The following is a 72089-nucleotide window of genomic DNA, read 5'->3' on the forward strand; positions in this document are numbered from 1 at the left end:
AAGGCATCAATAAACACAAAAACATATTCTTTAATATCACTTTTGCCACTAAGCTTTCCAGTAACATCAATATGAAGAGTACGCCAAGGAATACTCTTTGGGATTGGATGTAATTCAGCTTGAATTTTACCAGAAGTAGATTTGGAAATTCGGTAAGTAATGCAATTTTCGACAAATTTTCGGACATATTTGGACATATTAGAAAACCAATAATGTTGGTAAGCCTTCTCTAAAGTTTTATGCCATCCCAAATGAATAATCGATTCATGAACATGATTTATTATAGACCACTGAAAAGCTTTAGGGATTATTGGTAAAATACGAGTGTCATTATTTCGCTGTATTTTTCTGAACAAAATTCCAGATTTAAGTTCGTATGTATTAGAAACATTTGAGTCAAGCTCATCGTTTTCTAATTTAGAAATAAGATCACGAATTTCGGCATCCTTCTGCTGCTCCGCTTGTAACCAACCGTGAGAAATTTTTGAAAAATTCATACGTTTTTGCTCAACAGTTCCAACATTCAGTTTGTCATTCTCAGGTAAAGGATTTCGAGAAAAGAAATCTGCATGTGATAGATTTTTTCCTTCTCGATAAACAATATCAAAGTCGAATGACTGTAAAAATGCCCACCACCTATGAACTCTTGGGGATAAGTCAAGTTTTGCACGAGATGCCTTGAGAGAATAACAATCTGTAAGTTTTAGTTCAGTTTAATTTATTGAGCTTCTAGGACAATTACATAATCCATAGCCCAGGGGGCACTTATACAATTAATTGACACATTCAATTATAATTCTTAAAAAACAGAGTAAAATAGAATAAAACAAAATAAAATAATAAAGTAATAAACGAGACTATTACAATCAAGATAACGGCAATACAAATATACTTTTGTTATCGACAGAATGCGAAGTGATACTAAAGAGTACGGGACAATTTATTCGTTTAAAATAAATGCTCTCAGACGACAAGCCTGAGGTATGAACAGGCTGAGAGCTTTTATAGTTTGCATATCAGGATTTTTCAGAACATCGTGGATTGCAGGAGGTGCAAAACCAGAATTAATCAGGTACTGCTGACGGAGATGAGCCAGGACTGGGCAGTCAGTCATGAAGTGTTCGATGGTGTCATTTTCCTTGGTATTGCAGATTGGGCATTTTGAGTGGTAGTGCAGTTCATAGCAGCATCCAGAGGTTTTAAATGCAAAGTAAAATTTGCTGGCAAGTCTTAGTTGCATAAACAGTCTGGTGGCGTTGAGCTTCATCCTTTTGGAGAGATATTTGCAGCAGCCTCTTGGATTATCATTTGTGTAAGGTGTTTGTAGGTAATGGGCATTACTGGCCAGCCGCATATCTTCCCACCAGGTTTGATTCTGGTATCTGCGTAGGAACGTATCCCTGTATTCCAGTTTTTCGAGACGTGGTACTATATCTGGATAGTATTTTTTGATGATCTCGAGAAGCTGACAAAGCCAATTGAATTTAGCCTTGGATTGTGCAGCCTGGGAGAGACTGCTCATACGTTTAAGGCAGATCTTTGGTAGCCGCTTATCATCCATTGCCAGAATCTTGCAGATTCAGTCCCAGGTTGCCTTCAGTACGAAGTACGCTAGTCTAGGTCATCCTAGTTCCACTCTTAAGAGAGCACCGGCAGTAGTCTTTGGCAGGCCGAAAACTCGTTTGAAGAACTCACATTGAATCTTCTCTATGAGATCAAGGTTCGATAGTGCCCATATGGGTGAGGCATATAGGAGAGTAGCTTGAACGATGCTGTCAAAGAGTTTCATAATGCACGGCACAGAGTCGGTTTTGGTTGAGAAGATGATTCCGGTGACTGAGCTGAGAGCTGAACGAGCTTTGTTGATGGCATTGATTGCAGTGGGGCGGCTGAATCCACTGGCCAAGACAGTTAGACCCAGATACTCATAGTTGTCGGTAATTTCGATTTTTTGATCACCAAAGCGGAAGTTCAGGTCTCTTGGTAGACGACCAGCGCAGCGCCAGTAAATTATTTTGGTTTTGCCAACGTTGACTGCTAGTTTGTTTGATTGACAGTATTGCGTGAGCAGATTTAGCTTCTTCTGGAGATCGGAATTGGTATGAGCGAGTAGCGCGAGATCATCCGCGTATAGCAAAGACAGTATGTCGCATTTACCATCAATATTGATACCGATGCTTCCGTTGTCTCTGAAGAAATCCTCGAGGTCGGCTATAAATAGGATAAACAATAGCGGGCTCAATATTTCGCCCTGCAGGACACCCTCTGCGACGTTAAAGTTCTTTGTTGTTCTGCCGTTGCTTTGAATTTTGAAGGTTGCAGAGCTGTACATTTTGCGAAGCAGTCTGACCAGTTTTGCACTAACACCCAGTTTGTGTAGCTTTAACCAGAGGAGCTTATGATTGACGGAGTCAAAGGCTCTCCTGAAATCCACAAACAGAATGTAGAGTTTGGCCGTAGGTTGACGCAATCGGAAGTTTATTGCCGAGAGTAAGTTAAACAAATTATCTGTGCAGCCTTTTTTGGCTTGGAAGCCAGCTTGCGACTCAGGGATGGCTCCAGTGTCACGTGCCCATTTTTCCAGTCGTTTGTTTAGCATGTATGTGAAAACCTTGGTAATATGGTTGACGAGTGCGATACCTCTGTAGTTTGAGGGGTCGCCACGGTCGCCTTTTTTATGGAGCATCGTTATCGAAGTAGAGAACCAGTTGCTAGGTATAATTTCAGTGTCTAATATTTTATTAAATAGACAGAGCGTGTAATATTTCCAGTTAGATGGCAGCGATTTGTAGAACTCGCTTTTGACTTTGTCGGGACCAGCTGCTTTGTTTGATTTAGAGTATTTTAATGCCGAATTTAATTCCTCGATAGTAAATTCTAGGTCCAGTGATGGGTCTAGCACTCCGTAGAATAGTGTTTCGTCCGGTTCCTTCGGCGGAGTTACCAGTTCATAAAAAGAGTTCCAGGTTTCTTTGTCTATATGAGTAGCATTGGAATTATGCTTCTTTCTATGCTTCTTGATGGTAGCCCAGAAGTCGGCAGAGTTGTTGATGTTTGCCAAGGTTTCCAGTGCTCTCTTGTGCGACTGGCGCTTTTTGCTTTTGACCAACGCTTTGAAATTCTTTTTGGCACTAATGTAAGCTGACTTTTCTGGGTCCTTGAAGCTTGCTTGTTTGAATCGCGCGAATAGGTTTTTTAGCTCGTGTTTTTTGTATTTGCATTCCTCATCAAACCACTCCTGTGACTCTCTGTAGTAACTCTTGGAGGATGAATTCTTAGACATACCTGCATGTTGGGCACTTTCGATGATGGCATTATATAAATTTTCGTTAAGAGCGTCTATCGGGGTGTTATTGAAATCCACAGCAATTTTGGCTGATTGTAGCATTTGAAGTTTGAAGTCCGAGCGACTTGCCGGCAACCAGTGATAGGTAGTTTTGACAACTTTGTTTGTAGCTGTGCCGTGCTCGGCTGAGGCAGTGCAGTGGGGATTAAGTATCGTCAGAAGTAGGGGAAAGTGATCGGAGGGGTTTTCGGCATGTAAAACCTCCATGTCGTTGATCAGTGGCAGGCTTTGGATGTTGGCCCAAACAAAATCAATAGTACTGAGTCCATTGCCAAAGTAGGTGAATTTGCCAGGTGAGTCGCTGGGCGTCCTTTCATTCAGGAGTATAAAAGAGTTATCAAGCATAAAGTTAGTTAGTAAGCGGCCCTTTGTGTCTGTTCTCAGATCATTGGAGATTCTCTGCTCGGTCAGGTTGGTTCCGAGAATGATCTCCTCGGAGATTTGGCCCAAAGGACCAACGTGTGCGTTGAAGTCGCCCGTGAGGAAGCAGGCGTGATGCTAATGTGATTGTGTGATCTCATCAATCGCGAGTTGTAATAATTCCAAGGAAGATACTATGTCGCGTTGAGGGCGAAAATAGATACTCCCAATGATCATGCTGGTAGGACCGAAAGAGGCCTTTGCTATGAGCCAGCTGTCTGACGAATCCAGTATGGTGATGTTTAGAGATTTTCTGGCAATAATAGCAATGCCGCCGCTGGCATGTCCTAAGCTTTTTTCTTTAATGGCAGGAGCTACATTAAGTGTGTAATCTTGGAGGCTTGCTGGAAGAGTGAAAGCTGTTGTTGCCCAGGTCTCGCATAGACAGATTATATCAGGACGCGGAGAGAATGTGTGTCCGAACAAATTCTGCATGCCTCTTGCATTCCACGATAAGATTAGCAGTTTTTTGTATCTGTGGATGGTGAAGGAGTGGGAATGGAACTGTTTTGGCTGTTTAGGGAGCGGTTCATCGACGATTTGAGCTGGTCTTCCCAAAAGTCCCAAACGAACAATTCATTATTCATTTCCAACCTGGTACCTTTTATCTTCGGGTTTTTGCCATGTTTTCTCATGTCGGCTGCGGTTTCTTTAATCTTCTTTAGGCAGTAAAGTTCTCTATTAGTGTATTCATTGTTTAGTGACAGGGTCGAACCCTTTAGAACCGTACGCTTGGCATTCATTACTGTGTCTTTGGCTTTTTCATTGCTGAGTTTGATTTTTTGTGACGTCCCAGACGCACTAATCAACAAAAAAAACAATTCTTAATGCCGACGTACGCGGAGCGACACTGCAATAACGGAGCCCTGTTTTATTTGAGGGACCCGGGCCCCCGCTATGGATTAGATTCGTCAAAAGGTGTGAATAAAGGGGTAACGTAATGAGCGTCTTACCTTAATCAAGGAAGATGACTTCTGGCTCGGAATCCAAATCGATGACTTCCGGTTCTTCCACCCAGTCGTATACGCACGGTACCGGGAACAGCTTCCTCCTGGTGTCTACCTGCTCGTATAATAGTCCCTCGCTGACTCGCGTAATTGTCTGAATTACTTGCCGTTCTACCCCGTGAGATGAGAACGGCTGGTCAACCCTAGGTTGCTCGGAGGTGCTCGAAGAGAAGGTGCCCGATTCTTCGTTGCTGCTGGATCGCGTAAAGATCGGAAGGATCTCTGATGGATTTCGAATGCGGTTGATTTTAGCTAATGCCGCTTGCTTTTTGGCTCGAAGTCGACGGCCTGCGCGATGTCTACTCTTACGGCTTTGGCGCTTACTCGACTTTGACATCTACCGAATGGAGAAAAGGGGTATAGGAATTAATTAACTTGGAAAAGCTAGTTTTTCAAGCTTAATTAAGTCAGCGTCTCCGCTAACAACCAGAGTTAAATGTGGGTAAAGGGAATTACCTTGGAATATCACTGACTCTAGTTTTAGGTTCAAGAAATGAGAACTCGATGAAATAAATCTTTGTGTTTGGTATATTGTTACAATGAATTCGAAAAAGGTACAATGTTTAATATTCTAATCGCGTATGTTAAGAATTTACGTTTAAACAGAGCGCTTAAGCTATAGCGAATGTGTCTAAGTTCTAGACGTGCAAGCTAACTGTGTAACTCGTAGAGATTTATAAGAACTCGACTGGTCTGCTTGAAGCGCGGATGAGAAGACATGTCTGGGGTGCGAAGCGTCGACCGTCTCAGCTCTCCAGTGTCCTGGTGCGCATGCGCGGGGCGGTGGTGCGCGCGCCGCTGGCCTGCCTCAACGCGCTCGGCGTCACGTAGGCGCGCGTGACGTCAGGGCTTTGGAATGCGGCCCTTTGTTGGCGGAGTCCCGTTAGGTCCGACCTGTTGCTGCCTGCCTGCGTGCACGTGTTCGGGGTCCGGCGCCGACTTGTCGCTGCCTGCCTGCTTGCACGTGGTGAGCCTGACGTCATGCTGCGAGGGTTGTCTTGTTTTATTGCCCTGTTGTAAACCGGTCCCTGGCTAAGTGCTGGTCTGGCTTCGCTCTCTTTTATGACGGTCGAGTAAACAGGTTTTTCCCACTCGACCCTTGGCCTTTGTTCTGCGTTGGCGTCGGTCCGTCGGCCTGGGCTGGAATTGTTCGGCTCAGTTTCTCCTCGGGTATCGGATCGCCACGTCGATGTTTTCTGCCTTAAGTGTTCGGTGCTTGACGGATTTATTGCTTCCGTCTGTTTATTGTATCGGAGTTTCAAGAAGGTTTAGTCTAGTGCAATCTTAACTATGCAAGATCTTATCTTTATTACGGTGAACGCTCAGCGGGTGTTTATGCTTGGGTTCGCCTATGAACCTTTGTTTAAGTGATTCGAGACCCGCTGGCCGCTCTGGTTACAGTTGTTTATTTATTCTAGGAAAATAAGTATTTCTAAGAAGTGCACGTGGTCGAGTGCTGATCGTGCAAAATGTCACGTAGGCCTGCTGAAGGCATACCGTGAGTGTAGGGATAAGGTTTCCCTTTTGTGCATCGATGACGTGTACCTCTTTGTATAATATACATTATATAATATTCGCGGGTAAGTTCCTGCGATCATTTATTATATCTTATTTATTTTATTGTTTATACATTCTTAATAGCGCGATGCGCGTGTATTTCTAATAGTGTAGTATATGACGATCGGGCGAGTCAAGATGGCGGCCTCTTAGCACGACTGTGAATACGGCTTGTTGCCTGGTGCTTCCTGCCGGGTACGCCATGTTGCCTTGCTCCTCGCTTATGGTATATTATCATGTACTCCTAAAGTTTAGGTATATTACAAGTATATCTTATTCTATAGTAGCATACTCGAGGTAAGAGAGCAACAGTTTTAGTATGGTAATAGGAAAAATATATGTATAGGGTAGACGTTCTTCCGGGGACGTCACACCCCCCTCTTTATTCGAAGGAAATAAGTTTTTATTTCCGTAAAAGATCTTAGCGGCGTTATTAGACCAAGTTAAGATCTTTTGCTCTCTGTTGTGCTCTTTCCTCGAGCTTCTTTAACTCTATGTCAGAATTTAGGTCCAGATTTTCTGGAAAGTGGATTGACTGTGGCGGAATGTGGTAAATTATTTTATTTAGTGGTTCCGTCTGCTCCTGGGCGTCAGTCGTCGTTGGTTGATCGGTCTTTTGTCCTCGTAAGTGCATTAATAGATGCGTCACTGAGTCCCACAGTGAGGCTACTAGGTGGTAACTGCATCCATATGCTGTGTGGAGTGTATAACCGTGTATGCATGTGTCAATTAAGAATTTCAGCAGTGCCCATACGGCCCAGATCCCCCATATTCCTCCGACAACACTCCCGAAGGTGGTGAATCCAGTAAATAGTCTTTTTGCCGTTGATTCCGCTATCCGTGTTAGAGTCTTTTCGTCCAACAGGTTGTACATATTAATCGTTCCCGTCCCGATGGTCTCGCCTCGGGCGCCTCTGGATATGGTGTCGAGTAGTGCGGGTTTCTCTGCCGGAAACATGATGTGTTCTCGTAATTCTTGCAATTCCTCCTCAGTGTAAATTCCGCTTGATCCCAGGGGTCCAGGGTTACTATATTTCCAATTCATGTTTGTCAAGGGTTTAAGTTTCTGTGGTACCTTGGCCTCGGATGCCCTTGGCGTGAACTTGTACCACGTCTCCTCTACCTTAAACATCGGCGGTACAACCTCGTTGCAGCTCCTCCTGGTTCCGGTCTTCACGAGGATCCTCGACTTGGGTCGGAGGAACATGCTTTCGTTTTGATGGTTCACAGGAAGAACATTGTAACATTCTGCCGTCTTGCGGAATTCCACTTCTACGGGGATGCATTTCATGATATAGATCACTTCACCAGCTATTGTTGCGAAATAGCCGGGGCCCTTCATAAGGTTAAAGGCAAAACTGTCCGGTGATAATTCAGCGAGGTTCAATGCGTTTTTCAGCACCTGCTGCTCTAATTTACATTTCTGTTCGATCACGTCCCTGTATAGGTTGGTGGTCTGCGTCCTGATGTGCTTTTCTACATAAATGAATTTTGAATTGATGTACGAAAAGATGTCGATGTTTGATACTGCCAATCTTGATCGTTGTTTGAAAACTTCCGTCGGATTGGTCTCAAAGATGAATAGACGGGGGTGCTCTGTGTTAATGATTTTGTAGCCGCAAATGGTGGCTCTGGACCTTTCCATTAGCGCAAAAGTAGTATCACCCGTCTGTAGTGAATAAACAGTTGGGGAGTCCGTCGCGTTTGTTCGGTCTGCGTATCCCGTGTATAGTACGTCATACTTGTCGAATTTGCATTCGTCGAGGGGCGTTGTTGTCCAGTAGGTATGGCCACCCTCATCGTCGATGCACTGCCCGTCTCCAAAAGGGCAGGTTGTTCCACTCTTCAACAGAATCTGATTGTTGGAGATTTTGACATTCGCCGTGTATGAATATACCGAAATCTTGATAACCGCTTGAACGACAGCGCTTTCCCACTGTCCATAACCGTCGTTGTAGTACTGTCCTTGGCAGGTTCCGTCAGAGGTAAGGCTGCCGGCCAAGGTGGCGTCGCGTAGCGTCGTTACGTTTGTTGGGATCTCAACTAGATGCGTCTGTGACCCGAGGGTTAGCGTACCTGTGCGATGTAGGGTCTCGCATGCTTCCCGTGAGATTCTGGGAAGGTAAGCCTTTCTTCCTCCGTCGGTCACCGAATTATGTGAAAATTGTCCGCATCGGTAGACTGTTCTGTCGATTTCCACCTTGCACTGTAAGACCTGCGCCTGTTTATATTCCGTGAGTTGGAGCAACTGTATGTATGTTCGTTCGTTCTGCGTCTTGTCGTGTTCCAAGTCGCATTGGTCGATGTCTAGTAGGTTTATTGTGGTAACGTTTAGGGCAGCTCCGCCACAGTCGTACCCGATTAATGCGTGGGCCCCCTTCAACCAATAAATGGCCGTGAGGAGTATGAGGACGGACCTCATGGCTGGGGTTTGCATTGTCCCTGTAACGTATGTTATAGCACCTATAGATTCTGACATCTACCCTTAAGTTTACTGATGTATACAATTAAATGGCGTCTTTAAACATCTGACTGCCTACATAGTCGACAATTGGGCCTGAGACGGTGTACTTGGACACTTCGCCGTCCATGCCTTTACCTACGTACGTATACGCTTCATTTAGATCTGGGTGAAATAGGACTGATATGTGTGTTTCGTCCGGGCGGTCGAAAAACACATCTAATACCTGGTCTACTATGCCTCTTTGGCTTCGGATCCTTTTATAATACGTTCGGTAGTCACCTTCACCCAAATCTGTTATTTTAATCATCTCCCTAAGTAGTGCTCTGAAGGCTTCATTGGCTTTGAAATATAGCGTTATCGTAACTTTATACATTGCGATTTTAATATTTGTGACCGGATATGGTCGTGTTTGCGGATTTTCTATGACTACTACTTCTAGGTGATCGTCTTCCTCATTAGCCGGGAGCTTCATTATTTTATTGTGTTTTTAACTTTCTAGTGGTTCCTGTGGACAGAATAATAAAGGATAGGTGCGATTATGCCTTTGCCTTTTTTAGTTTGTCCAGGTGGACCACCCTAGCTCTATTTTCGACAAGGATTTTTACATTGTTTTTGGGAAGGATTTCTATGACTTGGTGCGGACCAGTGTAATGGTCAGCGAACTTGTTTTTTCTGGGCTCCTTTAGGAGGAACACCAGATCTCCGGGTTTTAGTTGTAACAGTTTGATTTTATTATCGTAATAATACTTATATTTGTGCTTCGCCTGAGTTAGATTCTCGGCCGCGAGAGTTTGTATTTCATGGAGATTTTTACACAAGTCTAACAAGTAACCTTCGTACGTCCTGTCTGTCACGGCCTCTATCGCTGCGTAGCTCGAGGGCACTCTTGCCTCTCGGCCGAACACTAGTTCGTAAGGCGAAAACCTAGTGCTTTCGTGGATACTAGTATTGTATGAAAACATCGCTAACTCCAGCCACTCGTCCCAATCGTTCTTATCTGTGACGAACTGCTTCAGATATTCGACGAGGACGTGATGTGACCTTTCGATCGACCCATTTGACTGCGGGTGGAAAGCCGTGGTCCTGTTTTGTGTTATTCTGAATCGCTTGGTGATTGCTTTCATTAATGAGCTAGTTAGATTGGCGCCCTGATCCGTGAGGATATGACGAGGTGCGCCGTAAATGCAAATGAAATTCTTTACCAGGCCGTCAGCGATTGCCACCGAGTCAGTTTCTTTCAAAGGGATCGCTAAGGAGTATTTAGTGAGGAGATCTTGGATAGTCAATATGTATCCGTTTCCTCGTTTTGTCATGGGCAGAGGGCCCACGATGTCCATAGAGATTTTTTCAAAGGCGGCGTCGGGAGTATCTGTGATTACCATCGGTTGTTTATGCTTTATTCGCGTGAGCTTCCTCGTGGCACACTGCCAACACCTGCCTATATAGTCTTGCACCTGGCGTTTCATGTTTGGCCACGCGTAATTTTGTCTGATTCTACGATAAGTTTTAGTGACACCCTTGTGACCCCCTATCGCAGATTCATGGTTTTCCTGAATGATTCCGGCCCTAAGCTCCTCCGCCGGAGTTTGGATTATATCTTCGTAAATGGTTAACGTACAGGGACAATCACTGAGTGTGGTTTTTACCCTGTTTAAGATTTCTTTCCACGAGATATTATCTAGGAATGCTGTTCTAGCTAGTGCTATTTCTGTTAGTTCTACTTCCATGATTACGTCTAGCAGAGATCCTAGTGCTTCCTTGAATATTTCCCTATCTAGCTGCCTCTTTGCCGATTCCTTGATTGGTAAATATATGATGCTCCTATTGTCTTTCTGAACTAGCCTAGCTCTTCCTAATGTTAAATCTTCTGGTTTGTGTAACTTAAGTTTGCTGAATAAATCCTGTGCTCCGCGATCTAACGGTTCGCCTTGCTGAGAGACGAAACATACCACGTTCCCTTTATGAATTGACAGATTTTCTTTACTTCTAGTGATTTTTAATTCAGGGTCCGCGGCGAACTCGTAGGGTTGAGAGCCTGGTTCTATTATTTCGTCTGAGTCGCTTACGTCACTATCGATGTATTCGCATTCGTTACCGTGCTCGGATTCCAAATCCGAGTCTTCATCAGCTTCACTTGCCTGATTCCCTACGGGGGTGTCCTGGCCTGTTGTGTCAAGGGCCGTGTCCCTGTGTTCTAAACTTGTCGATGCCTCCGGAAGGGAGATTTTGCTGGTGTCCCTCTCGTTTACCTGCTCTATTGTTTCGGTGATGGGGTCTAACCCCGTGCTCTGGTATTGGGGCGGTTCGTTCCCGAACTGTCCTAAGGGTGAACTGTCCCGATTGTCTGTAGAGGCAGGCTCGGTGGCCTCAACGTTAGGTGTAGGCAAAGTGTATATAAATATTTTAAAAGGTTGCTTGAACACCTTGTTAATTAATTTAATTACCGTCTTCCAGGATAGTTTGTCTAGTCCACATCCTATCCTGGGCATCGCGAGTCGATAGTCCGCGTTTCTCTTACAAGTGCGCCTGAGTTGAATCAGGGCTTTCTCTAAATTTTTCAGTGTTGGTTTATCATTGCTGCGTTTTTTTGTTATTAGGTAATAGACGTATCGCCTGCCCACCTGAAGCTGAGCCACCTCGCCTACTTTGGAGTTTTGGTCTTTCAGTTCGTCTAGTCTACCAAACTTTTCCCGGAAATGCACTGCGATGCCGGCTCCCATGTGCAGGTCCTCGGCCACGCAATGCACCAGAGAGAAGTTTTCGTCCACAGTGAATAGGTCTCCCGTCACTTCAGTTGTGACTGGGGGTAGCTCGAAGATGTCCTCGTTTGTGGTGTCGATCTCGTCTGTTGTATCTAATTCTAATGTCTGTATAGTCGCGATTTCGGGGTCCAGCGGAGCTGGGTCCGAGTCGTCGACCGGGTTTCGGGAAAGAGCGTCGGCGTTCGTGTTAGCACGCCCTTCCTTATATTTTATCGTGCATTCAAACTCGGCTAGGAGGGTCTTCCACCTAATGAGTCGTGCACATGGGCTCTTATTTTTATGGAACCACGACAAGGCCTTTTGATCCGAGATCACCGTAAATTCTCTGCCGTAGAGGTACGGTCTAAAGTAATTCACGCACCAGACTACCGCTAGAAGTTCTTTTTCAAATGTGGAGTAATTTTTTTCGGCTGATGTTAAAACTCGTGATACGTACGATATCGGTAGATCCTTTCCTATCTCCCCCTGACTGAGGACACCCCCGATTGCGTAACCGGACGCGTCGGTCGTGACCAGGAAGGGTCGTTCAAAATCTGGGTACTGTAGGATTGGTTTCTCGCATAATCTGTCGCGTAAAAACTCGAAAGCTGACTGGTGTTGTTCCTTCCACTCGAAGCTTTCCCCTTTTTTCAGAAGGTTTGTAAGTGGTTTCGCGATTTTTGAGAAACCCGGTATGAACCGCCTGTAATATCCAGCTAGCCCTAAAAACTGCTTGATGTTTTTCGCGTTTTTGGGAATTGGAAATTTTTTCACGGACTCTATTTTCTTGGGGTCCGGTTCTACACCTGAATCGCTGATCACGTGACCTAAATAGGTTACTTCGTGCCTGAGGAACTCACACTTGTCTGGTTGTAAGGCTAAATTCGCTTTTCGTAATTTGCTCATTAAACGAGTGACCTTGCGCTCATGTTCCTCCAATGTAGACGCGTATATTACTATGTCATCCAGGTATACGAACAGCTCTATACCCTGTGATCCTAACAACACTTGGTCCATTAGTCTCTGGAAAGTAGCTGGCGCATTCTTTAGCCCGAATGGCATACGCGTGAATTCGTAATGCCCGTGCGGTGTCGAGAAGGCGGTTTTAGGAGCGTCCCTCTCGTCCATTTGTATTTGGTGAAAGCCCGACGCTAAGTCGAATACCGAGAAATAACGGGCATTCCCTAGCTGGTCAAGGATTTCTGTTATATTAGGTAATGGATAAGCGTCACCTATCGTTTTTTCGTTTAGTTTACGATAATCTATCACGATTCGCCATCTTTTATTTCCCTTTGAATCGGCCTTTTTTGGCACGATCCATAACGGTGAACTGTAGGGTGACACGGATGGTTTAATGACGCCATTTTCTTCCATCTCGGTCACTTGCCTAGTTATTTCGTCCTTGTGGACTGGCGGGAATCTATATTGCTTCGTGTGCACCGGCAAATCGTCTGTTGTAGTTATTCTATGCTTCGCGACGCTTGTGCATCTGAGTTTATCGTCCGGCAGATGAAAGACATCTGCATTCTCCTGAACTATTCTGGCTACACTTTCCTTTTCCTCAACATTAAGATGATCTAACCTTAGCAATTTCGTGATAGTTTCGGAGCGTCTGGTTAGGTTCTCGTCGGAGTTAGTGACGTCTGCTATTGAACATTTATTTATCGTAACACGTTCGGTTTTTCCTAATGGTATGGCTTCGCTCGTATCTAGTAATTCTACGGTGGGGACTGGTATGAATTTGTCCTCTTCTGTTGTATTTACCGCGCGGATGGTTGCCCTGCCTCCGTTATCCCTAACGATAGCATTTCCTATATAAACTCCTTCGCAGCTATCGAGAAGGGGTACGTATCCCTCCTTGATACTGTCCTTGCTAATTTTTATTGTCTTTGCTACTTTCGCGGATCTCGTCTTTAATAACTCTACCGATTATTTGCTTGAATTCGGCTTTACAAAATCAATTTTAAACGAATCCCACCGCTGCCACCATAAATTTTATTACTGTGACGTCCCAGACGCACTAATCAACAAAAAAAACAATTCTTAATGCCGACGTACGCGGAGCGACACTGCAATAACGGAGCCCTGTTTTATTTGAGGGACCCGGGCCCCCGCTATGGATTAGATTCGTCAAAAGGTGTGAATAAAGGGGTAACGTAATGAGCGTCTTACCTTAATCAAGGAAGATGACTTCTGGCTCGGAATCCAAATCGATGACTTCCGGTTCTTCCACCCAGTCGTATACGCACGGTACCGGGAACAGCTTCCTCCTGGTGTCTACCTGCTCGTATAATAGTCCCTCGCTGACTCGCGTAATTGTCTGAATTACTTGCCGTTCTACCCCGTGAGATGAGAACCCTAGGTTGCTCGGAGGTGCTCGAAGAGAAGGTGCCCGATTCTTCGTTGCTGCTGGATCGCGTAAAGATCGGAAGGATCTCTGATGGATTTCGAATGCGGTTGATTTTAGCTAATGCCGCTTGCTTTTTGGCTCGAAGTCGACGGCCTGCGCGATGTCTACTCTTACGGCTTTGGCGCTTACTCGACTTTGACATCTACCGAATGGAGAAAAGGGGTATAGGAATTAATTAACTTGGAAAAGCTAGTTTTTCAAGCTTAATTAAGTCAGCGTCTCCGCTAACAACCAGAGTTAAATGTGGGTAAAGGGAATTACCTTGGAATATCACTGACTCTAGTTTTAGGTTCAAGAAATGAGAACTCGATGAAATAAATCTTTGTGTTTGGTATATTGTTACAATGAATTCGAAAAAGGTACAATGTTTAATATTCTAATCGCGTATGTTAAGAATTTACGTTTAAACAGAGCGCTTAAGCTATAGCGAATGTGTCTAAGTTCTAGACGTGCAAGCTAACTGTGTAACTCGTAGAGATTTATAAGAACTCGACTGGTCTGCTTGAAGCGCGGATGAGAAGACATGTCTGGGGTGCGAAGCGTCGACCGTCTCAGCTCTCCAGTGTCCTGGTGCGCATGCGCGGGGCGGTGGTGCGCGCGCCGCTGGCCTGCCTCAACGCGCTCGGCGTCACGTAGGCGCGCGTGACGTCAGGGCTTTGGAATGCGGCCCTTTGTTGGCGGAGTCCCGTTAGGTCCGACCTGTTGCTGCCTGCCTGCGTGCACGTGTTCGGGGTCCGGCGCCGACTTGTCGCTGCCTGCCTGCTTGCACGTGGTGAGCCTGACGTCATGCTGCGAGGGTTGTCTTGTTTTATTGCCCTGTTGTAAACCGGTCCCTGGCTAAATGCTGGTCTGGCTTCGCTCTCTTTTATGACGGTCGAGTAAACAGGTTTTTCCCACTCGACCCTTGGCCTTTGTTCTGCGTTGGCGTCGGTCCGTCGGCCTGGGCTGGAATTGTTCGGCTCAGTTTCTCCTCGGGTATCGGATCGCCACGTCGATGTTTTCTGCCTTAAGTGTTCGGTGCTTGACGGATTTATTGCTTCCGTCTGTTTATTGTATCGGAGTTTCAAGAAGGTTTAGTCTAGTGCAATCTTAACTATGCAAGATCTTATCTTTATTACGGTGAACGCTCAGCGGGTGTTTATGCTTGGGTTCGCCTATGAACCTTTGTTTAAGTGATTCGAGACCCGCTGGCCGCTCTGGTTACAGTTGTTTATTTATTCTAGGAAAATAGGTATTTCTAAGAAGTGCACGTGGTCGAGTGCTGATCGTGCAAAATGTCACGTAGGCCTGCTGAAGGCATACCGTGAGTGTAGGGATAAGGTTTCCCTTTTGTGCATCGATGACGTGTACCTCTTTGTATAATATACATTATATAATATTCGCGGGTAAGTTCCTGCGATCATTTATTATATCTTATTTATTTTATTGTTTATACATTCTTAATAGCGCGATGCGCGTGTATTTCTAATAGTGTAGTATATGACGATCGGGCGAGTCAAGATGGCGGCCTCTTAGCACGACTGTGAATACGGCTTGTTGCCTGGTGCTTCCTGCCGGGTACGCCATGTTGCCTTGCTCCTCGCTTATGGTATATTATCATGTACTCCTAAAGTTTAGGTATATTACAAGTATATCTTATTCTATAGTAGCATACTCGAGGTAAGAGAGCAACAGTTTTAGTATGGTAATAGGAAAAATATATGTATAGGGTAGACGTTCTTCCGGGGACGTCACATTTTAGGACTTTTCTGTCTTGACGCATTGGTATAACATCAATAACTGCATTAGATGAGCTGAATTTTTCCTCCATGAATTCATTTATCTGGTGTATGAGGTTAGGTTCACGCCAGTTGTGATTCTCGGCTATAATATTGAGCCGCTTTGCAGCTTTTTCTTGTTGGCTAACCAAGTCCTCCAGCTTATGGAGTCTGGCCTTATTGACTTCAGCTTCTGAGGAAGGATTTGTGGTGGACAGCGAGATGTTCCCGGACTTGAGTGCTTCAAGCTCCTTCTCGAGTTTGTCTTGCCTTTTTGAGATGTTATCAATCCGTCCCAACAATGTTTTTTCGCTCTTCAGGAAGTCGTCTCTGATGGCTTGGATAGCATTTTGATTTTCGCGCTGACTGTTCTTGATCTGCTCTTTGAGAGCTTCAGTATTGTTGTTAGCCTGTGACTGCATCTGCGCAATTTGGTCTGTTAACCTCCCTAGAAGGGCTGAGATGGGGTGAGCTACACCAGTGTTGCTCAAATCGGACATCATCGCGTCAGGATTTGACACAAGAGAAGCGGAGTTGGAAGCTTGGTTAAACATCTTTTTGGCAGCTTGTGTTGTTTCTTCTGAATCGGATGGTGAGTCGTCGGGGTCTCTATCATCAATGGTCCTTTTCCTGTTAAGATAATCTTCAATGTCACCAAGTGAGGCGGCTTTTTCTCGAGTAAAAGTGAATGCTTTGATTGGAGCCCCGGGTTTCTTGGAGCTGGTAGGTGAGTTGGTGGGATTGTGAACAACACCGTCTGGTTTCGGGCTGTTGTTTACCATATTTGTGGGTTAAGGACTACCGCCTGGCCGCACGAGGACCAACCCGGGACTGGCATTTATTTATCTGGATTAGTTTAAGAGCCTGAATCTCGATCACACTAATTTGCAGGTTAAGATTTAAAAGCAGATAGTTTATATTAGAGTCTGTTTATACGCCCTGATCAGAAACCTAACCTTAAAGAGTTGGCATCTCGGGCTTTATTTAAAATTCTAGTTGATTTGACGCGAACTTTTGTACTTTTGTGTTTAAAACACTTTTTGCTGCGTTACAATTCAATAAAAAGCAGTTCGGCACTGGTAGGATTTTTAGTTGTTTTTAAAACTTTTTATTTTATTCACAACATAAATAAACACGAGGTTACTCAAGCAGCGCTACAGTGGCTCCCCCTCATAATCTGTCACTACTGTAAATTTTCTACCATGTAAATAATGCCGAAAATGCCTAATAGCATTCACAACAGCAAGTGTTTCCAATTCATACGAATGATATCGCGACTCTATTTCTATAGTTCTTTTGCTAAAATAAGCTACAACATGGGCCTTTCCACCAACTTTTTGGATGAAAATTGCACCGTAACCAACTGAGCTAGTATCTGTATGTAATTCTATAGTAAAATTTGGATCAAAAATCATTAAAAGAGGAGAACTCGTCAGGTGAGAAACAATTTTTGTTCGAATTTCCTCAAATTCAGGTTTCCAATCAATCCTACCCTTTCCATTGGTAAGTTTATACAAAGGACAAACAAGTTTAGGAAACCCTTTTATGAATTGCCGAAAATACGAGGCAAGTCCAATAAATTGTCTAAGTTGAGTAACAGTTTGAGGAGGTGGGAGTGCAGTCAACGCGATAACTTTGCGAGGATTTGGTCGAATTTCTCCTACCGAAACTTGATAACCAAGAAATTCTATTTTCGTTTTCAAAAATGAACATTTCTTTAGATTGACTGAAAATCCAGCTTTAGTCAAGGCCTCTAAAACAACTTCTAATTTTCGAATACCCTCAATAATTGTTTCTGATGGGATGAGAATATCATCCATATAACAAATAATAGACGTATTCACTAGATCTCCCAGAGCTTTGTTAATTGCTCGCTGAAAAACAGAAAGTGCATTTTTCAAACCAAAAGGCATTGCTAAATATTCGTACTGCCCGTCAGGAGTAACAAAAGCAGTCCGTTCAATAGAATCTGGGTAAATAGGAATTTGGTGAAAACCGCTAGCCATATCAAGAGATGTAAAATAATGAGCACCTCCTAGTCTATCTATCTGATCAGCAATAAGCGGTAACGGATATTTATCAGCCACCGTATTATTGTTAAGCTCCCGATAATCAACACACATTCGATCAGAACCGTCTTTTTTTTTAACTAAAATAATGGGACTAGCAAAAGGAGAACAACTGGGTCTGATGACATTCCCCTCTTGTAATTCCTTGATTTTATCTCGCACTATTTGACGTTCAACAGTCGAAAGACGATAAGGTCGTCTTTGCACGGTTCGGTTAGGATCTAGCAAACGAATTTCAAGTTGTCCGGTCGTTACTCTAGATTTAGGTGTTCCTATGACGAAAGTTGAACGAAATTTGTTTAAAACATCAACCAAGAGACGTTTGTCAAGTTCAGAAACGTCTGTTTTTATTTCGTCAAAATTAAATGAATGATAATCTACTTCACAAACTTTAACCCTCGGAATTCTTTTTAGAACTAAACTGTCAACTGTCATTTCTATTCAGTAACCAAGAGATAATATTTCTCTTCCAACAAGAAATTCAGTACTAAGAAAATTATCATGAATCACATGAAATAAAATTTCCAGGCAATGATCATTTATAGTCACTTGTGCCAAGATTTGAATGACACTTTGAATACTGTAAGGACCGATAAGAATGACTACAAAGTTCTGACGTTTTCCTGGAAATTTTTTAGCAATGCTTTCTTTAATCAGAGAGCATTCAGCACCGGAATCAAAACAAAATGAAAACTTCTCACCGGAATGTAGTAACTCGCCAAAAGTCGGTTGAATAGAACACGAATTAACACGACGCTGCATTTGACCTTGAGCAAGGGTATTTTGTCCAGATCCAGAAGACTTCTTGCAGCTTGTAGAAACATGTCCAACTTCTCCACATTTGAAGCACGTCACAAAAGATTTCACAGCGGTGGAGGGTATTTTCTTTGAAAGATTTCCAAAGTTGTCCGGGATAGTGCTCAATGAACGACTTCGACATTCCGATATTTTGTGTCCAAATTTTCCACAGTAAAAGCATTTTAATGAAGATACATAAGTTCTCAGTCGTTTGGAATCGAACGATGAGCCCTCTCTGGCTTGAGAAAAAGGAAAAGCTCTTTTTCGGTAATCAACGGCCATAAGTTCTTGTTGTAACTTCGTTCGAGAACTTATTTCCGTAGTAAGAGCCAAACGTTTTAAACGTGGATCCAACTGAGCCACGTGAGAAAGAACAATCGAAACAGCAATTTCTTCGGAATTCATCAGTTGTAGTCGTGGAATAAGAACACTTAAAACTCGACTTGAATATGCAGCGATATTTTCATCTCCATTTGGCTGTCCCGAATATAACGAAAGTAACGTCGCCGCGGGAGTTTCAATAATTTCATATCGCGCGAGAAAAATGTTTTTAAATTGTTCCCAAGTCATTCCGTTAAAGCTGATTTGAGGAAACCAAGATGCAGCTTATCCTTTCATAGCTTTACTCAACGCATTTACTAACTTGCTCCCTTGAAGTTCCTGTTCTTGCATACACAAGCTAGCTATCGAGCACCAAGCTTGTGCATCGATATTTTGCTCATCCGGATTGAATAGCGGAAAAGTAACTTCATGATAAGAATCAGCAGTTGGACTTTGCATTTTTCGAATTAACTCTATCATATTTTTTATTTTGATTCTCAAACAAAATTTGCCAACGATCTTCCGAAGTATCAGAATTGCGTTGAGGAGTCTCGGACGGTAATTCTGAAATGGATGGTTCCGCGTCCCTTCGGTATCCCACTTCTGATGTCGAAGAATGGCCAGATAACACTCGCGAACTTTGTATTTTGCGTGTGGGACGCATGATAAACCACCTTTTTATTCTTTTACAAGATAAAAACGGAACTTAACTTATTGAACAAAGCTTTTTAAAATTCAACGTTTATAACAAGATCCAAAATGCTCAATGTTTATTCTGTTATTGATCTTTGCCGTAGTTTCTCTGGAGACCGAATAGAAGAAAGCGGTGATAATCCTCCTCGTTATTCATTTCATTATCCTTGACATATATATCTATACGTATATAAATATATTAGGCTGATTCAAAAAAAACGGCTAATTTTTTTTTTTAAATCCTCACATAAAAACTTCCGAGAAGGTGTGAAAAGACGCCTGTCAAAAGCAGAGCCCTTAATATTATTGTTAAGTGGTCGCGCATCGGGAATTTCTATTTCCCGTTTAAATAACACAGGAATAAATTTTTTTAAATTTTGCAATTTCGTATTTGTGCAACGGCTCATTGAATTAGCGGACCAAAGCATATTTTTGTAGGAAATTTGACGCTCTACAAAAAAAGTCCTTACAAAGTTTTCGATAGTCACACTCCTTCAAAAGTTATTCGAGGTCAAAATTGAACTTACAAAAAAATTCAATGTTTTTTTTTTTCGATGATACTATGAATCTTTTCTCATTATTATGTTATAAAAATATATTTAATAAATATATCTTACTATAATTGGGCTTTTTCAATCATTAATTTTCCCATCGAGTCAATATAAAGTTACCTTACAAAAACGCGATGTTAAATAATAAACATGTTATCATGGAGAATCCATAACTGGATGCACTTGACTATTTAAAAACGTAATTGTGCCGAAATCTATCCTCTTTATAACAAAATAATGAGAAAAGATTCATAGTATCATCGAAAAAAAAAAACATTGAATTTGTTTGTAAGTTCAACTTTGACCTCGAATAACTTTTGAAGGAGTGTGACTATCGAAAACTATGTAAGGACTTTTTTTTGTAGAGAGTCAAATTTCCTACAAGAACCTGCTTTGGTCCGCTAATTCAATAAGCCGTTGCAAAAATACGAAATTGCAAAATTTTAAAAAATTTATTCCTGTGTTATTTAAACGGAAAATAGAAATTCCCGATGCGCGACCTCTTAATAATAATATTGAGGGCTCTGCCTTTTACAGGCGTCTTTTCACACTTTCTCGGAAGTTTTTATGTGAGGATTTTGAAAAAAAAAATTAGCCGTTTTTTTGGAATCAGCCTAATATATATACATATACATTAATACATTATACATGACTATAATTAAATATAAATACATTTGTTTATATATATATCATACATTAATATGACTGAATATAAATGAAGGTAATAAAGTTCAATAATTTAATGAAATAAGAAAATAATTAATTCAAATAAATTATTTTTCTTAAATTGAAGAATAATCAATTTTCAAAAATTGAAAATATAAAATTAAATAAATAATCATTTATTTGTCTGTACGTTTTCTTTGAACCTGATGATAAGTTTTAATCCATTGTATAAATGTTTCAAATTACAATTCATGAACTCAATTGAATGGCATTTGCTTAATGAATAATATTTTTATTTTAATTAATATGTGAGCAGATAATTAAAAAATATATAGGATTTTTTTAATAATTATATTTATATTCAATGAATTTAATAATTGTGAAAAAAATTTTTTTTTTCAATTTCTCTTTTTTTAAAAGTAACGTCAAAATGATAATATTTATATATACATATTATACATTAATATAATTAAATATAAATACATTTATTTATATATATATATTATACATTAGTATGATTGAATATAATTGGAGGTAATTAAGTTGAATAATTTAATAAAATAAGAAAATAATTAATTTGATCAAATTATTTTTCTTAAATTGAAGAATAATTAATTTTCACGAATTAAAAATATGAAATTAAATAAATAATCATGTAACTATCTGTATGTTTTCTTTAAACCTCATAATAAGTTCTAATCCAAAATATAAATGTTCCAAATTACAATTCATAAAGTAAATTAAATGGCATTTTCTTAATGAATAATATTTTTCTTTTAATTAATATGTAAACAAATAATTCAAAAATATGTATGATTTTTTTAATAATTATATTTATATTTAATCAATTTAATTAATGTGAAAAATTTTTTTTTCGAAAATTTCTCTTTTTTTAAAAGTAAATTGAAAATTATAATATATATATATTAGGCTGATTAAAAAAAAACGGCTAATTTTTTTTTTAAATCCTCACATAAAAACTTCCGAGAAGGTGTGAAAAGACGCCTGTCAAAAGCAGAGCCCTTAATATTATTATTAAGAGGTCGCGCATCGGGAATTTCTATTTTCCGTTTAAATAACACAGGAATAAATATTTTTAAAATTTGCAATTTCGTATTTTTGCAACGGCTTATTAAATTAGCGGACCAAAGCACGTTCTTGTAGGAAATTTGACGCTCTACAAAAAAAGTCCTTACAAAGTTTTCGATAGTCACACTCCTTCAAAAGTTATTCGAGGTCAAAGTTGAATTTACAAAAAAATTCAATGTTTTTTTTTTTCGATGATACTATGAATCTTTTCTCATTATTTTGTTATAAAGAGGATAGATTCCGGAACAATTACATTTTTGAATAGTCAAGTGCATCAGTTATGGATTCTCCATGATAACATGTTTATTATTAACCATCGCATTTTTGTAAGGTAACTTTATATTGACTCGATGGGAAAATTAATGATTGAAAAAGCCCAATTACAGTAAGATATATTTATTAAATATATCTTCATAACAAAATAATGAGAAAAGATTCATAGTATCATCGAAAAAAAAAACATTGAATTTTTTTGTAAGTTCAACTTTGACCTCGAATAACTTTTGAAGAAGTGTGACTATCGAAAACAAGTTAAATAATTTAATAAAATAAAAAATGATTTATTTAAATAAATTATTTTTCTTAAATTAAAGAATAATTAATTTTTAAAAAATTAAAAATATGAAATTAAATAAATAACCATTTATCTATCTAACACCCTGCCGACCATCTTCAGGAATATTTCTATAATAATTACCAAAAAGAATGTTTCAAAAAACAATTCTGAATTGAAAGCAGTGAAGTACGTTTATGAGTATAGTTGTTGTTGTACAACATTTATTGCACTTATACTCTTATCTCTCGTGATCCCACCATTAAAATTCAAAAACAAGTCGATGATATGATAAGCCTGTGGCAACAGAAAAAATTTATAGATTCCAACTCGGCAAAAAATCTCAAAACGTGCAACTCTTTGCCTCCTAAAACATATTTCCTACCAAAAATTCATAAGAACAATGTACCTCTCAGACCAATTGTTTGTAACATTAACTCTCCCACTTTCAAAATTTCAAGATTTTGTTCTAGTGTACTCTCTAACATAACAGGTACATCCAACTATCACATCAATGACACTTGGTCTTTTGTAAACCAAATTAGAAATACACCAATCCCTCGAGAACACCTGTTATACTTCTCGCAATAATTAAGGAAACAACAAAATTTTCGAAATTTTTTGGTGATTTTCAACAGGCTGTATTTCAGTGAAAAATGGTCGTACAAGAAATAAAAGAACAAAGCTTTTAAAGCTTAAGGACTCTAGTTTTTGAATTTTTTGATTAACAGTTTTTCGGAGCACTATCAGCCATGCAATCCTTGGATAAAGCACGAAGAAAAAATTTTCAAAATTTTTTACATATTTTTTTTCGCTCTACGGGCATGGAAAAATTTTTTCGAGCCAAACCAATGAACAGGTCGCATAGCCTGTTCATTTAGCTTCCAGATGCTTTTTTTTAAACCTCGATATGACCATTTGTCTCCGAGATATCGAATTTTGAATGCCAAAGGATCCTTTTTCACTCAACTGCCAGTATCTCCAGAACTACTGGTCGCCTAGCGAGCCGAAGGGCAGTTTCTTTTTCTGCAGAAAATTTCCTACAAAAATCTGTCATCGTTGATGTCAAAAAAAATTTTTTTCCACCTGTAGCGTTAACGTGAAAAAAGAGCAAAAAAATGCCATTTTGCCTTTTTTTGGATAATCGACTGTATCTTCGTCAATATTGGGGGGAAAGCTTAGGTTAGAAGAAAATTTTACAGCCTAATGTATCCCGAAGGTCCCCCTAAATCGGTATATCGATCGGTTCAGCGGTTTTCCTGGACCGATTGATTGAAATTTTGAAAAAATGAAGGAAACAAGGTTTTTGTTTCTTAAGGAACCTTGTTCTCTTGATTTTTTCAAAATTTCAATCAATCGGTCGAGGAAAACCGCTAAACCGATCGATCTACCGATTTAGAGGGACCTTTGGGGTACATTAGGCTGCAAAATTTTCTTCTAACCTAAGCTTTCCCCCCAATATTGACGAAGATACAGTCGATTATCCAAAAAAAGGCAAAATCGCATTTTTTTTCTCTTTTTTCACGTTAACGCTACAGGTGGAAAAAAATTTTTTTTGACATCAACCATGACAGATTTTTGTAGAAAATTTTCTGCAGAAAAAGAAACTGCCCTTCGGCTCGCTAGGCGACCAGTAGTTCTAGAGATATCGGCAGTTGAGTGAAAAAGAATCCTTTGGCATTCAAAATTCGATATCTCGAAGACAAATGGTCGTATCAAGATTTGAAAAAAAGCATCTTGAGGCTGAATAAACAGGCTATGCGACCTATTCATTGGTTTAGCTTGGAAAAATTTTTCCATGCTTGTAGAGCGAAAAAAAAATGTAAAAATTTTGAAAATTTTTTTTTCGTGCTTTATCCAAGGATTGCATGGCTAATAGTGCTTTGAAAAATTTTGAATCAAACAACTCAAAGACTAGAGTCTTCAAGCTTCAAAAGCTTTGTTTTTTTATTTCTTGTACGACCATTTTTCACTGAAATACAGTCTGTTGATCACCAAAAAATTTCGAAAATTTTGTTGTTCCCTTAATTTTTGCGGGAAGTGTATATACATATATGTATATGTATATATATATATATATATATATATATATAATATAATTTTGAATTGACTTTTGAGAAAAAAGAAATTTTTGGAAAAAAAATTTTTTTTACAATAATGAAATTCACTGAAAATAAATATAACTATTGAGAAGATCCTGAATATTTTCTAATTATTTGCTCACATATCAATTGAAACAAAAATATTATTCATATGGAAAAAAAATTTATTTAATCAATTATTTCCTTTTTTCATTAAATTATTTGACATAATTACCATCATCTATATTCAATTATATCAATGCATAATATACATATATATACATATACACATAAATAATAATATACATATATATATATATATATATATTATAATTTTGAATTAACTTCTAAAAAAAAAAAAGGAATTTTTGAGATAAAAATTTTTTTTTCGATAAATAAATTCATTAAAAATGAATATCATTATCAAGAAGATCCTGTATGTTCTTTAATTATTTACTCACATATTAATTGGAATAAAAATATTATTTATTAGGAAAAACAATTGATTTCAATCAACCATTTCCTTTTTTTGTTAAATTATTTGACTCGATTATCTCCATTTATATTCAATTATATTAATGTATAATATATATATAAATAAATGTATTTATATTTAATTATATTATTGCATAAAATTGAATTATATACATACATATAAATATTATGATTTTTAATTTACTTTTAAAAAAAGAGAAATTTGAAAAAAAAAACTTTTTCACAGTAATTAAGGTCATTAAAAATGAATATGATTATTCAAAAAATCCTATGTATTTTTTAATTATTTGCTCACATATTAATTGAAATATAAATATCATGCGTTAGGAAAGAAAATTTATTTAAATCAATTATTTCCTCATTCTATTAAATTATTTAACTTAATTACCTCCATTTATATTCAATCATATTAACGTATAATATTCAAAAATATACATATATACATATTATGATTTTTGATTCACTTTTAAAAAAAGAGAAATTTGAAAAAAAAAAAGTTCTTTACCATAATTAAATTCATTAAAAATAAATATAATTATTCAAGAAATCCTATGTATTTTTCAATTATTTGCTTACATACTAACTGAAACATAAATATTATCCGTTAAGAGAAACAATTTATTTAAATCAATCATTTGCTTATTTTATTAAATTATTCAACTGAATTACCTCCATTCATATTCAATTATATTAATGGATAATATACATATATATACATATATACATATACAATAATATACATATATATATATATATATAATTTTGAATTGACCCTTAAAAAAAGAGAAATTTTTGAAAAAAATAATTTATTTGATCAATTATTTCCTTTTTTTATCAAATTATTTGGCATAATTACCTCCATTCATATTTAATTATATTAATGTGTAATATATATACAAATAAATGTATTTTTATTTAATTATAATCATGTATAATATACAAATATATATATACATATTATGATTTTGAATTCACTTTTAGAAAAAGAGAAATTTGAAAAAAAAAAATTTTCAATATAATTAAATTTATTAAAAATATATATAATTATTCAAAAAATCCTATGTATTTCCTCATTATTTGCTCACATATTAATTAAAATATAAATATCATCCGTTGAGAAAAATAATTTATTCAAATCAATTATTTCCTCATTCTATTGAATTATTTAACTTAATTGCCTCCGGTTATATTTAATTATATTAATGTATAATATATATACAAATGAATGTATTTATATTTGATTATATTATTGTATAATATACAAATATATATATATATACATATATATATATATATATATATATATATATATATATATATATATATATATATATTATGATTTTTAATTTACTTTTAGAATAAGAGAAATTTGGAAGAAAAAAATTTTTTTACAATGATTAGATTCATCAAAAATAAATATGATTATTCAAAAAATCCTACGTATTCTTTAATTATTTGCTTACATATTGATTAAGATATGAATATTATCCGTTAGGGAAAAATAATTTATTCAAATCAATTATTTCCTTATTTTATTAAATTATTTAACTTAATTACCTCCATTTATATATCATTATATCAATGTATAATATATATATATATATTAGGGTGGTCCTTATTTGGGGTGCTGATGAATTTCGACAAGTGCGCCCCCTAGACACGTTCGAAATAAATGAAAAAAAAAATGTGTGCGAAAACGGAGCGCTGTAGTCTAATTAGAAGACGTGCCTCTAAGCTCGTTTTGTTTTTCATTTGAATAACATGGAATTTTTAGACTACTTCAATCATTATGTTTTAAAAAATTCTTTTCTCACATAAATCTGTTGTTCATGGGTACAACTACGCGTGTATTTTTCCACAAGTCGCTATCACAAACTTTACGCCCCCCCATCCCCCTGATATTATACACGACGGCAAATTGATCAACGTGAGACTACCTCTTTTTAGCCGCTTGGTGCTTGACAGTATTTCACCAATTGAAAGGCAGTCTTATCTATGTCATAAGTTTGTAAAAAAAAATAATTGTACATGTGGGAAAAAATATGTATTTCAATTAGTGTATTTCAAAACACATCGTTTATACTTTATACTCTTTAAAAAGTAATAATTGAAATTAAAATGTTTTGATCGCCGTCTGTTTTTTTGGATCAGGAAAGATTTGACGATATTCCGAGATCCATGAACAACAGATTTATGTGAAAAAAGAATTTTTTGCGTTCATGGGGACAACTCAAAAACATAATGACTGAAGCAGTCCGAAAATCCCATGTTATTCAAATGAAAAACAAAACGAGCTTATAGGCACGTCTTCTAATTGGACTACAGCGCTCCGTTTTCGCACACATTTTTTTAAATTTATTTCAAACGTGTCTAGGGGACGCACTTATCGAAATTCGTCAACACCCCAAATAAGGACCACCCTAATATATATACATGTATACATATATAATAATATACATATGTATATATATAAATATATATATATATATATATACATATATATATATATATATATATATATATATATATATATATATATATATATATATATATATAGTATAATTTTGAATTGACTCCTAAGAAAAAAACAAATTTTTGAAAATAAAATTTTTTTCTCGATAATTAAATTCATCGAAAATAAATATAATTATTGAAAAGATCATGTGTGTTTTTCAATTATTTACTAACATATTAATTGGAATAAAAATATTATTTGATAGAAAAAACAATTTATTTCAATCAACTATTTCGTTTTTTTATTAAATTTTTCGACTTGATTATCTCTATTTATATTAAATTATGATAATGTATAATATATATATTAGGGTGTCCCAAAAAAACCGACTATTTTTTTTTTTTTCGAAGAGCATTGAAAAATCGTCAGAGTATCTCTAGAAAATGACCCTGTGAAAATATAAGCTCTTAATAATAATATTCAGAGGTGGCGATTTGTAATTTTCTATTTCCCATTTAAATAACATGGGAAAATTTTTTTTTGAACTTTGGAATTTTGTGATGGGATAACGAGCTACTTCATAAGTATGACAAAATCAGGTCTTATAAGAAATTTGATGCTCTACAAAAAAGGTCTGATTGACATTTTGCGTAAATCCAGCCGTTTCAAAAATATCGAGCCTTAAGCTTCGGACTGTTTAAAATTATGCTTTTTATTTCGTAAATACAACAAAAATTAATTTATATGTATTATAAACCCAGAATTATCAACTGAACAATAAATATATGCATATATTTGACGGAATGCAGATCCGAAATTATTAATAAAAATATTAATAAATTCGTAAATACAACAAAAATTAATTTATATTATTAATATTATTATTAATAAATTCGTAAATACAACAAAAATTAATTTATATTATTAATATTTTTATTAATAATTTCGGATCTGCATTCCGTCAAATATATGCATATATTTATTGTTCAGTTGATAATTCTGGGTTTATAATACATATAAATTAATTTTTGTTGTATTTACGAAAAAAAAGCATAATTTTAAACAGTCCGAAGCTTAAGGCTCGATATTTTTGAAACGGCTGGATTTACGCAAAATGTCAATCAGACCTTTTTTGTAGGGCATCAAATTGCCTATAAGACCTGATTTTGTCATACTTATGAGGTAGCTCGTTATCCAATCACAAAATTCCAAAGTTCAAAAATAAATTTTCCCATGTTAATTAAATGGGAAATAGAAAATTACAAATCGCCACCTCTAAATATTAATATTAAGAGCTTATATTTTCACAGGGTCATTTTCTAGAGATACTCTGACGATTTTTCAATGTTCTTTGAAAAAAAAAAAATAGTCGGTTTTTTTGGGACACTCTAATATATATTGTAACCAATATTTTGAGGGTAATATCGATATAACGATAATTGGTTACCCTACGGCGCAGTCGCTAACCTAAATAATTAGATAGAGAGAGATACTAAGGGAGAAAGATACGATTGTTGGGCGCCAGACGCACATGCGTCAAAAATAGATAATTAGAGAAAAAGACAAAGATAAAGGTAAAGGTAATAGATAAAGGTAAGGTCAGGTTCTACGACGGTTTTGCACAGTTCGCTCAGAGAGACATGATAATGGTAGAGGGGCGGAGTCGAATCCAATAGATAAAATAAGAAACAGGTGAAGCAGGAATAATATCAAATATATTAAACAAGAAGCGATAAGTTTACTGACAAGCAAGTAGCTGAAGAGTTGGCGATACAAGTACGATAAATGCGATAATTAACAATAGTTACAGCCAGAGAAAGGTTAAGCGAGAGAGTTAACAATTAACGGAACGTTTTCCGAATAAGCGGGAAATATGCGTAAGCTCGCGATACTAAAGGTAATGATTAACACGGTTTTGAGATAGATAGGCAGAACAGAAAAGATACACTGTACTTAAATTAAGCGGTGAGTAAATAAATCATAAAATATGAGAAGCGATCATAAACACATGCGAAATACAACAATTGTAATAGTTATCACATTACCAGAATGATCAGAAATAGGCAGACAGGGAATTATGTGTTACAAGGCAAATTCAAGCGACAGGTCAAATAGAAAATTATCATAAAATATAGAGAATAAAAGATAATACGTAGTCTATAGTTTGCGGTAAGTGCGAGAGAAAGATAGATAATATTCGGTACGATAAAAGGCAATTCAAGATAAGACAAACGATATTCAAGATAATCAATATGCCACGTACGGCAAACCAAATAGACTACGGACAACTACGATCAGCGATATAAGCGAAGAAAATAGTGAAAAAGATGTTATGCGATACGGCACAATACTCCAATGTCAAATGAACGACGAACGGGACCGCGCAGCGATATAAGATCGCTTCCGCGGTACACTCACTAAGATACGATAATCAACGATAATAGGTAAAGAGACAGATAGAAACTAATCAGAGAAAATATAACAAAATAGCAATGCTCAGTAGCTAAGGTAAAAATTGATCCTTCAACGGAACGCGCTGCGAGACAGCGATATTAGACATTCAAATATTCTAAAAGAGAAAGATAATAAGATAAAGCGATAGTCACTACAATGCGTAAGTAATAGTCAACCAGTCGCGAAGTTACTTGCAATAAGACAGAGAAAGGGACAAGATAAGAGATAAAAGAAAATAAGGTACGAGCCCAGGTGGCTCAAGCAGACCAACTGCAAGGTAAAGAGAAAAGATACGAGCCCAATTGGCTCAAGCAGACCAACTGCAAGGTAAAGAGAGAAAGAGATAAAGGTAAAGGTACGATATATTGCAAGTAATCTCGTGGCTTCGCAAAATAGAAAAGGAACCTCACTTACGTAAAAGAAGATCTAACAGGTGCGAGAGAATGCGATACGATAGCGGTAATCAAAGCGATAATGGGAACACTGGTACAATTAACAAAAGCTGAAGGTCGGATTAATAAAGGCGCTATCAACGAAACTGGAAGTCGAGTTACAAAAAGGCACGTCTGCTATGATTGGTAACTGAACGTAGAGTGACGAGATGAGCGATGATCCTGATTTTCGTCGAGCTGCTGTCACGTGATTCTTCCTAAAATTTGCGGTATTCTAATTGGACCAGCAGGTCGCGTGGCCTGGTCCATGGGTAGGCGGCGATAATCCCTCGCCGCTTGTTTTCCTTCTCCCTCGACGACAGGTATCGAGGTATCGGGACGTCGGAAGGTGGTTAGAGATGTTTTCCTTCAGCTGTGCGGTATCGTTGGTGAGAGGGGGGGGTCGTACTGCTCGTGTGTTGCGATAATGAGGTGTGCGGCAATGTTACGTCACCGGTCCTTTGGACTTGCGACCGACTGTAACTCACTCCTTGCTTTACTGGTACTCCCCGTTGTAGCTATTTCGTCGGCGCTGCATCCCGGCCCTCGCTCATCGAAGCCCCCATGCCGGAACGATCTGGTGGTGATGGCCCTCAACCCGGATCCCCACACTAGATCCACCAGATCCACGTGGTCAGCATATCATTAGCCTATTCCACGCCGCAGTCCTTCGATAAGACGGTTCGTAAAGAGAAAACCGTCTTCTATTGGATAGTCAACGACTTAGTAGATGTTAGGGTCGGTTCAGCTCCAGGCTGATAAGTATCGTCGACGGGAGGCTTCGTTGTGTTTTTGACGCACAGCCCTGTACGCCGCCTGACGATGCATCCGAGCGGTAGAAGCATTCGTTCGTGGTTCGGCTCCTGGCCGATAAGTCTCAAATAGTTGGAGGTACTGTTTGTGCATCACGCACGACCCTGTTCGACAACTAGATAGGCATCCATCGGGAGTGGTTTCAGCGGTATTCGTTCGTCTGTAGTCGGTGGTGTTGATGTTGAGCTGGTACGTGACCCCTGTCAGGCAGTGTCCTGGTATCTTGACGTGAAGGTCTCGCAGATGGTTCTCGAAGAGCATTACAGAATTAGAAAATAGCATACAATTAGCTTAGTAAAGAGAATTGAACTTAAAGATAATTAGTCGTTCATTTTTGGAGTATTTGCCTCAGACGTGCTTTTGTTATTTTTAGCGATATTTGTACCTAGGGAAGTGCGATAGTTAAACAAAGTGACGGGGTACGACATACCACGTCACAATATATATATAAATGTATTTATATTGAATTATATTAATGTATGAATTTCAAATATACACATATATATATTATGATTTCTAATTTACTTTTAAAAAAAAAGAAATTAGAAAAAAAAAATGTTTTACTATAATTAGACTTAATAAAAATAAATATAATTATTCAAGAAATCCTATGTATTTTTTAATTATTTGCTCATATATTAATTGAAATGAAAATATTATTGATTTAAGGAAAATAATTTATTTGACCAATTATTTCCTTCTTTTATCAAATTATTTGACCTAATTACCTCCACCTATATTCAATTGAATCAATGTATAACATATATATAAATTGATGTATTTATATTTAACTAAATGAATGTATAAAATTAAAATATATGCATATATAGATATTATGATTTTTCATTTACTTTTAAAAGAAGAGAAATTTGAGAAGAAAAAAAATTTTTTTACAATCATTAAATTCATTAAAAATAAATATAATTATTCGAAAAATCCTACGTTTTTTTAATTATTTGCTCACATATTAATTAAGATACGAATATTATTCGTTAGGAAAAAATAATTTATTGAAATCAATTATTTCCTTATTTCATTGAATTATTTAACTTAATTACCTCCATTTATATTCAATTATATCAATGTATAATATACATATATATACACATACACATATATAATAATAAACATATATGTATATATATTATAATTTTGAATTTACTCCCAAAAAAAAAATGTTTGAAAAAAAAAATTTTCGATATCTAAATTCATTAAAAATGAATATAATAATTCAAAAAATCCCATGTATCTTTTAATTATTTGCTCACATATTAATTAAAATATAAATATCATCTGTTCAGAAAAATAATTTATTTGAATCAATCATTTCCATATTCTATTGAATTATTTAACTCAATTACCTCCGTTAATATTCAATTATATTAATGTATCATATATATAATTAAATGTATTCATATTTAATTATATTAATGTATAAAATCCAAATATATACATGTATATATATATTATGATTTTCAATTTACTTTCAAAAAAAGAGAAATTTAAAAAAAAAAAAATTTTTCCACCATAATTAAATCCATTAAAAATAAATATAATTATTTAAGAAATCCTATGTATTTTTCAATTATTTTCTCACATATTAATTAAAACATAAATATTATCCGTTAAGAAAAATAATTTATTTAAATCTATTATTCGCTTATTTTATCGAATTATTTAACTCCATGTATATTCAATTATATTAATGTATAATATACATATGTATTGTAACGTTAAGTCTTTTCTGCCCCTCGTCGAGCGCTAATTTGTAACGCTAAATGTTGTTACTTTCGGATGAGGACTTACCGTTGACACTTTGGCGCGATTCTCTACTTATCCGCAATATTAAACTACAACAAAATAATTAAGTTGGGCGCCAGACGCGTAGCGTCGATTCTCAAAGAATAATATAAATCAATAAAATTAACACAAGACCGTGCAAAAGGGATAAATAGAGAACCCGTTGTATGGCTGGCTAGGCACAGGTACGATCGCGTACAACCCGGTAGAGTGGCGGAGTTCAAGGCAGCTAGCAGTAATTCGAGAATTGAAGAAAATGACAAAAATAAAGAATAAACTCCAGTTAAAAGGAAAATGAATAAGTCAATCGATCATTTATTGTCGAAAAGGTTACATAGGTGAGACAGGCAAATGAGATGGTATCGATAGCGGTAGTTAATAAAATAAATAGTCGTTGTTCATAAAAAAATATCGGTAGAATAGCAGTAAACGGTAGCTTTAACACGAGAGACGGTAGTTAACAGAGAGAAATAGACGTAGGCCGAGAGATGTGATATAATGCAAGAGTTGACTTAGAACTACACGTCACTGGGCGACGTGATCTTACCCTAGTTGCAGATGACACTACGAAAATTATTATTCTGTTAATTAGAACGAGAGAATTTTACTACGATCGGTAGAAAACAACGAAACGGTAGTTCGGTAGAGGCACGACAAATTCACCCTAAATTATAACCAAGATGAGAGATTGACAGTTAGTAACAATTCACTAAGTTGGCAAACGATCGACTCGGTAGCCTTCGGTAGAGTTGTTCATACGGTAGATTCGATAATTTACAATCATTACATAATTGAGGAATTAAATAGTGAATTCCTAAATATAACTTTTGAGAGAATACCAAAATATAAAGTTATGAGATTGAGAGAATTTCGGAGAGTTTAGAAAAATAGAGAAATATACTAAAATACACCGCAATACAAAAGAATAAGTCACAGAACTTAATTTAACAAAATACAGGCAAATAAATAACAGGCAAAAATAATATAAAATGGTCAATAGTAACAAAGAAAAATGCGGTAATATCTAAAGGGTGATTCTACGCTCGCTTGTACTCCAAGGAACTCGATTTACGATACAATAGGCACAAAAATAAATAAAAATATAATAAGCAATAACGGAAATAAAATATAAAGCACACTACTATTACAAGAAGAATATGGAATAAAATATGAAGCCAATAGGGCTCAAAATACGATAGAAAGTACGGAAGCAAAATAATAGAGATTCACAAATAATTAGAAAAGTCATAGATACAAGAGATAATTATTTGGCAGTTACGAGGTCGCTCAGATACGAAAATAATGAATTACTGAAATCATGCAGTCACACGGAAGTCGTGGACCATGATTCACACAAAATGGCATCACACGATGCAATCAAGAAACAATAAATATGATATTAATGACCGGAATCATGCAGCCACACGGCGGCTTACAGCAACTTTAACCGTGGACCATGATTCACGCAAAATCGATAAATATTACGAGAAAGAATAGAAATTGTGAGCAACTTCGTAACAGTACAATTCAAAGGCAAAAGCCTTACCTTAACGGTCGATCTCAGGCACACAAACTGAGTCTTATTTAAATTATACTTCACAAAAGCAAAACTGATAAGGAAAGGAAAAAGGATGCAAAGAGTTTAGAAGGGTAGAACGATAGCGGTAGAATAAACGATAGGTCGGTAGCAAAAGAAGGAAAAGAGGTCGGTAGCTTAAATCGGTAGTAATGGTCGGGAGAATAATCGAAAACGAAGCTGTTCCTCAACAGGTCGAGCGTAGAATAGCAGGTCGTAGTTCAGCTCGCCGATCTCGCGGTTGTCGTGAGGTGATTCTTCTTCTTTGATTGGTCGCTTGACCCCTACCGCAAATAGGCCATCCCCCTGTGGCGAATATCGGTTACTGCGTGGTCGTACGTTTTCGAAAAATTACCGCTAGATGTTGTGCAATGTGCTGCTCGCGATTTCGTCGTTGACACCAACTCGTACGGTTTCATAGTCGCTCCAGTTTGCAGTCCAGGCTGCCTGTCCTCGGGGACTTCTTTGACAGAGGCACGCACAGGGTGCCTCTCGGTCAAAGTTAGCGGGTGGAGAGTGACGCCTCATTGTTCACCTCCACCGGCTTTTGTACAGGCAGTAGCTAGCTGCCTGTACCTGAGGTCGTGCAGTCAGACGGTTGGCCAAACCGTGGACCACGACCCACACAATCAGTCCTCGTCGATAGGGAGGCGGCTAGTTCCTCTTTGAAGAACGATGCCCCCGGCCGCCGGGAGGATTTTTATCTCCCTGTTCACCGGCAGTCGAGGCGATACGGAAGGTTCGGATGGCTGCTACCCCAGGTGTATATCAAGGTGCACCAAGGTAGCCAGTGTAGTCTGGTGAGACCGTCAGTAGGCGAAGTCGTCGAGAGCTGCAAACGGTAGATAGTGGTCCCTTGTTGATCGGGATCGTAGTCGTCCAAGTACCTTATCAGCTTGCGCCGAAGCGCGAAATAAAGAATTTACAGAAAAGAATTAGTTAAAAGTAGATATTGCCTATTTTGTATCGAGTTCGTTTGGAGTACCCTGCTGAGGACGCGTAAATTAAAAATAATAGCGGTTGTGTGCCCTTGTGACGGGCGATTCTGAAACGCCACGTTACAGTATACATATATACATATATAATAATAAACATATATATATGTTGAAAAAAAAATATTTCTCACAATAAATCAATTTATTAAAAATAAATATGGTTATTGAAAAGATCCTGTATATTTTTCAATCATTTGCTCACTTATTAATTGAAATAAAAATATTATTCATCAAGAAAAATAATTTATCTAATCAATTATTCCTTTTTGTTATGAATTTATTTGACATACTTACCTCCGTCTATATTTAATCATATTAACGTATAATATATGTACAAATGAATGTATTGATATTTATTTATATTAATGTATAATATACAAATATATATATATATATATATATATATATATATATATATATATATATATTATGATTTTTGATTTACTTTTAGAAAAAGAGAAATGTGAAAAAAAATTTTTTTTTCGCAATGATTAAATTCATTAAAAATAAATATAATTATTCCAGAAATCCTGTGTATTTTTTAATTATTTGCTCACATAATCATTAGAATATAAATATTATCAGTCAAGAAAAATAATTTATTTAAATCAATTATTTCCTTATTTTATAGAATTATTTAACTTAATCACCTCCATTCATATTCAATTATCTTAATGTATTATATTGTGGCACCCGGATCGGCAGTACCGACTGTCACCGCAAGGGAGCACGTCAGTGCTCAAGGCGGTGGCGACAACCAGCAGCAGCGTAGTCGGCGGAAACAGACGTTGACCGTGAAGACTGATTTCATCGACGCCATTAGCTGAACAAAGGCTACAGCTGTAGCACGTGGTCAAAGTTCAGACAAATAGTGATCATTGGGCTGTAATAGTTTTAAGACATTGAATAAATATATAATATTTATACATACTAGGTATTCGTCGTTGGTGTGTGTGTAAGCCCGCCTAACACAATCCCTACAGTGGTGACCCCGAGGAAAACTATTACAAAAAAGAAAAATGTCTGAGACTGACCAAGACAAGATAGAAAATCTCCAGAAGCAGCTCGCAGATATGCAAGCGGAAATGGAACTGTTGAGAACAGCAAACCTGGCCGCACCAAATCAACAACAGGTAGTTGACCCACTAGCTAACATCGGACAATTACCAGGTAACACACAAGTTGAAATCGCAACTATTGCTACGTACAAGCTACCTCCCTTCTGGAAAAGCAAGCCCCAGCTATGGTTCACGCAGATTGAATCAATATTTCGTAAGCGAAACGTTCGCACGTAAAGAACAAAATACGACGCGGTTATGGAAATTCTCGATCAACAAGCAGTGGACAAGATTTCCGATATCATCGAACAACCAGTAGATGATCAGTCATACACACGGTTGAAAGAAACACTAATAAAACGTTTCTCTGAATCATCAGAACGCCAACGGCACCGACTCCTGTCCGAGGTCGAGCTCGGTGACAAGAAACCATCTCAGCTACTGCGTAAAATGCGAGATTTAGGCAAGATTGAAGCAACCGACAGTCTACTAAGAACAAATTAGATGAGTCTGCTACCACAGAACGTCACAAACATTCTACTAGTGGCACACGACGTAGACCTGAATAAGCTAGCGGAGATGGCTGACAAGCTGATGGAGTTTGCGGGCGGTTATGTCACAGCTGTAAACACTACAAACTCTCAAGGAGTTTGCGCAATTAAAAACTCGGCAGACAAACAACACGAAGAGAGATTAGACAAAATTGAAAAAATGATTAGTGATATACAGATCAGCATCAAAGACCTACGTGAAACAAACAAGACCAAGTCACAAGGAACCAGACCACGTTCACGATCAAGATCACGCCCTCGATACCCAGATGGTAAATGCTATTATCATCATAAGTTCGGGGACGCTGCGTACAAATGTCACGGACCATGGTGTCCAAAAAACCCGAACCATCAACCGGGAAACTTGTAACACTGTCGTCTACGGAGGCCAGGGGCGACAGTGCAATAAATCGTGAATTACGCCTCCACGTATACGATAAAACAACCAACCAAAAGTTCTTGATAGACTCGGGATCTGTCGTATCTGTCATGCCACGTACGACTATCAAGAACAAAGCTAGTCAAACATCGCAAAAACTGTATGCCGCAAATTCAACTGTCATAAACACTTACGGACAACGTCATATCACATTAAACTTAGGAGTCCGACGAGATATTGACTGGAATTTCATCATAGCTGATGTTAAATCTCCAATCATAGGAGCTGATCTGATCGCTCATTATGGATTACTAATCGATCTCAAGAGAAGAAGACTGAAAGACATCTTTAGAAGTACCGGGTGAACTCAAACAAGCATCCGAATACGGTATCTCTACACTCTGTGATAGTCAACTACCTCAAAATGAATATTCACAGAAATACAAAGACCTCCTAGAGGAATTTATTGACATAACAAAACCAAGAACGAGATCAAGGAAGGACATTGACCCAAAGTTTGCGCACTATATCCACACAACAGGTCAACCTGTAAGAGAACGTCCTCGGAAACTAGCTGGCGAAAAATTGGAAGCAGCAAAAAAGGAAATTAACAAAATGCTGAAAGAAGGAGTCATCCGTCCGTCAAAGAGTCCATGGGCGAGTCCAATTTTACTCCGTCCAAAAAAATCAGGTGAGTGGAGATTATGCGGGGACTACCGAAAAGTAAATGAGCAAACTATCCCAGATAACTACTCACCACCATCGATACAGAACCTAATCCAACTGCCGCCTGAGACAACGGTGCTATCAGTGTATGACATGGAGAAAGCATACAGCTTGACCCCGGTGGCAGAGGAACACGTCGAAAAAACAGCAATAACGACACCGTTTGGCTTATTTAAACATCTCTATTCGCCGTACGGGTTGCGCAACGCAGGACAGACTTTTCAACGCAATATCGACGAGATTCTGAGAGACTTGGATTTCGCTGAAGCATTTGTCGACGACATAATTATAAAATCAAAGAATTACGAAGAACACCTGAAACACACGAGGATTTTGTTCGAGAGACTGCGAAAACACGGATATGTCATTAATCTTAGTAAATGCACGATTGGGAAAGAAGAAGTGACATACCTCGGCTACACGATCAACAAAGACGGTTATAAACCCCCGCAAGAGCGTGTAGAATCCATAAAAAACTACGCAAAACCCAAGACTATTAGGGAGTTGAGAACTTTCTTAGCCTCAATAAACTATTACCGTCGCCTAGTACCGCATGCAGCACAAATGGAAGCACCACTAAATCAATACCTGAAACATTCAAAAAAAAATGATCGCCGGATCATACAATGGACTCCGGAAGCAGAAGAAGCGTTTGAGAAGTGCAGAGACAGCATAGCATCTATAGCGCTGACCAAGTTTTTATCAAGCACAGCACCACTCGCCTTAATTACGGATGCATCGGACACAGGTATCGGAGCCGCATTGGAACAGTTCGTCGACGGAAGCTGGTCACCGGTAGGATTTTTCTCAAGGAAGCTGAGTGACACCGAAATGAGATACAGTACCTACGATCGTGAGTTGTTAGCGATCTACGCAGCGATCAAGTACTTTCAAGACATTTTGGAAAGTCGTCACTTCATGATCAAGACTGACCACAAACCACTCACATACGCTTTTCACCAAAAGCCACACAAAGCATCTCCGAGACAAGCTCGCCAACTCTGTTACATTTCCCAGTTCACAACTGATCTTCGATACGTGAAGGGTGAAGAAAATGTGGTAGCTGACGCGCTCTCGCGTGTCAATGTAATTAACATGCCAACTCGTCTCGACGCTGAAACTATTAGAGTTGCTCAGGAAAACGATGAAGAACTGCAAAACATCGTCAGATCAAATAGATCACTAAATATGCACCGATTGAACGTCGAACCTGACACTCCAGTATATTGCGATATATCCACGGGAACAGTGAGACCGTATATACCAGTTGAACTGAGGAAAGTCGCATTCGATGTAATACATGGTTTATCACATCCAAGCGGCAGGAACACCAGCAAGCTGATTAAAGAGAAGTATATTTGGCCTGGAATTAAAAAAGACGTGCTGAAATGGTCCAGAGATTGTATAGTGTGTCAAAAAGCAAAAGTTCAACGCCACAATAGACTACCTCACACAAGCATTGAAGTTCCCGACTCAAGGTTTAATCACATAAATATTGACATCATCGTTCTCCCTGAGGTCGACGGTTACCGTTATTGTCTGACAATAATCGACAGATTTTCACGCTGGCCAGTCGCAGTTCCCATGAAAGACATGACAGCGGAAACAGTAGCAAAGGCACTTCTCAATCACTGGATAGCTCACTACAGCACACCTCTGACGATTACAACTGACCAAGGAACACAATTTGAGTCCGCCCAATTCAAGGCGCTCACCATGTTCACCGGAGCAACTAAAGTCAGAACAACAGCATACCACCCTGCAGCAAATGGCATCATCGAAAGATGGCACCGGACCTTAAAAGCAGCCCTGATGTGCAAACCTGATACACCATGGACGCAAAGCTTACCTAGTGTCATGCTCAGTCTTCGTACCAGTTTTATAGGAGACTTAAAAGCCTCACCAGCTGAAATGTTATACGGGACAACACTACGTGTGCCAGGGGGATTTTTCGTTCACCAAGACCCAAACGCAAACCCGCAAGCATTTGTTGAATGACACAGGGAGTTGATGAGAGAAATACGTCCAACGCCGACCTCTCACCACAATAAACCACGGTTATTCCTCCTGAAAAACATCGAAAACTCCTCTTATGTGTTCGTTAGAACCGACCATGCAAAAGCACCACTTGAACCGCCTTACAGTGGCCCACATGAGGTGATTGAACGAATCACCGAAAAATTTTACAAGATAAACGTAAACGGTGAACATAAAAATATAAACATCGAGCGCTTGAAACCTGCGCATTACTCCAACGACGAGGTGTCACACGAAAATCAGCAACCAACAGCAGCAGATAAAAAGGAAGTGTCTTTCTCCTCACACGTCAGAGACACTGGAGGGGGAGTACCTGTGGCACCCGGGTCGGCAGTACCGACTGTCACCGCAAGGGAGCACGTCAGTGCTCAAGGCGGTGGCGACAACCAGCAGCAGCGGAGTCGGCGGAAACAGACGTTGACCGTGAAGACTGATTTCATCGACGCCATTAGCTGAACAAAGGCTACAGCTGTAGCACGTGGTCAAAGTTCAGACAAATAGTGATCATTGGGCTGTAATAGTTTTAAGACATTGAATAAATATATAATATTTATACATACTAGGTATTCGTCGTTGGTGTGTGTGTAACCCCGCCTAACACAATCCCTACCATATACATATATATGCATATATACATATATGATAATATACAGATATATATATATATATACTAGGGGCTTCGCCCCTGCGCGCTTCGCTCGCCAACCCCATCTCGGCGCTACGCGCCTCGTTGTTCGGCGCTTCGCGCCTCACTATTTCCTTACGCATTGTCTAGTAGACAGGCGAATTCCTTCATGTTGATTTAATGACAGGTCCTGCACTTGCTGTCCACTTCAATTCCTTCTGTGCTGACTTTTCTTTTTTTCATCAATCTAAGCTTCCATTCGTTGGTTGAAAATTGGTGTTCCTTCTCTATTGATATCTATCTATCTCCTTGACTTGCTGAATTATTTTTGCTACCGCTCTGCCCGTTATTCTCCAAAATCACCTTCTTTATATTATTTTTTTCTCTATATTTATGTTGCTGGTCACTCCGTAAAACACCTCTTTCTCTTGTGGTCAACATCGATCATGGTTGTCCTCTTGCCTGGTTATAGGAATATTTGTTTATTATTATTCTCTGGCTTATTTGGTTCTTCGCACTTAAAATTTTATTTTCCTTTTTCCTTTGTGATACTTCCGACCATCCACCATCTTCATCGCCTTGTCTGCTGCTTGAAACTCCTCCCTTCTCCATTGTCATCGTAAATCCTGGCTGTCTTTTTGACTGTTTGGTGATATATTTTGATTCACTATTATTTGATTGGTACTTTTCATACTTATTACTCACTATCTGAATTTTATTTTGGTTCTGCAAGACATCAAAAGTGTCCACTGTCTCCGTCGCCGGTGAAGAGTAGCGAGAATTGTGTTCCATTTTGTGATCCGATCCGGTGTGGATGAATTTGTTCTTCGCGATACACGATTAAACATATCTTAAAAATATCCGCAGCTGCATATATTGCATTTTTATTCATATGTGATTTGTAATCACCAGGTGACCTAATCACAGCACCGTTTGACTCATTATCTGTAAGACCCGCAAATGTAGACCCGCAAATGTAGACCAATTATCCACTATATTTGAAACGATACTCAGTCTCACCTCTGCGTGTCGATCTTGAGTGCCGTATACACGATACGCCAAAGCGCGAAAAAGACAATTCCTGTCGGGAATCATCTTGATAATTTTCGTTTGCATGTTCATTTTTTGCGCGTCAGAAACAGATACCTATAAAGATATTTGTCAAAGACTGTCATAAACAGCCGATGACAGCTGTCAAAGGGTTTGCTAGATGCTTTTTGTTTTGTTTTCGGGATCTCACCCCACCGCCAACTTCATGCGTAAACTATTGTTATTATAATCTTTTTCTACGTTCATTTGTTTGAAACTTTTTTATTAGATAGAGAGATATATATATTATAATTTTGAATTTACTTTTGAAATAAAAAAAATTTTTGAAAAAAAAGTACGATAATTGAATTCATTGAAAATAAATATAATTATTCAAAAGATCCTGTATGTCTTTCAATTATTTACTCACATATTATTTGAAATAGAAATATTATTTATTGGGAAAAACAATTTCTTTCAATCAACTATTTCCTTTTTTTATCGAATTATTTGACATAATTACCTCCATTTATATTTAATTATAATAATGTATAATATATATACAAATAAATGTATTTATATTTAATTATTTTAATGTACAATATACAAGTATATATATATATATATATATATATATATATATATATATATATATATATATATATATATATATATATTATGATTTTAATTTACTTTTAGAAAAAGAGAAATTTGAAAGAAAAAGAAATTTTTGAAAAAAAACTTTGTTTTACGATAATTAAATTCATTAAGAATAAATATAATTATTCAAGAAATCCTATGTATTTTTCAATTATTTGCTCACATATTAATTGAGATAAAAATATTATTTATTAAGAAAAATAATTTATTTAATCAATTATTTCCTATTTTTATTAAATTATTTGACATTATTACCTCCATTTATATTCAATTATATCAATGTATGATATACATATATATACATATATACATATATAATAATATACACACATATATATATATATATATATATATATATATTATATATATTATAATTTTGAATTTACTTTTAAAAAAAAAGAAATTTTTGAAAGAAAAATTTTTTTTACAATAATGAAATTCATTGAAAATAAATATAGTTATCGAAAAGATCCTCAATATTTTTTAATTATTTGCTCACATATGAATTGAAATAAAAATATTATTCATTAAGAAAAATAATTTATTTAATCAATTATTTCCTTTTCTTATTAAATTATTTGACATAATTACCTCCATCTATATTCAATTATATTAATGTATAATATTCAAATTTATACATGTATATATATTATGATTTTTCATTTACTTTTGAAAAAAGAGAAATTTAAAAAAAAAAAAAATATTTTTAAAATCATTGAATTCATTGAAAATAAATATAATTATTCAAAAAATCCTACGTATTTTCTAATTATTTGCTCGCGTATTATTTAAGATATAAATATTAGCCGTTAGGAAAAATAATTTATTTAAATCAATTATTTCGTTATTTTATTAAATCATTCAACTTAATTACCTCCATTTATATTCGATTATATCAATGTATGACATACACATTAGTGTGGTCCTTATTTTGGGTAAGTCGGAATTTCAAACCTCTCACCCCTTGCATATCTCCCATTTGCCAAACAAAAAATGTGTGCAAAGTTTAAGCCCAATCGGACAACGTTTACCCGTGGCCCAAGAGGGTCAAAGTTTGATATTGGAGCCAAATGGTGAAAACGAACTTGAAGGCCTTTATTCAAGTGGACCAGCGAAAAAAATTCGTAGCAGGCTATAATCCACAAGATTTCTAACTAAATTCACAACTAATTGAATGTACTGATACCGAGTTCCGCCAAAAATTTCTATGTCGAGTTGTAGATGTACGTATTTGTAGATGTACGTATGTTGTAGAATCTACGTATTTACATTTACAATTCGACATAGAAATTTTTGGCGAAACTCGGTATCAGTACATTCAATTAGTTGTGAATTCAGTTAGAAATCTTGTGGATTATAGCCTGCTACGATTTTTTTTCGCTGGTCTACTTAGATAACGGCCTTCAAGCTCGTTTTTACCATTTAGCTCCAATATTAAACTTTGACCCTCTTGGGCCACGGGAAAACGTTGTCCGATTGGGCTTAAACTTTGCACACATTTTTTTTTTGGCAAATGGGAGATATGCAAGGGGTGAGAGGTTTGAAATTCCGACTTACCCAAAATGAGGACCACCCTAATACACATATATACATATATACATATATGATAATAAACATATACATATATATATTATAATTTTGAATTTACTTCTAAAAAAAAAAGAAATTTTGAAAAAAAAAATTTTTTTTACGATAATTAAATTCATTAAAAATAAATATAATTATTGAAAAGATCCTGTATGTTTTTCAATTATTTACTCACATATGATTTGAAATAAAAATATTATTCATTAGGAAGAACAATTGATTTCAATCAACTATTTCCTTTTTTTATTGAATGATTTGACTTGATTATCTCCGTTTATATTTAATTATATTAATGTATAATGTATATATAAATAAACGTATTTATATTTAATTATATTAATGTATAAGATTTAAATATATACATGTATATATATATGATGATTTTTAATTTACTTTTAAAAAAAGAGAAATTTGAAAAAAAAAAATTTTTTTTACTGTAATTAAATTCATTGAAAATAAATATAATTATTCGAAAAATCCTATGTATTTTTTAATTATTTGCTCACATATTAATTGAAATATAAATATCATCTGTTAGGAAAAATAATTTATTTAAATCAATCATTTCCTTATTCTATTAAATTATTTAACTTAATTACCTCCATTTATATTCAATTATATTAATACATAATATATATATAAATAAATGTATTCATATTCAATTATATTAATGTATAATATTCAAATATATACATATATATATATAATGATTTTTAATTCACTTTCGAAAAAAAAGAAATTTGAAGAAGAAAAAATTTTTTTACAGTAATTAAATTCATTATAAATAAATATAATTATCCAAAAAATCCTGTGTATTTTTTAATTATTTGCTCATATATTGATTAAAATATAAATATTATCCGTTGAAAAAAATAATTCATTGAAATCAATTATTTGCTTATTTTATTAAATTATTTATCCTAATCACCTCCATTTATATTCAATTATAATAATGTATGATATACATATATATACATATATACGTATATATGTCGCATCGCAGTCGAGGACGAAGTCCGGACGACGCACTCCACCTTTTTATGACGTTTATGGAGGGTCATGAGTCGAACATCGAGTGACCAGATGTCGTCAGGATGTTTAAGAAATACTTAGCCTATTGCGGGTGCGTGGTCCAGGTACCACGAGTGGGTTGTGTCGCGTAGAGGCCTAGGTCATAAAGAATAAAGAGGGCCGAAGAGGTCTCAGGCTTCTGGGGAATGGATTCCGGACACTCTCGCTCGAGTCATCGAGTCGAAAAGTTCATACTTTGAAAAAGGCTCTGCGCGATACACTCCGCTAGCACCACCTTCGAGAGATCTCCTTATAACGACTACCCTGCATCTTTTATTCTTTGTATCGAATCATTTAATAAATTCTGTACGCTGTGTCACTGCGGCCGTCAGTGAGATATTTATTGCGTTTTGTTAACGCACGTCATTTGTGTGTTTCTGACATATATATATATATATATATATATATATACATATATTATAATTTCGAATTTATTTTTAAAAAAAAGAAATTTTTAAAAAAAAAATTTTTTTTACAATAATGTGATTCATTCAAATTAAATATAGGTATTAAAAAGATCCTGAATATTATTTAAATATTTGCTCACATATTAATTGAAATAAAAGTATTATTCATTAAGAAAAATAATTCATTCAATCCATCATTTCGTTTTTTTATCAAATTATTTGACATAATTACCTTCGGTTATGTTCAATAATATTAATGTATATAATACAAATATATGTATATATATTATGATTTTCAATATACTTTTAGAAAAAGAATAATTTGGAAAGAAAAAAATTTTTTTACAATAATTAAATTCATTGAAAATAAATATAATTATAAAAAAATCCTACCTATTTTTCAATTATTGGCTCACATATTAATTAAGATATAATTGATATCAGTTAAGAAAAATAATTTATTTAAATCAATTATTTTCTTATTTTATTAAATTATTCAACTTAATCACCTCCGAGCTCCATTTATATTCAATTATATTGATGTATAATATACATATATATATACATACATACATATATAAAAATATACATATATATACATATATTATAATTTTGAATTTACTTTTGAAAAAAAAGAAATTTTTGAAAGAAGAATTTTTTTTACAATAATGAAATTCAATAAAAATAAATACAGTTATTGAAAAGATCCTGAATATTTTTTAATTATTTACTCACATATTAATTGAAATAAAAATATTATTCATTAAGAAAAGTAATTCATTTAATCAATTATTTCCTTATTCTAGTAAATTATTTAACTTAATTACCTCTATGTATATTCAATTATATTAATGTATAATATATTGATGACGAAAGGATAGTGGATTAGAGGAGTTATTAATAAGCAAGTAATACATTCGTGGCTACAACCGTTAAGCATATCACAATATAAACAAGTACAAGACACACGTCCGTCCAGGGCGGTGTACTGATAGGAACTGACTATAGCTAAGTGGACAATGGTCTATGCTAATACATTCGGAAACATCGCGAATCTACTAGCACTATGAGCCTTGTCCCTCAACACCCTCTCTCAAGGTACATAGTGCGTGCATACTAATCCAAGCTCTCACACACACTATTTACAATATTTATATTACTCACACATTTCCTGTGTTTACTACCACTCAGACCTTTCGTAAACATATCTGCTGGCATTCTCTCTGTGCTTAAATATTTCACGTCTATCACTCCACACGCATACTCATTCCTTACAAAGTGATGTCGAACATCTATATGCTTTGTACGCTGGTGATATACGTCATTCTTAATCATACTGATTGCACTCTGGTTATCATTCAGTATTGTGACAATTTCTGAGTCTTCCTGTATACCTAAACTAACTAATAAGCCTTTCAAATATAATGCTTCTCTCGTAGCCTCCGCTACGGCCATGTACTCTGCCTCTGTACTTGAGAGCGCCACTGTTTTCTGTTTTCGCGCCTCCCAACTAATAACAGATCCCGCCAGAATAAATCCATATCCCGTATACGACTGACGATCCATTGAGTCCCCTCCCCAGTTAGCATCTACAACTGCAAATAAAGCTAATCCGGTTTGCTCAAATTTTAACCCGTAGTCTATTGTACCCTTCAAATACCTTAAAACCCTTTTCGCGGCTTTCCAATGATCTACATTGTAATTGGTATTGAACTGACTTAAGAAATTTACCGCGTATGCTATATATTAGCCTCTGGTCTAGTAGTTATCGCAAGATACAACAACGCTCCAATTAAACTCTGGTACGGATATTTATTCATTTCTGACTCATTCATGCATTCTGGTTTTACTAAATTGCATTTAGCCTCAATGGGTGTGTCTATCGGTTTACACTCATCCATCCCAAAACGCTTGAGTACGGCCCTGGTATACTCTCTTTGTCGTAACAACACACGTGACTCTTCGTCCCGCTCAAATTCGATACCTATACAACTTTTAACTAACCCGAGATCTTTTGTCTCAAACGACTTTGACAACGCTTTCTTTATTTTGCCTATCCAGGCCTCGTCGTCACTAGCTAATAAGATATCATCCACGTATATTGCTACATACATTACACTGTCACCTTTTCGGTTTACAAATAAACATTTATCCTGTGGCACTGCATTAAAACCTAATATATTTAATCTATCTACCAATTTTTTATGCCACTCAGCCCCGGCTTGACGCAAACCATACAGCGATTTTTTCAGAGCACAAACACTGTCATTCCCTGCTTTCAAGCCCTCTCTCCAGCGCTTCGCGGTTTCTATAATTTTCTCATCGCGTATTACCTTCCCGCCTAAACCGATAGGCTCACCCGCAATTATTTTTTCGATAATCTCGCGCATACACTCAGGCACTTCCATGCATACACTTTCCCGCAAATCACCATTTAAAAACGCGGTCACTATATCCATCTGGTGAATCTTGAAGTTGTATTCCGCTGCTACCGCTGCCATGACCCTCACTGATGTTGATCTTACAACTGGTGAAAATGTCTCGGTGAAATCTTCTCCTGGCCTCTGAGAACACCCTTTTGCGACTAATCTGACCTTTCTTTTACGATCAGACTTAGTGCAAAATACGTAGCGACTTCCGATGACTTTTCGGCCCTTGGGTCTCTTTTCGATTTCCCATGTTTTATTTTTTATCTGGGCTAGCATCTCTTCCTCCAATGCTACCTTCCACAAGTCCGCATTTTCTGTCTTGCTCGCTTGTTGCCATGTAGTCGGATTTTCTGTCACTGTTAGATATGCGAATACCTCTTCGTCCATCGCATCATCTTCGATTCCTTCATTCTCTTCTTCGCTAGCAGCTCCGTGGTCTTTCCCACTCTGTTTTTCTGGGAGTGTGACGTATACTTTCTTCGGTCTGCCTACCAATCCTGTCCGAAGGTACGTCGGACGTCCCCGGCCTCTCTTGCTGGGTAACCCTACGCCTTCCCAAGACTGCCTTGCCCCTCTCTTTCTATTGGGTCTCTCTGGTATCTTTGCTGGTTCGGGTATCTCTGGCTCTTCGCTCGGCACCTCGAGTTCTTCACACTGCTCCTCTATTACCTCAGTGTTTCCCTCGGTCTCGAATATCTCCTGATATTCACCCTTGAATCCAATCTGATCAACAAACTTCACATCTCGTGTAGTTACAACTGATCTATCCCGCGGGAAGTATATACGATATGCCTTGGAATTAAATGCGTATCCTACAAATATCCCTGGTGTCGACCTGGAATCTAATTTCCCGCGCTTTTGCGTCTTATCCAAGACGAAAGCCTTTGTCCCAAAAGCTTGCACGTGTTTAACTGTGAGAGGTCTTCCCTTCCACACACAATACGGTATCTCGCCGTTTAACGCACTGGTCGGACATCTATTCCTTGTATAGTTTGCGTTACTTAACGCCTCGGCCCACAGGTGAGGAGGTGCCCCCGCCTGCCGCATCATACATCGTACCATCTCTATCAGTGTTCGGTTCTTTCTCTCTGCTATACCGTTCTGTTGGGGTGTATGCGGTGCTGTCAATCGTCTTTGAATCCCATTTTTCAGTAGAAATTCATTAAACGCTCCGTTACAATACTCTTTTCCATTGTCTGATTGTAACGCCTTTATCTTTTCCCCAGTTTGGTTCTCCACCTCGCTTTTATACTCCTTGAATTTTTTCAGAACTTCAGATTTATTTTTCATAAAATATATTTGACACCATCTTGACTTATCGTCGATGAAGGTGACAAAATATCTTTTTCCTGATGTCGATGCATGCCGCATTGGTCCACACACATCTGAATGAACTATTTCGAGTAATTTTTGGGTTCGTTGTTCACTGGTTTTTGAATAAGGTAGTCTAGTCTGTTTTTCCTGGATACGCACTTCGCACTCTGACAATTTTTCACTGTCGCTGATGTCTAACCCGTACACCAATTCACTTTTAGCCATGAGCTTCAGGTCTCGCTCATTTACATGCCCAAACTTTTCATGCCATTTATTTATTTCTGGCTTTTCACTAGATACGGCACTGTTTACACTGTCTTTAATGTCATTTACAAAATATAAATTCCCGCGTCTTTGCGCGCGCAAAATCACATCATTGTTTTTATTTACCACTACCGCTTCAGTTTTCTTGAAGGTCACTGTATGCCCGAAATCTGTGGCTCGCGCCACCGAGAATAAATTCGTTCTCAAGTCTGGTACGTATGACACGTTCTTAAAATCGATGTCCCACTGACTTTTACCTGTTGACACATTCACTGAAATATTTCCTATTCCCAATATTTTTGTATTTTTGTCCGTTGCCAGGCTCAACTCCGCCTGCTTAGGCTTAAAATTACTAAACTTGTCTCTATTATTACACAGATGACTAGCCGCACCACTGTCTATACACCAACACATGTTACCACTACCACTGTACATCGCCTGCTCACAGGTGCTCAACGATGACTCATGAGTATTTCTCGCACTGTTGTACTCCCGTTTGTTTCTCTCCGGGCAGTTCTTTGCAATGTGTCCCCTCTTGTGACACCTGAAACATTCGACTTCCCGCCGAAAATTCTCATCCCGAGAACTTGACGCCTTTGGCTTTCCGCCATGTTGTCCACGCTGTTTCCTTTGGTTATACTTTGAGTACATCGCTCCTTGTGCTGGCTCGACATGTTTGTTCGCATGTCCCTCATGATACTCCATGATTTTAACTTTCAGCCCGTCCAGTGTTGGTAACTCATCCTGTGTCTCGATCGACGTTTTGAACATCTCGTAGCTTTCCGGTAAACTATTTAACAACAAAATCACCAGCATCTCACTGGTTACATCCAGGTTCACCTCTCGCAATTTTTTCACTGCTTCATAAAATTCTGCTCTATGTTTTCTGACGTCATCTCCCTCTGCCATCTTCGACAAAGCCAATTTTTTCAGTAAATACGCTTTTCTCGCCGGTCCTTTTAATTCATACGTCGCCTGAATTTTATCCCACATCTCCTTCGATGTCTCCAGGTCATCGAAACTGGCTGCCTCATCCATTCCCAGCGCTATCAGAAGGTTTGCCATAGCCTTCCGATCCTTTTTGATCCACGCTGTTATTTGTTCTTGTCCAGTCTCTGGTTTTGGATCTTCTCCGGTGACATACTCCCATAAATCGTGACTCATCAAAAGTCCTTTGATCTGAGCCCTCCATGATCTATAATTTTCTGCAGTGAGAGGATCTATTTTTATGGAGAGAGCCATTTCTACAAAGTAGTTAACAACCACTAAAAATCGACACTATCAACTTTTTCGCTAGTCACAGCACAACGGTTTTCCCGCCAAATTGTCCGAGCTCCTACGCCTAGTGTCTCACAATGACGAAATCCACGCCACAGCACGCTATCGAAACTTCTCGATGCTACTCGCACGTTTTTCACGCACTTTTCAGAATTTTTACTTTATTTATTAACAACCACCTTTATTATTGGGTTACCTTATCTGGGCCCATAACCTGATGACGAAAGGATAGTGGATGAGAGGAGTTATTAATAAGCAAGTAATACATTCGTGGCTACAACCGTTAAGCATATCGCAATATAAACAAGTCCAAGACACACGTCCGTCCAGGGCGGTGTACTGATAGGAACTGACTATAGCTAAGTGGACAATGGTCTATGCTAATACATTCGGAAACATCGCGAATCTACTAGCACTATGAGCCTTGTCCCTCAACATATATATATAAATAATTGTATTAATATTTAATAATATTAATGTATAATATTCAAATGTATACATATATATATATTGTGATTTTTAGTTTACTTTTAAAAAAACTGAAATTTGAAAAAAAAAAATTTTTTTTAACATAATTAAATTCATCAAAAATAAATATAATTATTCAAGAAATCCTACGTATTTTTTGAATATTTGCTCACATATTAATTGAAATATAAATATTATCCGTTAAGAAAGAAAATTCATTTAAATCAATTATTTGCTTATTTTATTGAATTATTTAACTTAATTACCTTCATTTATATTCAATTATATGAATGTATAATATATATACAAATAAATGAATTTATATTTGATTATATTGATGTATAATATTCAAATGTATACATATATATATATTATGATTTTTAGTTTACTTCTAAAAAAAGTGAAATTTGAAAAGAAAAAATTTTATTACAATCATTAAATTCATTAAAAATAAATGTAATTATTCAAAAAATCCTACGTAATTTTTAATCATTTGCTCACATATTAATTAAAATAAAAATATTATTCATTAAGAAAAATAATTCATTTAATCTATTATTTCCTTTTTTTATCAAATTATTTGACATACTTACCTCCATTTATACTCAATTATATAAACGTATAATATATATACAAATTGATGTATTGATATTTGATTATATTAATTTATAATATACAAATATATATATATATGGGCTATTCCGCGTCAACCGGATCAGTCATCTCTCAGATATTTTTTTTATTTGGCATGTGGATTGTGTGTGAGGAGTTAGATTTTTGTGCCAAAGCGCGAATCTCATAATGCAAAATTCGATTTTTTATTAACAATAACAAATTAGACTCCCATTTTTTTCAAAAATTCATAACTTTGGCGAAAAATTAGATACAATATATATTTTCTTTTCAAATTACGCGGAAAGCTCCATAGAATTTAAAAAAAAATACGAAATGATAAAAAAAAGTTGTTATCAATTGTTTATTTAACAATTAATTTTTCAAAGATTTTTGAAACAGTGAACGACACAATCAAAAAATTTTTTTAAGATTCTAACATGTTCCTTGAACTGTACTACAACCTGTGAATCACTTCCAGAGGGGTATTTTTCTTCGTTTTCGAGTAAAAAATCATTAAAGGTGTCGATGCGCATGAAATTGCGGCGCGCCGAGTCTCTACGTAATGGCGGGCGGCCGGTTGCCGTCCACCGCTAGCCCGCGGTGACGTCGCAGCGTTATTTTGGAGTCATTTTCACGATGAAGGACATGATTGAAGAATCTGAAAAAAAAACTGTACCTTCACAAAGCCTGCTCAAAGCGATAAGTGAAGTTTCAAGAATGTGTTTTTCACCGTTTTTTTATTAAAGAGATTCAAAATAACGGTTACACACCATGAGAGTACACGAAAATGATAATAATTACATAACTTGCTACTCATTTTAAAATAAAAACACATTCCTGAAACTCCACTTCTCGCTTTGAGCAGGCCTTGTGAAGGTACGGTATTTTTTTCAGATTTTCCAATCATGTCCTACATCGTGAAAACGACTCTAAAATAACGCTGCGACGCCACCGCGGGGTAGCGGTGGACGGCAACCGGCCGCCCGCCGTTACGTAGAGACTCGGCGCGCCGCAATTTCATGCGCATCGACACCTTTAATGATTTTTTACTCAAAAACGAAGAAGAACACCCCTCTGGAATTGATTCACAGGTTGTAGTACAGTTCAAGGAACATGTCAGAATATTGAAAAAATTTTTTGATCGTGTCAGTCACTGTTTTAAGAATCTTTGAAAAATTAATTGTTAAATAAACAATTGATAACAACTTTTTTTTATGATTTTGTATTTTTTTGTGAATTCTATTAAGGTTTCCGCGTGATTTTAAAAAAAAAAATATATTGTATCTAATTTTTTGCCAAAGTTATGAATTTTTGAAAAAAATGGGAGTCTAATTTGTTATTGTTATTAAAAAATCGAATTTTGCATTATGAGATTCGTGCTTTGGCACAAAAATCTAACTCCTCACACACAATCCACATGCCAAATTAAAAAAATATCTGAGAGATGACTGATCCGGTTGACGCGGAATAGCCCATATATATTATGATTTTTGATTTACTTTTAGAAAAAGAGAAATTTGAAGAAAAAATTTTTTTCACGATGATTGAATTCATTAAAAATAAATATGATTATTCAAGAAATCCTACGTATTTTCTAATTATTTGCTCACATAATCATTGAAATATGAATATTATCAGTCGAGAGAAATAATTTATTCAAATCAATTATTTCCGTATTTTATTAAATTATTTAACTCAATTACCTCCATTTATATTTAATTAAATTGATGTATTATATACATATATATACATATATACATATAAAATAATATACATATATATATATATATATATATATATATATATATATATATATATATATATGTATATTATTTTATATGTATATATGTATATATATGTATATAATACATCAATATAATTAAATATAAATGGAGGTAATTGATAATTGATATATATATATATGTGTGTGTGTATATGTATATATATGTGTGTGTGTGTGTGTATATGTGTATATATATGTGTGTGTGTGTGTGTGTGTGTGTGTGTGTGTGTGTGTGTGTGTGTGTGTGTGTGTGTGTGTGTGTGTGTGTGTGTGTGTGTGTGTGTGTGTGTGTGTGTGTGTGTGTGTGTGTGTGTGTGTGTGTGTATTGTGACGTGGTATTTCGTACCCCGTCACTTTGTTTAATTATCGCATTCCCCTAGGTGCAGATATCGCTAAAAATAACAAAAGCACGTCTGAGGCCAATACTCCAAAAATGAACGACTAATTATCTTTAAGTTGATTTCTCTTTACTAAGCTAATTGTATGCTATTTTCTAATTCTGTAATGCTCTTCGAGAACCATCTGCGAGACCTTCACGTCAAGATACCAGGACACTGCCTGACAGGGGTCACGTACCAGCTCAACATCAACACCACCGACTACAGACGAACGAATACCGCTGAAACCACTCCCGATGGATGCCTATCTAGTTGTCGAACAGGGTCGTGCGTGATGCACAAACAGTACCTCCAACTATTTGAGACTTATCGGCCAGGAGCCGAACCACGAACGAATGCTTCTACCGCTCGGATGCATCGTCAGGCGGCGTACAGGGCTGTGCGTCAAAAACACAACGAAGCCTCCCGTCGACGATACTTATCAGCCTGGAGCTGAACCGACCCTAACATCTACTAAGTCGTTGACTATCCAATAGAAGACGGTTTTCTCTTTACGAACCGTCTTATCGAAGGACTGCGGCGTGGAATAGGCTAATGATATGCTGACCACGTGGATCTGGTGGATCTAGTGTGGGGATCCGGGTTGAGGGCCATCACCACCAGATCGTTCCGGCATGAGGGCTCCGATGAGCGAGGGCTAGGATGCAGCGCCGATGAAATAGCTCCAACGGGGAGTGCCAGTAAAGCAAGGAGTGAGTTACAGTCGGTCGCAAGTCCAGGAGACCGGTGACGTAACATTGCCGCACACCTCATTATCGCAACACACGAGCAGTACGACCCCCCCCTCTCACCAACGATACCGCACAGCTGAAGGAAAACATCTCTAACCACCTTCCGACGTCCCGATACCTCGATACCTGTCGTCGAGGGAAAAGAAAAACAAGCGGCGAGGGATTATCGCCGCCTATCCGTGGACCAGGCCCCGCGACCTGCTGGTCCAATTAAAATACCTCAAATTTTGGGAAGAATCACGTGACAGCAGCTCGACGAAAATCAGGATCATCGCTCATCTCGTCACTCTACGTTCAGTTACTGACATTAACAGTCGTGCTATCGTAACCTTCTGTGCCTTATCGCTATCAAAGTTCGCTATTGTACCTTATCGCATTCTCTATACCAGTTCTATCTTCTTTCACGTAAGTGAGGTTCCTTTTCTATTTTGTGAAGCCACGAGATTACTTGCAATATATCGTACCTTCACCTTTATCTCTTTCTCTCTTTACCTTGCAGTTGGTCTGCTTGGGCCAATTGGACTCGTATCTTTTCTCTTTACCTTGCAGTTGGTCTGCTTGAGCCACCTGGGCTCGTACCTTATTTTCTTTTATCTCTTATCTTGTCCCTTTCTCTGTCTTATTGCAAGTAACTTCGCGACTGGTTGACTATTACTTACGCATTGTAGTGACTATCGCTTTATCTTATTATCTTTCTCTTTTAGAATATTTGAATGTCTAATATCGCTGTCTAGCAGCGCGTTCCGTTGAAGGATCAATTTTTACCTTAGCTACTGAGCATTGCTATTTTGTTATATTTTCTCTGATTAGTTTCTATCTGTCTCTTTACCTATTATCGTTGATTATCGTATCTTAGTGAGTGTACCGCGGAAGCGATCTTATATCGCTGCGCGGTCCCGTTCGTCGTTCATTTGACATTGGAGTATTGTGCCGTATCGCATAACATCTTTTTCACTATTTTCTTCGCTTATATCGCTGATCGTAGTTGTCCGTAGTCTATTTGGTTTGCCGTACGTGGCATATTGATTATCTTGAATATCGTTTGTCTTATCTTGAATTGCCTTTTATCGTACCGAATATTATCTATCTTTCTCTCGCACTTACCGCAAACTATAGACTACGTATTATCTTTTATTCTCTATATTTTATGATAATTTTCTATTTGACCTGTCGCTTGAATTTGCCTTGTAACACATAATTCCCTGTCTGCCTATTTCTGATCATTCTGGTAATGTGATAACTATTACAATTGTTGTATTTCGCATGTGTTTATGATCGCTTCTCATATTTTATGATTTATTTACTCACCGCTTAATTTAAGTACAGTGTATCTTTTCTGTTCTGCCTATCTATCTTAAAACCGTGTTAATCATTACCTTTAGTATCGCGAGCTTACGCATATTTCCCGCTTATTCGGAAAACGTTCCGTTAATTGTTAACTCTCTCGCTTAACCTTTCTCTGGCTGTAACTATTGTTAATTATCGCATTTATCGTACTTGTATCGCCAACTCTTCAGCTACTTGCTTGTCAGTAAACTTATCGCTTCTTGTTTAATATATTTGATATTATTCCTGCTTCACCTGTTTCTTATTTTATCTATTGGATTCGACTCCGCCCCTCTACCATTATCATGTCTCTCTGAGCGAACTGTGCAAAACCGTCGTAGAACCTGACCTTACCTTTATCTATTACCTTTACCTTTATCTTTGTCTTTTTCTCTAATTATCTATTTTTGACGCATGTGCGTCTGGCGCCCAACAATCGTATCTTTCTCCCTTAGTATCTCTTTCTATCTAATTATTTAGGTTAGCGACTGCGCCGTAGGGTAACCAATTATCGTTATATCGTTATTACCCTCAAACTTATAAAAATATTGGTTACAATATATATATATATATATATATATATATAATAATTTTAAATTAACTTTTGAAGAAAATCAAATTTTTGAAAAAAATTTTTTTCACCATGATTAAATTCATTAAAAATAAATATGATTATTGAAAAGATCCTGTATGTCTTTCAATTATTTACTCACATTTTATTTGAAATGAAAATATTATTTATTGGGAAAAACAATTTATTTCAATCAACTATTTCCTTTTTTTATCAAATTATTATATATAATTACCTCCATTCATATTTAATTATAATAAAGTATTATATATATACAAATAAATGTATTTATATTTGATTATTTGAATGTATGATATACAAATATATATATACATATATTATGATTTTTAATTTACTTTTAGAAAAAGAGAAATTTGAAAAAAAAAAAAATTTTTTTTAAGTAATTAAATTCATCAAAAATAAATATAATTATTCAAAAAATCCTACGTATTCTTCGATTGATTGCTCACATATTAATTAAGATATAAATATCATCCGTTAGGAAAAATAATTTATTTGAATCAATTATTTCCTTATTTTATTGAATTATTCAACATAATTACCTCCATTTATATTCAATTATATTAATGTATGATATACATATCCATACATATATACATATATAATAATGAACATATATATATGTATATTATAATTTTGAATTTACTTTAAAAAAAAAAAGAAATTTTAAAAAAAAATTTTTTTTTACGATAATTGAATTCATTAAGAATAAATATAATCATCCAAGAAATCCTATGTATTTCTCAATTATTTGCTCACATATTAATTGAAATAAAAATATTATTTATTAAGAGAAAAAATTTATTCGATCAATTATTTCCTATTTTCATTAAATTATTTGACATAATTACCTCCATCTATATTCAATTGTATTGCGCGTCTTTTCCTCGAGATCAACTGGTAGTGCCCCTACTCCACACCGATGTCGCCACATATTTCATAGTTATATATCGAAAAAATCCGCCCTGCACCTTTGTTTCCTAGATCTAGACATTCTTCTTTTTTGTGCCGACAAGCCACAATCAGAAAATAATAAATAAAATAATAAAGCACACAAAAAACATTAAAAATGTTCCGGAACCGGAGCAGAAGTACAGATTCGGGAAAAGAAAACGACGGAGGACTTCTGGAAAAACGAATGAAACGATTGGAACGAAAATTGGCGAAGAAAAAGTCGAAAAAGAAACGGCGTCGCAGGCACGCATCGTCGTCATCGTCCGACTCGCGCTCGCCGCGAGATTATAACCTCGGAAAGAGAAGACGCGGCTATGAATCCCTGACGAGAAATTGGGAAACTGACAGTTTTTAACGAAATAATATGGAAAATGGTAAGTTGTCTCCCCGCTGTCCTCGAAATCCCCATGAATGGGAGAGGAAAAGGGAAATATTTTGCAGGCTAGGTCGTCTTACCCGTCAAGCGTGATCATTTTGCTGTAGCGATTTCGGCACTCTGCAAGGGCTGTAGCCCTTAGAGAGAAGTTGTAACTCATGCCCAACAAATTGGAAAATCCAAAACAATGCCACTCGTAAGGTTTCAACCAATCGAGGAAGCTGTAGCGATGGCAAAAATGTATAAATATATGTATGTATATATATATTTACACGAACATTATTGAAACGAAGCCGCAACTGTGATGTATCACATAGAAAATATTCCTCATTCATGCATACAGGTCGGGCCTCAGGTTCACAAGCTGACGATACAGCGACCGGGGAAGTACCCGTCGTCGAACCACAGGGAGACGCGAGACGCGCTGAAGACGTCGATCCCACAACTACGAGAGCTGAGACACCACCGAACCCAGGAGTCGATGAGTCAGGGGGCCTGGCAGAAAACGTCCTCAAAGCTATGGGGAAACGGATTGCCCCAGACAGGGTCCTGGGACCGGAACTTCCAAAACCTATCGCAGTGCGATGGGAGGAAATATTCAAACAAGGTCTGCCACCAGAGCTAAAGACGTCAATCATCGAAAAATACCCTCCGCCAAGCAACTGCATGTTCATTGATCCGCCAAAAGTGAATCCCGAGCTAAAAGCGGCCTCAACGGAGGCGGTCGTAAAACGAGATAACCGCATCATCTCAAAACAAGAGAGGATTGCAGCATGCCTTTCCGCTCAAGGAAAAGCTTTGGCAACAATCATAAAAAGGGATAACGATGCCGACCTTGCATTAATAGAATCGATCAGCGACACGGCGAGACTTCTTGCAGATCTTCAACGCGAAGAAACCGCAGTAAGGAAAAGTCTTATCTTAGCGCCGTTAAAAATATCGGTGAAGGACGCACTGCAAAATTCAACAACAGAGGAATGGCTATGCGGAAAGGATCTCGAAGATCGGTTGCGGTCAGCCAAAAACTTGGAACGGTCACTTAATGAGCTGAAACCTGCAACAAAAAATCAAACACCAAAGAACTCAAAAAACTTCAAGACCCCGCCGCGTTACCAAGCGCAAAAAACACAATCGGGAACGACCGGGGGGCAGAAATACACAGGATTTCAAGCGCAGAAGAAATACCCATCCCAGCGAACACAGCCGAGCCAATCACACCACAAACCGTATCACCGAAGAGACAACAACTCTCAGAACCGACGTCGGTAAGCCTTGTAGGTATCACGGCAGGTAGATTACAATTTTTCTTAAAAAATTGGCGAGCAATAACGTCGGATCAAAAGATCCTTTCATGGGTCGAGGGATACAAAATACCGTTTTCAGTAACAGTCAAACAAAACAGGGTGCCTATCGAACCCGCGCGGTCCCCCTCCGAAAAACAAGAAACCTTAAAACTAATAGACGATCTGCTCAAAAAAGGAGCCATCGCTAAATGTATTCCGGCAAAAAATCAATTCATCTCAAACATTTTTCTACGACCGAAACCCGACGGTTCGAAGCGGTTGATTATAAATTTGAAGGAACTGAACACTTTCGTCATAACGGAACATTTCAAAATGGAAGACCGGAAAACAGCTCTCAGACTCATAAGCCCTCAGTGCTTTATGGCCACTTTGGACCTTAAAGACGCGTATTACCTGATTCCACTCGCGAAAACACACAGAAAATACATACGGTTCCAGTTAGATCAACAATATTTTGAATTTACATGTTTGCCGTTCGACCTTAGCGTCGCTCCGTTGGTTTTTACGAAAATAATGAAACCAGTAATTTCGCATCTGAGGAAAAGAGGATATTTATCCGTGATATATCTCGATGACTTTTTACTTTTTGGAGACACGTACACCACGTGCCAAGATAACGTCAGAGAGACTTGCAAACTCCTGAAAAAACTAGGATTCATTATAAACGAAAATAAAAGTCAAATCACACCGTCCCAACGTTGCAAATTTTTAGGGTGTTATTTTGATTCCGTACGATGGACTGTAGAATTAACAAAAGAGAAAAAAGAAAGTATCAAAGAAAAAAGCGCACAGTTGAAAATTCGAGATTCCGTAAAAATTCGGGAATTCGCACAATTCCTCGGTACTTTAGTGTCAGCGTGCTTTGCGGTCAACTACGGCTGGGGCCATACTAAAGCTTTTGAGCGAGCAAAATACTTAACCCTCAGATCCAACGGGGGAAAATATGAGGGATACATGAAGGTACCGGAAACTCTTTCGCCGGATCTCACCTGGTGGGAATCAAAGATTGAATCCTCAATAAACCCAATTCGAGATTCGAATTTTACTCTTGAGATCTTTTCGGACGCCTCGCTATCGGGATGGGGAGTATTTTGCAAAGGCGAAAGATCTCACGGACACTGGAATGAGAACGAGCGTCTGTCCCACATAATTTACCTCGAGTTATTGGCAGCCTTTTTTGGCCTCAAATGCTTCGCGAAAAACTTAGAAAACCGTCAGATACTCCTTAGAATAGACAATACAACCGCGATCTCGTACATCAATCGAGAAGGAGGAATTCAATACCCCCACTTAAATAAAGTAACAAGAGATATCTGGGATTGGTGCGAAAATAAAAACATATGGGTATTTGCGTCTTATATAAGTTCAAAAATGAACGTAGAAGCGGATGTAGAATCCCGCAGATTGGAACCGGAAACCGAATTCGAACTAAAAAACACAACTTTTCGAACGATTGTTGAAAAATTCGGGATGCCTGAGATAGACTTATTTGCAAGTCGAAAAAACGCGAAATGCAAAAAATACATTTCTTGGCGAAGAGACCCTGGGTCTGTAGCGGTAGACGCTTTTACGGTCCCATGGAACCAATATTTCTACGCTTTTCCACCCTTTTCACTAATTTTACGCACACTACAAAAAATCGAATGCGAAGAAGCGCAAGGGATCGTAGTAGTACCAGAGTGGCCAGCTCAACCATGGTACCCCAAATTTCAGGCAATGCTCGTTGCAGAGCCCATTGTCTTCAAACCTAATATTAACTTAATAATTTGTTCTAACAGGGAACCTCACGCAATTTGGCAGAACATTTCTCTGGTTGCCGGCAAGCTATCGAGCAGGCATTCGCAAGGAGAAAATTACCAGAAACAGCAATCCAGATCATGACATCATCCGTAAGCGAATCGTCGCTTAAACAATATGACGGCGCGTTAAAACGCTGGTGGATTCATTGTTCCGAGAATAACATTTCTCCATACGAAGCAACGGTGTCAGATATTTTAAAATTCCTCGCAAAAACATACGACACGGGAGCCTCCCATGGGTCGCTCAACACCCTCAGATCCGCAATTTCGCTTATTATCGGGCCGGAAGTGGGACAAGATCACCATATCAAAAGGTTTTTCAAAGCAGTACACAGCTTGAGACCAACAAGACCAAAATACGATTCAATCTGGGAACCAAAGATTGTTCTTAATTATTTCAAGTCTCTGCCAAAAAATGAAAATCTCTCGCTGAAAGATTTAACCATGAAACTGATTACCCTGCTAGCCTTAGTCACGGGACATAGGATGCAAACATACTCAAAAATAAACGTCGAGAATATTCAAAGAGTGGGAAATGCGTTCGAGATTAGAATCCCGGATCGAATCAAAACTACGGGCGCTAATCGAAAACAGCCGCTATTAATCATACCATTCTACGCGGAAGACGAAAAACTTTGTTCGGCATCAGCCTTACAAAACTATCTGGAGAGAACAAAAACCTCAAGAGGCTCCAAGATAGATCTCTTCCTATCGTTCAAAAAACCATTTCAAGCCGTCTCATCGCAAACCCTGAGTCGATGGGTCAAATTAACATTGAAAAATAGCGGAGTAAATACGGACAAATTTACAGCACACAGCACACGCCACGCATCCACGTCTACAGCGAAAAGAAACAACATCGATATAGAAACGATAAGAAAAACTGCAGGCTGGACAACGGGATCTGAAACCTTCGCAAAATTTTATCATTTAAATGTCAGTAGAGATAAGGATTCTTATGCACGAGCGATCTTGAACTCGCAATAATATTAGTAGTGTTAAGACACAACGTATAACACAAAACTAATTAATAATATTGGTTGCCGTTATTAGCTTTAAACATCTACCAGTTGATCTCGAGGAAGAGACGCGCAATACAATTAAATGATTAAACGAACTTACCAAGTGAAGTTCTATCATAATTGTATGAAGCGCCTCTTCCGAGACGATCAACACCCACCCAAAACACCCATCTAATAAACGATTACATACCCCTAATACAACGGCAACGCTTTCAGAGAATGTCTAGATCTAGGAAACAAAGGTGCAGGGCCGATTTTTTCGATATATAACTATGAAATATGTGGCGACATCGGTGTGGAGTAGGGGCACTACCAGTTGATCATCTCGGAAGAGGCGCTTCATACAATTATGATAGAACTTCACTTGGTAAGTTCTTTTAATCATTTAATTATATTGATGTGTAATATGTATATAAATCAATGTATTTATATTCAATTATCGTAATGTATAATATTCAAATATATACATATATATATCAATTATGATTTTTTATTTACTTTTAAAAAAAGAGAAATTTGAAAATAAAAAATTTTTTCACAATAATTAGATTTATCAAACATAAATATAATTATTCAAAAAATCGTACGTATTTTTCAATTATTTGCTCACATGTTAATTAGGATATAAATGTTGTCCGTTAGGAAAAATAACTTATTCGAATTAATTATTTCCTTATTTTATTGAATTATTCAACTTAATTACCTCCATTTATATTCAATTATATCAAAGTATAATATACATATATATATAAATATATACATACATAATAATATACATATATATATATATATATAAAATATATAAATATATATATAAAATTTTTTTTACGATAATCAAATTCATTGAAAATAAGTATAATTATTGAAAAGATCCTGTATGTTTTTCAATTATTCACTCACATATTATTTGGAATAGAAATATTATTGAGTAGGAAAAACAGTTTATTTCAATCAACTATTTCCTTTTTCTATTAAATTATTTGACTTGATGATCTCCATTTATATTCAATTATATTAATGTCTAATATATATATGAATAAATGTATTTATATTTAATTATATTAATATATAGAATTCAAATACATACATAAATATATCATGATCTTTAATTTACGTTCAAAAAAAGAGGAATTTGAAAAAAAAAAAAAATTTTTCACCATAATTACATTTATTGAAAATAAATATACTTATTCAAGAAATCTTATGTATTATTTAATTATTTGCTCACATATTGATTAAAATAAAAATATTATTCCTTGGGAAAAATAATTTATTCAATCAATTATTTCCTTTTTTCATTAAATTATTTGACATAATTACCTTCATCTATGTTCAATTACATTATTGTATAATATATATATAAATCAATGTATTTATATTCATTTATAACAATGTATAATATTCAAATGGATACTTATATATATATTATGATATATCATTCACTTTTAAGAAAAGAGAAATTTGAAAAAAAAAAATTTTTCTGCAATCATTAAATTCATCAAACACTAATATGATCATTAGAAAAATCCTACGTATTTTTCAATTATTTGCTTACATAATCATTAAGATATGAATATTATCCGTTAGGAAAAATAATTTATTTGAATCAATTATTTCCTTATTTTAATAAATTATTCAACTTAATTACCTCCATTCATATTCAATTATATCAATGTATAATATATATATAAATGAATGTATTTCCATTTAATTATGATAATGTATGAAATTCAAATATATACATATATATATTATGATTTTTCATTCATTTTTAAGAAAAGAGAAGGTTGAAAAAAAAAATTTTTTTCACAATTAATAAATTAATTTGAAATAAATATAATTATTGAAAAAATCCTACGTATTTTTCAATTATTTGCTCACATATTAATTAGGATATAAATATTATTCGTTGGGAAAAATAATTTAAATAAATCGATTATTTCCTTATTTTATTAAATTATTTAACTTAATTACCTCCATTTATATTCAATTATATCGATGTATGATATACATATATATACACATATACATACATAATAATAAACATGTACATATATATTATAAGTTTGAATTAACTTCTAAAAAAAAAAATTTTTGAAAAAAATTTTTTTTCACGATAATGAAATTCATTAAAAACAAATATGGTTATTGAAAAGATCATCTATATTTTTTAATCATTTGCTCACATTTTAATTAGGATGAAAATATTATTCATTGAAAAAATAATTTATTTAATCAATTATTTCCTTTTTTCATCAAATTATTTGACATAATCACCTCCATCTATATTCAATTATAATAATGTATGATATATATATGAATGAATGTATTTATATTCAATTATATTAATGAAATATATTCAAATATATACATATATATATATTATGATTTTCAGTTCACTTTTAAAAAAAGAGAAATTTGGAAAAAAAAAAATTTTTTTCTCACTCATTAAATTCATCAAAAATACATGTATTCTTTCAAAAAATCCTACGTATTTGTTAATCATTTGCTGACATAATAATTAAGATTTAAATATTATTCGTTAGGAAAAATAATTTATTTGAATCAATTATTTCCTTATTTTATCAAATTATTTAACTTAATTACCTCCATTTATATTTAATTATATCGATGTATGATATACATATATATACACATATACATACATGATAATAAACATGTATATATGTATATCATAAGTTTGAATTTACTTCTGAGAAAAAAAGAAATTTTTAAAGGAAAAATTTATTTTACCACAATTAAATTCATTGAAAATAAATATGGTTATTGAAAAGATCCTGTATATTTTTTAATTATTTGCTTACATATTAATTAGGATGAAAATATTATTCATTGAAAAAATAATTTATTTGATCAATTATTTTCTGATTTCATCAAATTATTTAACTTAATTACCTCCGTTTATATTCAAGTATGTCAATGAATAATATACACATATATACATGTATACATATATAATAATATACATATATATATACATATTATAATTTTGAATTTACTTCTAGAAAAAAAAGAAATTTTTGGGAAAAAAAATTTTTTTACGACAATTCAATTCATTAAAAATAAATATAATTATTGAAAAGATCCTGTATGTCTTTCAAATATTTACACACATATTATTCGATATAAAAATATTATTTATTGGGAAAAACAATTTATTTCAATCAACTATTTTCTTTTTTTTATTAAATTATTTGACTTGATTATCTCCATTTATATTCAATTATATTAAAGTATTATATATTTATAAATGAATGTATTTTCATTTAATTATAATGATGTATGAAATTCAAATATATACATTGTGACGTGGATTTTTCCCGCTCCTCGGTCACTCGGAGAAAATGACCGAGGACTTACCGCGTGCACAATAATTTGGCGACCACGATGCACCCTGGATCTAAAACAATATCGCAAAGTTTTTGTTGGGCGCCTGGCGTGATTAACACGCCTCGAAATCATTAATACGCTATTCCTCGGGCATATGCCCGATAGCTCAGTACCACGGTGAGGGGAGGGGTAATTTTTGGAGAGAGAGAGAAGCACTCGAAATACACACGCTATTTAACAAAAGTAAAATAAAATCTTATATTTCCCAATAGCGGTGATACAAAACAAAAAAAAATATAATTCAAAAATCGCTCATCGCGAGTCTAAAACTAAACAGAAAATTACACATAACCTACTCTATTTCTTACTCTAATGAGCTCGCGGCTCCCTAACTAAAACGTCACTCGACGATCACAAAATTCTCATACGCAGTTCTCAATTTGCAAATTCGCCATTTGTTCTCAATGGCGATTATTGCTCGAAACGAACCTAAAAGTAATCATCCGACGGTGCGCCGTCTGGTCTCGCAACTAATACACCATGCTCAAACTTCTCGTCTCAACTGCTGCGCAACGCAACGGCAATTTCGACTATACATCACCTAACCTCGACTAAACACTATCTTAACTAAACGTAAACTTAACTAAGCGCAAACACCACTACATTTAACTTCAACTAAACACAAGTTCAAAGTAACGCAACTCAATCTACATTATCTCAACTAACGGGTACAGAACTCAATGCAGGCGCAACTAAACGTAACCTAAACTATACGCAATCGCAAGGCATCCGAACTTAATTCTTTTATAAATCCCCCAAAACGTTACCCGCTAATCCGAGCACTCCAATTCGGTACTTCCTGACCTACTCGAGAGGTGACACAAAAAAAAAAACGATAACGCGGCTCGACCCGGTACGGCGAAATTCAGCTATACTTGGTTTCACTAACGAGAAAGATTCGACTAAAACCCGTGACTCTACTCAACTTTTTCAGAAACTCAAAATTTACTTTACTCTAACCCGCGTACTCAGGCTACGGCATCAAGCAAAAGAATCGGCAAAAGAATTTCGAGTACTTCTCTACAACGCAAATCCAAAACGGCTATCCGTTACTCGGCTAGCCTTTTCGCAATTATGCTCGAAATTCACTCGCGGGGATAGAAGCAGCGCTTACCTTCTACATCCTTGCAACCCCCTTTCCATTCCCCTTGCGATTTTTGGGTGACTCCATTGCTTCGCAAAACTCCCCCAAAACGTGACTACTAATCACGACCGCCAGGACTAGAGTGGTTTCAAAAACCTACCACCTGCCGCAACACGGATCTCGATACGCCATCCCACACGTGACGTCATACCCCCAAGAATACGCAATAATCGATCCGTCATCGATTTCGTCGATCGCGCAACTCGACGCGCACCTTCGATCGCATCGCTGCGCAGAACTTAAAGCTAGCTCGCAATCTCGTCCTCAGCGCAGCTCCATGACGTCTTGGCGGTGAGCGTGGTGCTCCCTCGTCGCTAGTCGGTCCGTCACAAGTCCGCCGGTCAATTGTTGGCGGGGTGAAGGGGAAGAGGCTGCGGCGCGCCGGCCGCCAGCGGGAATCGCGTCCACCTTGGATTCCCGCGATGCGCGGATCTGCGTCGGCTCCCCCACCGCAGCCTCGACATCCTTCCTTCGCAATTGTTGCTAGTCCGCCACTTCGCAATTTCCTCGAATTCGGTGTCGACTTTTTGCCTGATGCCGTTGTAGCTCGAAAAATAAGAAAACAAAAAAAACTGAAATATCTTACGCTGGTCGCTAAAGTGTCCCCTCTCGTAGTTTCGGATGCGTGACTCTAGTCCTGGCGCTCTTCTCCAAAAACTTCGCGACGCAATTTCGGAACTTCCTAAATTTTTGGTTTCGCCCAGGGTTCAAGGAGCCCCTTGTAACGGGCATCAAAAATGCCACGTTACAACATATATATATCATAATTTTTAATTTACTTTTGAAAAAAGAGAAATTTGAAGGAAAAAAAAATTTTTTACGGTAATTAAATTCATTAAAAATAAATATAATTATCCAGAAAATCCTATGTATTTTTTAATTATTTGGTCGCATATTAATTGAAATATAAATGTCATTCGTTAAGATAAATAATTTATTTAAATCAATCATTTCCTTATTCTATCAAATTATTTAACTCAATTACCTCCATTAATATTCAATTATATTAGTGTTTATAATATACATATATATATGAATAAATGTATCTATACTTAATTATATTATTGTATAATATATATGTATGTATATATACATATATATATATATATATATATATATATCATATATATATATACATATATATATATATATATATATATATATATATATATATATATATATATATTATAATAGTTAATTGACTTTTATAAAAAGAGAAATTTGAAAACAAAAAAATTTTCTCACTTTAATTAAATTTATTAAAAACAAAAATAATCATAAAAAAAATCTTGTATATTTTTCAATTATTTGCTCACATATCAATTAATATAAAAATATTTTTCATAGGAGAATTCCATTTAATTTACTTTATGAATTGTAATTTGGAACATTTATACAATGGATTGGAACTTGTTATAAGGTTCAAAGAAAACATACGTATAGATTGATGATTATTCATTTATTTCGTACGTTCAATTTTCAAAAATCAATAATTCTTCAATTTAAGAGAGATGAATTATTTGAATCAATTATTCTCTTATTTTATCAAATTATTCAACTCAATTTCCTCCATTCATATTCGATTATACAAATGTATAATATGTATGTAGATGAATGTATTTAAATTCAATTATATTAATGTATAATATATTGAAGTACAATATATTAATGTATAATATACATCTATATATATATATATTATAATTTTTAGTTTACTTTTAAAAAAAGAGGAATTTTTGAAAAAAAAATTTTTTTTCTCACACTAATTAAATCAAATAAAAAAAAATATAATCGATCAAAAAATCATACATATCTTTCAATTATTTGCTCGCATAATGATCAAAATGAAAATATCGTTCATTGAGAAAATGCCATTTAATATACTTTATGAATTGTAATTTGGAACATTTATACAATGGATTATTGCTTATTATGAGGTTCAAAGAAAACATACAGATGGATAAATGATTATTTATTTATTTAGTATGTTCAATTTTTAAAAATTAATTATTCTTCAATTTGAAAAGACTCATTTATTTGAATTAATTATTTTTTTATCTTATCAAATCATTCATCTTGATTACCTCCATTTATATTCAATTATATTAATGTTTATAATATACACATATATATAAATCAATGTATCTTTATTTGATTATATTGATGTATAATATGTGAATGTATAATATATATGTATATTATTGTATATATAAACATATATATACATATATATGTCGGCGTTAAGCGTCGGAAAGGCGGAGAGGATGTAAAGCGTTCTTTTGGGCGTTGATTATTCATATTTAGCGTGACGATCCCGACACGTCTGGTATGCTCTCTAGCTAACCCGCAACTGTCGATTTCGTCCAAGCGTTGTTATAAACAAACCATTTATCTGTTGCTAAGATTCCGTCATTCAGCTATACTCTTAGCTTGCTAATTACGCTTGACGCTCATTTAGTTTAGTTTCATATTCAAAGAAATATCCTTTTATTCACTTCATACATTATAAAATGGAATTATTTAACGAGATTTGTGATACTCCGACACGGCCATTCTGACCTATCACACGTCCTCGTGTGATTCATCTACAAAAGAAAACAAAACAAAATATCAATAATTTTTCGCCTCGGCCACCCTGGCCTTCGATTCAAATTCAAATAGGTAAACTATGTATTCTGAAGTTAATAACATAGTTCAGGCCATCCAAGTGAGAACATTCTTTCACTCAATTTCTCATAAAAACTCAGATCTCTTTAATCCAATGATGAGACCTCCCGCACTTAACCAGTAGCAGGGTACACAATACCTTTGTCACTTCCTTCCAGTGACAGGTACTCATTTCTTATGTCTTGACCTCGGCGCACTCTTTCAAATTCAGTTTCAAACCGCGTATTCTAGAGTTCTATAAAAATTACAGATTCAACCCCTTGTTCATACTTCTAATCAGAAAGGCCTGAACTATATACCTTCATTTGAAAAATTCCAAGACTGTATATGCACTTGAAATTTCACCAAATTCGCCTAGCAAGAAGTGTTAATCTTGAATGTCAACTTAAATGCTGATATCGTTTGAACCCGGATCCCTCATTTCGTTCATTATTCTATCTGAAGATCTTCGTTTCAAAAATGACATAGCTTTCAACTCGTTATGGATTTGATTTCTTGTGACAATATCAGTAGTGAAAGCAAGACGTTGAACACGTGATTCAAAACGTGCAATATGCGCCATTGTTGTTGATAATGCTATCTCTTCAGTGGTCAAGTTTTTCCACTGATTCATCAATGAATTCATTAACGATGCAGCATATGACGCTATACACTCACCTTCTTTAGGTTTACTGCTGGATAAATTTATCAAGAATGCAGCAGAAGTCTCCGGACAATCATACCTTGATACGAACAATTCTTTAAATTCAATCCACGTTATCCCGGCATATGATACCTGCGACAGCCATGCCGAAGCCTGTCCCCTCATAGCACGACTCAGCACAATCATTAAGGATGCACCTTGCAATGGTTGATCAGCCAAACAAATATCCGCGGTTGTTATCCATGATCTCGCGTTCACTTCCAGTTTATCAGGATCAAACTCCGGTAGACTCACATTATTATTATTGTTCACTGAAGGAGTTTTCATCACTTGTAATAACGCGAGCAAATTACGATTCTGTTGTTCAAGAAGTAGTCGCCACTTTACTTCGTTACCCTTGCTTGCTCCTGGTGGGTTAACAGATCCAGATCCCACTTCTGATGTCGGCGTTAAGCCTCGGAAAGGCGGAGAGGATGTAAAGCGTTCTTTTGGGCGTTGATTATTCATATTTAGCGTGACGATCCCGACACGTCTGGTATGCTCTCTAGCTAACCCGCAACTGTCGATTTCGTCCAAGCGTTGTTATAAACAAACCATTTGTCTGTTGCTAAGATTCCGTCATTCAGCTATACTCTTAGCTTGCTAATTACGCTTGACGCTCATTCAGTTTAGTTTCATATTCAAAGAAATATCCTTTTATTCACTTCATACATTATAAAATGGAATTATTTAACGAGATTTGTGATACTCCGACACATATATATATTTTATAATTTTCAATTTACTTTTAAAAAAAGAGAAATTTTTGAAAGAAAATTTTTTTTACATCAATTGATTCAAATAAAGAAAAATATAATTATTACAAAAATCCTACATATCTTTTAATTATTTTCTCACATAATAATCAAAATAAAAATATCATTCATTGAGAAAATATCATTTAATATACTTTATGAATTGTAATTTGGAACATTTATACCATGGATTAGAACTTATTATGAGGTTCAAAGAAAACGTACGGATAGATAAATGATTATTTATTTATTTAGTATTTTGAATTTTTAGAAATTAATTATTTTTCAATTCATGAAATATAATTCATTCAAATTATTTAATTCATCATTTTATCAACTTATTCAACCTAATTATCTCCATTTATATTCAACTATATAAATGTATAATATGTATATAAATAAATGTCTTGATATTCAATCATGTTATTGTATAATATATTAATGTACAATATATTCATGTATAATATACATATATAAACTTATATATATATGTATATATATATTATAAATTTTAAATTACTTTTACAAAAAGGGAAATTTTTGGAAAAAAATTTTTTTTTACATTAATTAAATTCATTAAAAATAAATATAATTATCAAAAGAATCCTATACATTTCTCACGTATTTGCTCACACATTAATTAAGATAAAAATATTAATCATTAAGAAAATGCCATTTGATTTACTTTATGAATTGTAATTTGGAACATTTATACAATGGATTGGAACTTATTGTAAGGTTTCAAGAAAACATACGGATAGATAAATGATTATTCATTTAATTTCATACTTTTGATTTTTAAAAATTAATTATTCTTCAATTTGAGAAAAATAATTCATTTAAATCAATTATTTTCTTATCTCATTCAATTATTTAACCTAAATACCTCCATTTATATTCCATTATATTAATGTATAATATACATATAAATAAATGTATTCATATTCAATTATATTAATGTATAATATACACACATATATATATATACTCGAATAACTTGTATGTTGTACCTATGTTTAATATTAGATGTCTTCACTGAAAAATTGGAAATTAAAGACAGCCGTTATCCAAATTCAGAATTAATAATTTCGAGGGTTGGAATGCA

The 72089-nt window shown here is 35.9% G+C and overlaps 1 protein-coding gene and 1 long non-coding RNA gene across 2 annotated transcripts; one reads left to right on the forward strand and one right to left on the reverse strand.

Annotated features, from left to right (window-relative positions):
• Window positions 1-21867: 21867 nt before the first annotated feature.
• LOC124175805 lies at window positions 21868-39916 on the reverse strand. Its single transcript, XR_006869242.1, has 3 exons — window positions 39904-39916; window positions 39037-39041; window positions 21868-21991 (listed from the first exon to the last, which is right to left on the reverse strand). It is a non-coding gene; the product is annotated as an uncharacterized LOC124175805 (long non-coding RNA).
• An 18272-nt stretch (window positions 39917-58188) lies between these two features.
• On the forward strand, window positions 58189-62290 carry LOC124175575. Its single transcript, XM_046555971.1, has 4 exons — window positions 58189-58198; window positions 58544-59465; window positions 59603-61217; window positions 61283-62290. Exons 1-4 carry the CDS (start codon window positions 58189-58191, stop codon window positions 62288-62290), a joined length of 3555 nt encoding a protein of 1184 aa, XP_046411927.1.
• Window positions 62291-72089: the final 9799 nt, after the last annotated feature.

The sequence above is a fragment of the Neodiprion fabricii genome, chromosome 2, assembly GCF_021155785.1.
Source record: "Neodiprion fabricii isolate iyNeoFabr1 chromosome 2, iyNeoFabr1.1, whole genome shotgun sequence".
Lineage (NCBI taxonomy): Eukaryota > Metazoa > Arthropoda > Insecta > Hymenoptera > Diprionidae > Neodiprion > Neodiprion fabricii.

Coding starts and splice junctions, on each gene's coding strand:
- LOC124175575 (XM_046555971.1), top strand. Junction 59,466..59,602: donor AACTCTCAGAACCGACGTCG/GTAAGCCTTGTA, acceptor CAAACAAAACAG/GGTGCCTATCGAACCCGCGC. Junction 61,218..61,282: donor CATGGTACCCCAAATTTCAG/GCAATGCTCGTT, acceptor TTGTTCTAACAG/GGAACCTCACGCAATTTGGC.